Below are 59,490 nucleotides of genomic sequence, written 5' to 3'. Positions count from 1 at the left end.
AGCCACCAATCCTGACTTTTGGTGCAATTTCCATCTAGTTGTTTTGTTTTTAGTGGGAAAAAGAAAAATCCATCATAACCGACTGAATGAGAAGAGTAAGCCACCAATCCTGACTTTTTGGTGCAATTCCATCTCTTGTTTTTGTTTTAGTGGAAATATAGTTTTCTTTTTCTTGCATAAATTGTTAGTTTTGTACTACTACACTATACTACACTTGTTATTGTTGTTGTTATCTTACCTCTGTTAATTACTCCTGTTACTTATTTTATCTATAGATAGAATGATGCAGTGAGGAAAAAAATTTCACACACAGCGTAGAATTACAAACGAATATCTCCCATCAAAGAAAAGCACTTTGTCAATACAAGTGTCTCTCAATACCTAAATTTGACCTCAAGATGAATGAGAATTAAAGAGCTTAGGTTTTTTTTCTTCTTTTTTTTTTTTTTTTTTTTTTTGTGGAGGAAATGTTCTCCCTTTTAGAATTTTGTTAATTATTTGGTGTTAATTAAAATTTAAAAGCTACTTGTTTGAATCTAATCTAAAAATAACTACTAGCGTTGATTTGTTAATTAACATTTAAGAGTTAATAATCCTTGATGATATGCCTCAACGTCAACTAATTTCTCTTCATTATTTCATGGGTCATATTCACTTTAAAATTAATCTAACTAATCAGAAATCGCTGCAGTCTTACTAAGCAAGTGGTTGGAAAGCATCCAACAAGTACTTGGAAAGTGTCCATCAAGTAGTTGGAAACCGCGTCCAGAATGCATGGAGGCCCCAGAAGGATTTGGATTTCATCGGAATCCAATTGTGAGAATATTAAGAATTCTCACATTCTAACCGTCATTATATATCACTAATTATTTGACATTTTAATTTAAAATTAAACATAAATAGTACTTAATGAAAATTTGATCAACAAATCAATAAACGACTAGAATATGAGATCGCTAAAACTCCAAAAAAATCCAAAAAAGATCCTCATCCGCTCTAGAAAATGAAAAATTATTTTTTGGTCCAATTTAGGAGCAGGAGTAGTAGGTAACGCTGCCTGTTCACACTTACTTTTCTCAATCTATTTGTGCAATTTACCTGTCAATAATGGATTTGGTCCATTCGGATCCCGTTCAGATCCAAATGGTTGAGATTTAAGAATTCTCGCATCTTAATTGTTTATCATAAATCATACGGTCATAAATCATATAAATTTTATTATTTAAAATTATATACAAAGTATTGAAAAAAATTAATTATACAATATACGATGAATGGGTTAGAATATAAGGTTTCTAGAATCCCTACCATTTGGATCTGAATGGGATCCTCATTCAATAAAGTCCGCTTCTTGGTCTCTTGCTTTCTTGTTGGATTGATTCTTGTTGTAATCTCACTTGGCTTCCCCACGATTTTCACTCCTCTCTCTTCCATTATTTCCTTCCCCCAAAACCCTCTCTTTTGGTCTGCTCATACTTTTGTGTGAGTATTTGTGATCGTGGTTTTTCGTTCACTTTTCATTTTCTTTGCAATGGCGATAGCACCCAAAGAGCCTCTGCCCCACTTCTTTCTCTCGAATCAACTCCTCGATGGAAGTACGATGTGTTTTTGAGTTTTAGGGGTGTAGACACTCGCAAGGGTTTCGTATCCCATTTATACCGCGAATTGTGCAAGTTCCAAGGAATACGACTTTCCTTGACGATCGAGAGCTTGAAGAAGGAACAATATTCCACTTGAGCTCCCGAGTGCGATCAAAGAATCGCATGTTGCAATCGTTGTTCTTTCACCAAACTATGCTTCTTCCAATGGTGCTTGAATGAACTTACATCCATTCTTCAATGCATGGAAGCTAGGAACTCAGTTCTGCCGCGTCTTTTACGAGACAGATCCATCTGACGTTGGAAATCAAGGGGATCTTTTGCCAACGCCTTCGCAGCATGAAGAAAAGTTCATCACTACCGAAGATAAAAAGAAGGTTGTCCAATGGAAAGCTGATCTAAAAAGACTGTCCAAAATTTCTGGTTGGCATTCGAAGCAATATAAGTAAGCATGCATGAACAACTTTAATTTCCCATGTCTTAACAGAGTCAAACTTAAATGCTTCGCTTATGTTTTTTGATTGGTTATTTTATACCAGTAGGTGTGAAAGTGAGCTTATTGAAAAAATCGTCAATAGCGTGTGGAGGAAAGTGCAAGCTGCGTTCATCGTGTCAGATTCCTCACTGAAATTAGTCGGAATTAATTCTGGGCTTGAGCAACTAGGTTCGCTATTAGCTCATGATGCCAATGATGTTCGCTTTATAGGGATAACGGGGATGGGGGCATCGGTAAGACAACCCTTGCCAAGCTAGTTTATGATAGAATCTTCCATCATTTTGAAGTTTACTGCTTTCTCGCAAATATCAGAGATGTACTCCAGTTAGTCTTCAACAACAACTTCTTTTCCCAGTCTTGAAAGAAAAGATTGAGCAAATTCGGGATCAACAGTTGGGAATCATATACACTGAGAAGTGCTTACGCAACAAAAGGTTCTTCTTGTACTTGATGGTGGATCAAATAAACCAGCTACGAGTACTAGCTGGAAAAGAAGATTGGTTTGGTAGTGGGAGTAGAATTATCGTTACAACAAGAAATGAACGTTTGCTAGTCCAGCATGGCATAACTTTATGTCATAGTGTCAAGTTTTGTTAGATGATTTTGAAGCTCTTGCTCTGTTTAGTCAACATGCCTTTAAGAAAATCTGCCCGAAGATGGGTTTTTTGGAACTGTCTAAGTATTTCATAATCATGCTGGAGGCCTTCCATTAGCTCTTGAACATTTGGGGTCGGCTTTGTTTAAGAGAGATCTAGATGCATGGAATAGTGCACGGGATAATCTAAAGAAAATTCCTAATCCAACAATTTTTGAATAAACTCAAAATAAGTTATGATGGACTAGAAGAGATGGAGAAGAGAATTTTTCTCTCGATGTTGCATGTTTTCACAAAGGGAAGCACACGCAGCGAGTAATTGAAATGCTAGACAATTCCTTGATTTTCAAGCCGGATCTTGATAGATGCTCTAATTGAGAAATCTCTTCTGACCTTGAAAAATGCTTCCTGTATGATACTTCAGTCAAGTACAGCAGGAGAGGGCATGATTGATACAAGATATGGCATGGAGAATTGTTGGTAACGAGTCTAAAGAGCCTGGCCTGCGGAGTAGGTTGTGGCTTCCCAATGACATTTTTCATGTGTTCATGAACAATACGTAAGAAGTTATGTAAGATTACCAAGTTCGATAGAAGATATTATTTTTTGGCACGATACTAAATGTGAAATTGACATTTCCTACATTCTTGGTTATTAGGTGACAGGAGCTATGAAGGCATAGGCCTACGGTTACCCGAAAAAGAAGAGGTGCACTGGAATTGCGATGCCTTCTCTAACATGTCTGATTGAGGTTTTTTGGAATTTGACAATTTGATCTTTTCTTCAGTCCGAATTTCTTCCATGTTCCTTGAGAATTATGAACTGGAGTTTGTATCCTTCGAAGTCTCTTCGTCCACCAAGCTTTCACCCAGGTTTCCTTACTGAACTAAAAATGCGTGATAGCAAACTTGTTGGCGGCTTTGGGATGGAAAAGAGGTAAGAAATACCCAATGAATGCTATTTAAAATTTTATTTATGTCCAATAAAATTGGAAGATAATACATTATTTTTTTATCTGCAGAATTTCCCAACTTGAAATATATTGATCTTAGCAACTCACGTAAATTGATAAATACCCCAGATTTTACTGGTCTTCAAATCTGAGAAGTTGATTCTTGACGATTGTACTAATTTGGTTGAGGTACACCCGTCTTTTGCAGTTCTTAAAAGACTTAAAGTTTTGGGATTTATTGGCTGTAAAAGTATTAAGAGTTTCCCAAGTGAGCTAGAAATGAATTCCCTTAAATTTTTAGATCTTGGTGGCTGCTCCAAATTGAAAAAGATTCCAGAATTTTCAAAGCAGATGAAAAATTTGTCTGAAGTTTTCTTACGTGGGACTGCGATTGAGAAATTACCTTCAACAATTGGACATCTGGTTGGACTTACTGTACTGGATATGATGATTGCGTAAATCTGTTGGATATTCCTATTGAGATTGCAACTTGAAGTCTCTTGAAACGCTGTACGGTCAGAGGAAGTTCGAAAATCGAAAACTCCCAGGGAAAATGGAGTGTTTAAAGCAACTTCGAATGGGGGAAACGCAATAAGAGAGGCACTTGTTGATATGAAAAATCTCAAAACGCTGCGGGTTGAATCAGTTGGTAAGCCAAGGGACGAGTGGGGCCTTCTCCGCTTATTTGGAATTAGAAAGAGCGAAGAGCCTTGTTGGGGTTTGGTGTTGTCTTCTTAAATCATTTGCGTTGTTTGGAGGAAATACAACTATGCAATTGTGATCTAGGTGAAGGTGATATCCCCCATGATATTGGGGATAACTTGTCCTCTTTACGATTATAGATCTTCGTGGAAACAATTTTATTACCTTCCAGCAAGCATCAATGCCTTTCTCGACGTGTCTCTTTGGTTGAATGGGTGCCAAAGACTTGAGCAACTGCCAGATCTTCCGTCAAATAGCAAATTACACGTAAACGTAGATAATTGTACCTCCTTGAAAAGGTTGTCGGATCCCTCGAAGTTGAGCAGCAGATTTGCCAATATTTATGATTTTACTTTCAGTTCTCAGAATTGCATTACATTGGTTGAAGAGAAGACTGGATGAATACAATATATTCAAGGATCGTGAAATTCGCCAGTGAGGTACTCTTTTCTCTCTCTGTCCTTCTCTGTCTCTGTCTCTCTCTCTCTCTCTCTCCTCTCTCCCCTAATGGTTTTTTTGGTGCAGGGAATTTGTTTTCCTATGTTTGTCGGTGGTTCTTTGGATCCTTATCATATTGTATGCCCGGAAAGGGGATTCCCGAGTGGTTCAACAATCAAACTGTGGGACATTCGCTAAATGTGGAGCTACCTCCTCAATCATGTAGCAGCTGGATGGGAATTCTTTTTGCGTTGTTTTTGCTAAGAAAACTATCCTTATTATAGTTTCGAAATTAAGTGTTTGCCTGGGATTTCATGTTACATTTATGAAACAGAGCTTATGGTGTTCAAACACCTTTGGATATTTTATTTGTCTCGAGAAATGTCAGGAACAGTTTTCATTTGAAACACGTTATCTAGATGGAGGAAATGGACCAAATGTGGTGAAAATGTGTGGGGCTCGTTTGGTGTACAAGCAAGATTTGGAAGAGCTCAACCGAACATTGAAAATTTTGAAGCGAACGCATGGATATTGCGAAGAAGCAGCTTCAAGTGAAAGTGGTAGTTTTGATGACCAAGAACAAGCTCACAAAAGGCAGAAGGAAGAATAAAAATTGCTTTCTGCTTATTTAACCATTCAATGCTTCAGAGTCGTATCTTGGAAAGCTAAACATGGTGCTTTTTCTTAGAATCCATGTTAGTAAGTCACCATCTCAATCCCAGTATAACCTGCCTGATATTTGATTATTTATTTTTCCTTAAAAGCTAATTTATTTGATCCAGCAATGAAGCTTGGACAGTGCCGATCATGATATGTGAAAACGGACAAGGAAGCTGTCTGTACATCTTTCTTCAAATAAATGCAGGATATTCTATAACAATGTTGTGCATGTTGTGATTCTTTTCTTTTTGTGGGTACTGATAATTTAGAACTCAAACTGAAACTAGATTCTTAATGGCAAGACTAAGACGCAACCAAACAGTGAATATTTATTTATGTGCAGGATGAGAAGAAGTTTGTCGTACCGGGATAATTTCGGCTTGGTTATTTTCTGAATGCAACTTCAGCTGCAGATATTGCCTAACTGAACTATTTTAAACGTGGTTGGAACTTGGTAGAATATATCGAAAACTATATTTTAAACTTTCCAAAACACGTTTGTTCTCGGCCTCCAGGACCTCATGTTCTTTTTCAGTTGCCCTTTCTTTCCGTATAGTTTTTGAATTTTATGCATATGCCTTAATGCAACTTGCAAAGAGAGCTGAGGCTTTAGTTTTCCAACCTGTTACTACTTCAGAAAATAACCCAAAAAACCAGAGCTGACGTAGTATATTTTTGCCCGTTCTGGTATGAATTCAAACATGCGGTGCCAAAGTATAGAAACTTCTGCCCCATGCTAAAATCGACACCATCGACTCGACATCCACAATTTAGGTTTATTTTCGGTCATTCTCTCTCCTCACTCTCGCTTGTAGTTAGTCGAGGTGACGGGATGCAAATGTTCCTCCAAAAGCGTTTTTTGAGCAGTTTTGGAGACTTCAAAACTCCATACCATGCTCAACTAGAAGACGTTCATCTCTTATTGTAATGGTGATTCTATTTCTCATGCCAAACCAAATCTATATTTCCGGCTAGTAATTCTAGTTGGTGTATTCCATTTACTTTAAACTACATATTAATAGAACTCTCGTTGTTAATTAAAATTCCATAAAATTACAATTTTAATTCTTTAATTAAAACTGAATATAATTAAAAATGATGGGCAATTTAGTAATTACAAGAACACAAATTTTGTTGTTTTTTAAAAGCATCATCCACATATAGTTTTTAATGTCTTCAATTTAAAAATAAATAAATAAAGATAAAAGATAAAAATAATAATAATAAAAAAATCCTTGTCTACTCTCTCCCCGCTCTCACATTCTCTCACACTCTCTTACTCTCTCCAGCCATTTAAAAAAATAAAAAATAAAAAATGTTCACACACACTTCGTCTTGGGACATTACTATTTATCAAGATGAGAAGAAACTTTTTATCCTGTAAACAATTTTTTATCAAAGCAAATTAAAGTCAGAATTTAATGGTCCGAAGAGGGTGAAGAGGTTTTAAATATTCGGACTGGGCTGGAAGAAGGTAAGTGGAAGTCAAATTTAATAATCATACGGAAACTGCTAGTGGATTGTATTTTGGGCTTAAACCCAATTACCATATTTCATTCAGATTTTCTTGCTGGACCTATAACCGTTATGTATGGCCTTTTTTCAATTTGTTGGGCTAAATGCCATAATTATGTTGTTTTTTCTTTGTTGATTCATGCGTAGAATTCGATATTGAGATTTCTTTCAATACTAAGAAATAAACCAATAAATATTTTCATTCTACTCTCTTGTCGTAAACTTTACTAACTACGCTAGAAACCAAGAAGAATGTGGATATGAGTGGATATTATCTACCACCCAAGGGCCCAGATTTGGTGTTAGCAGTTAGTAGTACTTCACGGGTTCTTCCATGCTTATACTCTTTGATGTCATCAAGCTTCAGCAAGCAAAGTACATCCTTGTGTCAAAGGCTGCAACATCTGCCCAAACTAGTAACTGCTATGCTGCTTTGGGTGGTCCTTCGTTTAATCTGCAGTCGGCCTTTTCCTCAGATGCAATGCCAAAGAATTATCTTCATATCTTCATAGATGTTGGTGCAAGTGTGTTGGGGTTGTGTTACTTGCAGGTAACTTAAGTAAATTTGTAATATCAGATCATTTGACAAATTCAAACATATAATATACAAACAACTTTTTGTTTTTTATTTTTTTCTGCTAATATTATTGGCTACAATAATAACATGTATTTAATACAATCATTATCTGACGATCATATGTAATTCATATGAATATATATATATATATATATATATATATATATAATCAAGAGACCATATCAAAAGAACTTGATAAATAATTAGTTACACTTGCAGTTTGTTTGTACTCGTCACAACATGGTGGGGTACTACGAAGTGAAAAGAACTTGATGAGCAGAGGATCTCCTGAACCTCTATGGGTGTTTTGTTTGTTGTGTCTTCCTCCCACTACACATCTATATTTCCTTCGGGTTTTAAAAAGCTCACTAGCTACTACGGTAACGATAATGATAGACAACCAATTGGGTAAAATGTAGTTGGCCAATCGAAAAGAGAATTAGGACTTGTTTGACAAATACTTTTAAATGACTAAAAACTCTTTTAGAAAAAATATTTTTAGATTCCAAAAACACTTGAAAAGCTTCATGCTAAAAAGTACCAGTTATGTACATCTTGCTGGAAACACTTCAAGTGTTTTTCCAGAATTAATTTGCATTTTACTAAAGTTTGGTTCCAAAAATATTTTATCTAAAAATATTTTCAATCTTTTAAAAGCAAAAGTCCTCAAAAGAGTGAAAGTGATCCTTAATTTGTATGCAATGGTCCCATATGCATGGCAAGAAGGCGAGCATGCCAAGTAGGTAGGTTTTGTGGCTGTGTCAAATCAACTTTGCAATTTTGGCTTCTTGTCCGCAAAGCAAGCCTTTGGAAGCCTCGTTCCTACATTATATACACTTCTCGGTTCTCACATCATGAAGAATTCTTCTTTCGCTGTACTTACCACCCTACTTTAATCAGTAGCACAATTATAATTTGCATCACGAACCAAATACCAAACAGCAAATAGGCGGCTTTCAAGTGGTTATCTGTTATCATCATGCAATTATACTACTGCCATTATTAGTAGCATAAGTTACCCACTCTTCCAAATCCACTTCATCAATAAAATCATGTCCCACCTTGTTGCTTTCAGGATTATAAACTAAGTGAACAGGGAAATTACTTTTTGGTATCAGATTTTTTCTTCTTCTTTGGTTTCGAATCAGCAAATAGGCTAGCCCTAGCATGGGAAAATTTCGCAATCATGGCACTGCCACAACGGTTGAGCCAGAATTCTTTGTGAGAGAGGGCTTTTCATTATGTATTGAGAAAAAATTGCGAACTCGTAATATGAGCAATTGAAATAATCTTCACAAAATTAAAAGATCTGCTAAATTTAATAGAGAGAATCAAAGAAAATGTATAATACAACTAAGTAGGATGTAGAGACCAGGGTAACCAGTAAAAAATGTGAAACTATATGAACAAAAATACAAAGAAATCTGGTTTGAATCGTTTGACAAAAAAAAAAGAGGGCAACGAGGAGGGTTGCAAATAATAGTTGATTAGGTTGCTTTAGAAATAATATTAAAGTCGATTCTAAAACCTTATTCTTGAGTTTCAAGAAACCACAAAGCCAAAGTAAACAAAACTGTTAGAAAAATATAAGCTATGATGTCATTTGACTTAATTTCTTCACAAGGACAATTCATCTTCTTTTCATGTTGTTAGAAATTTTTTTACACAGTTGTTAGGATGGACCCGAAACTACTCTGGTCCCTTAGTGGACCGCCATGCACTGCCAGCTGCCACCATTCAGAGTTAACAAAAGAACAAAATTAGGGTTAGGGTTGTTGAATTAGGGTTAGGGTTTGCGAAAATGTGTAAACATAAGGTGCCATATACCTGTAGTGTGAGTTTTTCTCTTTTTAGTATTATTCATGGGTGAGTACGTAGATGAAAGCATCGATCATGTAAGAAAAGTTGAGAGAAAAATCAGAAAGCAAAACAACCACCTTGGTGGAACATGTGCTTCAAATAACTGCTTACCATATTCCCTCCTTATTTTTTTCTTGAAGAACAAAGTCCCACATGTTTTATGGGTTTTTGGCTATTTTGACGTGGCTTCTCAAACTAAAGAAAATTAAATCATACTCATTGCATGTAAGAATAAATCTGATCTTTAAAGAATTGAGGAAGATGAAGTTATTATCGACTTCAATAGTAAGTTTCTGCTCTCAATATACATAACGCATAATTGGCTTAAGATTATTGATGCCCAATATGTATGTATAACAGTGTGAACTTACTTATAGAGCAAACCGAAGTTATTCGCTCCCACTTATCTGGACAAACTTAACGATAATAATGTTAAGCTTCAATTAACAACAAATTTTCCTAACTTTCACTTACTCGAACACAATAAGTAATAAATTAATAATTCAACAAATTGCTTAGTCGAAGTACAATTTGATTTACAAGCATCAAAATGAATTACAATTTCACTAGAGACATGATCAATTGGGACAAAACAAAGCCAAAATTGTTTGATTCTACTTATCCACATAATGACTAACATGATCATCATTCAACCAATTGCTTAAACAAAAATCTTAAAAAGATCCATACACAACACCATGAATGATTATATAACAATTTCACAAATTCCCTTATCAAGTCAAAAGCGATTTAAAGCATCGAGAAGATATTATAATTCAAAACTACCTAGCCTAAATACCCTTAGACCTGTACTCACATTTGAACACTTGATTCTCCTGCTGACACATCCCGATTTGGATATCCACCGAAAGGGGTGTGTGATCCACACACCCCTAAATCAAAACCGAAACTTAAAACTATTGATGAAAGTGCTCAGTACGGAATGTAAATTGCAATTGTTATACTAATGGTGCAGTAAATATACGAAAAGTTCCCATCGTAAGTACGGAAGAATATTACACAAAACTACAAGAATTAAAAATTCTCAGATTAATTGGACTGTACGTCAGAACTCCCCAAAATTTTGCTTGCCAAAGAAGTTTAGACCTCGTTTGGATGTGTTTTTAAAATGATTGAAAGCGCTTTTGGTGAAAATGTTTTTATAACCAATCATTAGTAAAGATGCAAGTAAATTCTAGAAAAGCACTTAAAGTGCTTCCTAGAAGAATCACATAACTGATGCTTCTTGCAGAAAACACTTTTAGTGCTTTCGAAACCCAAAAATGTTTTCTCTAAAAGCGCATTCAATCATTTTAAAAGCACATCTAAACGAGCTCTTAGCTACTAAGTCTTGGAGGGACGCAATACAGAAAGTGTGAGCGAGAAAAAATAAGTGTAATAAAACTTTTGCTTTTATCAACATAATATAAAACCAAGTAAAAAAGATAAATAATTTTTTTTAATTAATAATGGTATTAAGGAATTGAAAATATATATTAAAGGTTCAACTCAACTTTTTATGAAAATAACTTTTAAAAGCAACATTCATGCTGCTTTCAAAGATAATGTCTGGAGGCTACTGCTTTTAAATAAGCAAGATATTTTGTTTTTACTAAACATTTTTTTAATGCTTAGCTTTAAAGTGAAATAACTTTTGATGAAAAAACAATATCAAACAAGACTTTAGTTATAAGTGTTTTTAGTTATTAGAAAACACTTCCTATTATTCAAACAAACCAAATACTCGTTTATGCATTCGAGTTCATGCATTCATTCTTTTATCTTTAGTAAGTAAAGAATGACTATATTTTAACACGCACTTTACTGGTTGATATTCATGTTTACAAAGGAGTCGAGTTTTTTTGTTGGATTTTCTCCACTTAAAAATGCATAGAATATTCGTCCATGTATTTCCTTAATACAAATCACTGACATTCGTGTGCACAAATTAATATGGATTTATGAAACATTGGTGCAATTGTAGGTATTCACAAACTCCTACATTCTCCTCGTTTGGGTTCAAAATCTGCTACCTTCAACGTTACAACCGCCACCAAATCCCTCTGAAGTTCTGAACCCACATTCACTTGTACAATACCTTCTCTACCCTTCTCCAGTCCTGCTTGTGTGTAGACCAACGTACAACTTGGTCGCTTCTCTTTTCGCCACATCACTCCTAATGAAGGCCATTATCGTCATCCTGCTATTCTCGCAACGCTCAAACCTAATACCACCCGTAAGAAAAGGATGCATCACTTGCACTCTTACAAGGACCCAAAATCATCACTAAAGTCTAACCACAATCTTATAGTGATAAAGTGTTTTTGAAATTGAATATATCATAACGTATATGAGTAGTTACGTAAACATTTATGTAGCACAAAACAAAAAACGGAACACAAAACCTAGACTACAATTACATTCAGTTCAAATTTGGCTGAAGACATTACACCTCGCCAATTTCCAGCAATGGAACTTTTGGAAAATAACAAATAAAACTCCTTCAAGAAAGAAAAGTTATACTTATATTGTCACGTCCCAATCCCGACATACGTCCAGAATTGACACGTGACGTCACCAAAAATCCGTATCTATTATATCTCACCTCCGGAATATGGGCTAGCACAACTCAATAATCGAATCACATAGTTATTTTTCGTATGCTTTATGGCTGCATCTAACCTCCCCGTTAGACTGCCTACGTACCCTAAACAGGGATCAAGCCATTCGTAGTTCGTCATGCACAATAATTGACATATAACACAGTCCAATTAAGTCGAAAGGTATAATGTTTTTCAATCAATCAATAGAACTCGACAAGCATGAAATTACTTGACTCAGGGTTACATAACAACCCATCTGAAAATCATGATTTCCCCCCATCAATATATAGGCAATTATGTCACAACATGATACCACAATTCACAACATATATCATTTCAAAGAACCAACGATGTACAATACCATTCTCGAGCCAAATTTATCAACAAGTCAAATCATAACAATAACAATGATATCCAACATAACAATCCCACATGACGATTAACATTTCCACTTCGTCCATCACACAAATCATCACGTTTCCCACATACATTCGCGTTTTATAGCATGTAACATATTTAAGAATTAACAAAGTACATATTATTCTTTAGAAATATTAATCAACTAAAATGCTCATGATAACTCCACTCATATCCAATGTCATTACATAATCACAACAATCAATAACACATACCACAAGTCGAAGCGCAAGGCTAGAGCAACACAATTCAGTTGAAGACTACATCTTTGGAAAAGGGGATTTTGGACCACCCAACGGATCAAGGCTCCAAAGGGGATTCCGGACCATCGCTCAACGGAATCCAAATAGAACTCAGTTCCAATCCACCCAACCGAATTTAAACGGAAGTCCAAGAAACATAACAACGGCTCGAAGGAACAAGACATGATTCAAGTTACCCAATTCACGAAACTCAACGAAACGAAGCAATATTGAGCAAAAACCACATCATAATGGGTCATCGGTCATTTACTAGACCTCACATCTCCCAAGCAAATCAATATGCGTTTCAATCACATGTCACAACCATTTTCAATACACAAGTCAAATCACATTTCACTTCATCATGCTAATCACTATATTTCCAACATTATATTTCAATATATAGTTTATAACATATCAAGGAATCACAAAGTACAATATTAACATTTAATTACATTAATCAATCAGTGAAATGACCTATCATTTCACGAATTTAATTAAAGAACTCTACATAATTCCCAATTTGGGTTAAGAATAATAACATTGTAATTCTAATTTATTTTCACAATATCTATTGTGGGTAATTCTCATCTACTTGAATTTAGGATTCTAAGATCACCTTACGGAATGAACAAGGGCAAGGATTCTGGACCACTCAACAGAATCCAACAACATTGAGTTCCGGACCACTCAACGGAACCAAAATATCAAGCGGTTTCTCATAATCTACCCAGACCTGTCATATGTAAAGTCAATGCCAATATTATGGAATTGGTGCACTAGCAATTCAGGCACTCAGATAAGCTGAGAGGCTCGGGTGAGGGACAATAAAATAAGCATGTGATACAATAATAAACCCAGCCATCAATCATAATTTATAAACCTTGAATATAAATCTTTCATAGGAAATCAATACCAAACTTTTGAAAACTCCGAGGGAGGCACCCAGACATCCAAAAGTTCATTTCAAACGACCATAACATCTCACACCCATATTCACATACACACAATGAAAGTAGAATTAGGCGACACTGTTCATCCAAAGCCTACACTTTGCAACCATCTCAAACTAAACTCCATGAACTAAGGTGAATACAATCCCGAACCATCACTCAACGGGATCGCGGAGTAAGAGGGATTCCGGACCATCACTCAACGGAACCCAAACCAAGATACGATTCTGAATCGTCACTCAACGGAATCGCGGAATGAAGTAGGAAGGATTCCGGACCATCACTCAACGGAATCCAAACCAGGATACGATTCCGGACCATCACTCAACGGAATCGCGGAGTAGAATGTGTAACACCACTCGATAAAACAAGACATGGATCAAGTTACTCAAGATACAAAGACTCAACGAAACGAGAATGAATAATGACACGAGGGTTGAAACATGTTTCGAAGCAACGAACCCCATAACAATGGATTAATGGTCCACTACTAGCTCTCGCATTTCATCACATCAATCCAATCATGCAATACAAACCATAATTCCAATCCACAAGTCAAATCATACTTACTGAAATTAGATCATTGGCCAGAAATAAAATAACACTTCAATAGAATTCACATTTAATTAACATGGGTCTATGGCGTATGTATACATAATTCACATTTCAATATGCAATTCGAATCACTTTCCCACAAATATTACCCATCCATAATCAAACCACATTTAATAAAAATAGATCGATGGCCAATTATAAAAGAATCACATTTTAATAGCTTAGTTTGGTTAGTTATGTGTGCTACTTGTATTTATACTCTTGATTGTACTTTTGTGTTCCGATTAGGCTCTTCAAAGGAACAAAATTAATATTATCTAAAGAAAGTACACTGATTATGGAATCTACCACTCAAATAATATCACTCAATTAGTAGTAAAGAAGATTAGAAAGGAATCTGGAAAAGAAAATAGGTGTGGCGAAAAAAGTACTCTACTTCTCCACAAAATCTGCAGAAAACAGCACTATTAGACCAAGTTTAGGCTCCCTTTGGAACATTCCAAACTAAACCAAATCATGTGATATTATATGGGTTTTGAAGCTTGTGTTCTGTACTTTAAAAACATACAAAGTTTGTAGAAAACGGAGCTCTAAATTGGAAGTTATGCCAAAAGGAAAAACGGAGTCTTGAAACTGGAAACTCAATTTTCTGCTGCTGTTTGGCAGCCCGTGACCCAAACTTAAAGAAGGTTTTGATCAACCAAAACTCAACGAAATTGAGTGAAAACAATTGGGTTACGATCATGAGCATATGTACTTTCAACACACTAAAAATTTTCTCCAAAGGAGCATATAAAGGCCTAGAAATTAAGAGCCAAAGAAGGCTACTCGAAACTTGAGTTTTCTTTGCAAAGAAGTCAATTTTCTGCAACTTACGTAACAACCCACTTCCAATTCATATAACAAATCCCAAAATAGTTCCAGGTAGTCCAGAAGTCATGTACACAACATCCAAAACTAACATGACTCAAAATTAACAAGAAATTGACCTTTTGAACCAAACCCTTGATCAAGAAATTTGATCTACACACCCAACAATTGAATCTTTGGAAACCAAGCTAGACATAGGTTCACATGGTCACTAAAAGGTATTTAAAACCTAGACAACACTCGTGAACGATCCCACGCACCGCCACACGCGGTGGAAGTCAAGATGGAGGGTTTACAAACCCCGAATTTCAACATTAACTAGAGGAGCTCAAATTTATGTGGTAGCTAGAGCTCAACAAGGGAAACACTTTTCACAACTAGGCCGACGATAAATTCTAACCGGAAACTGTCCAATTTCACCGGAGAAAATCGGATTTCTAGGTATTCTAAACATCCAACTCTAAAACGAATACGAAAGCACAAACTAAGCATACCCACTTGAAGATTACGAAGAGCAGATGAAGTTTCATACCTCACTCGAAGGAAATCGTTGCTGGAATCGCCGGAAAAATGATAAAACCGCCGAAAAAGTCGTGAACTTTGAGACCTCGAACTGCAAAGATGGAAAAGAAAATGGAAAATCTAACATCATAGAGATGTAGGGCTCGTCAAGATTTTTCCATGGACACCAAGATCATCCAAAACAGACCTCGGATGAAAAAGATACAAGCGGGTCAAGTTTTGTGGGTTTATGGGTCAATTTCCTCCTAAAAACGGGTTAGGCAGCTTTTCCCCCCCATTTTTCCGAAAAATTCTCCCCTTTTTCCTGGAGGTTTCCCTCCCATTTAAATTATAGCAATTTGGTAATATTGCCAAAATGCCACCAACTTTAAACGACTCTAACTTCTCCGTTCAGACTCGGAAATAAGATCTGTTTACACCTACGCGCTCATGAAATCAAACTCTACCTAACCAATTTAAGAGTTGACCGAACAGGTTGAGAAAATTGGAAATGACTAAAGTACCCCTCACATCGTTTTCTTAAATTTGGAGAAATAAAGAACTAATTCCAATCAAATCTTCGAAATACGTCAATAATAAAATAAAATAATAATTTTGGGGACGGGATATCACATATATGGCTGGTCGACACTACTTATATAAAAAATGAAAATCAAAACTAGTGCTGCAATCTTAGTCTTACAACAAAACGCTTTTAAAAACAACATACGAGGAGGACACATCTAATTAGTGGCTTGTTTAACCTTGTTTATAAAAAGAAAAACTTTGAGTAACTTTCCACCTTGGTCATGTGTTAGAGTAAATATAGAAATATAGAGAATAATCTGAATAATGATTTTGAGGTACAACTTGAATCGTTTCCTTAAAGTGTTATTTGCCCCTCCTCGAATGAGTTTGCTAAAGTGTTCTTGGCAAGTCACTTTCAGAATATAACAAAGTATGAAATATTCGATTAACAAAACCGAATTGCATTCGCTTATAAATAAGTAGAAAGAAATTGTATGAATGTGATGGAGAGAAGAGAGAGCAAGGAATGTAAAAATAAATTTCTGAAATTGTGTGTGAAACATTATGCCACAATAGGTATTTATAGGCATTAAAGCACCCGTTCATCGAGTCTTTTTATTTTAGTTAAAGATATACAACCCTTCTTAATAATGTTGACCCAAAAGACATATCTTCTATTTAAAATTTTCAGAAAATAAATTTTGATTATTTATATATTTTAATTCTACTCATACAATTTGAATAAGCATCATATTTTTTAACTAAAAATTGTAACCATTCAACTATTTACATTTGATGCGCACTGCAGCACCTTTTATCATCCGCACAGACGCTGCACAATGCAGCACCAAGTCAATATAATATATATATATATATATATATATATATATAAAATAATAAATATTTATTATTGAAATCTCTAGTAGTTTCAACAAGTTCGCACTCAGTTGCATCAAATTCTAAAATTCTAGAAGATACATATTTTATTTTATTTTATTTTGTGAGTTTGATTTATTTGATCGGTAGTACTCAATTTTTCACAGGTTTGACCAGTTGTGCTTTTTACAGACTCGGACAAACCCCACGCCCCCCTAAATTTTCTCGCTCCTTCGTCCGGTCCGCTTCCCCTCCCGTCCCATTCTCCGACGCCCTTTCGTCCCTTCTCTTTTCTCTTTCACTCCCTAAATTCCTCCCTGAGGCCCTCCTCGTTTTTCAACCCGCCGTCGGTCTCTCCGCAACCAGCCTCCCAACAGTCCATGGCTTGGAGCTCAGTTTCTTCTTTGCTCGGAGTCAAAGATCAGAACTGGAGGTCTTAGGGTTTCGGCAGATCTGCGCCGCGTAGTGTAGAGAAAGAGAGAGCTGAGCAGTGGTGGTTGTGGTGGTGGTGACGTGGCCGTTGATGGTATTGCACGGAGGCGCGAGAGACAGTTGGAAGGTAGATGATGAACGGAGCTCCGGCGGGGGATCGGAGAGGGTGGTGGCGTTACGGTAATTTCTGTCACATGGAATGGCAGATCTTGTTAGCTACGGGAATGCCAACCGTGACATCGACCAGGTCGGTCTCTTTCTCTCTAAATTCTCTTTGCCTCTTTTTTGTTTTTGCAAATGTATCAAAAAATACAAAGAAAATGAAATAAATTCCTAATTATTTGTCTGTTTAATTACTTAGAAAAGCAGAAGATTTGTTTTTTTCCTCCTCGAAAAAGTGGAAATTGGATGGAGAGCTCTTTATTTTTTGCTTGATACTTTTAAGTTTTGTAGGTATGTGAGGGAATTTGGATTTGGTAATTGAAAACAACTCTCTAGATATAATTACTGGGAACATAATCTTCAGGCATGTTAAAAATGTGAGGGAATTTTGATTTGGTAATTGACATACAACGTTTTAGATATAATTAGTGGGAACATATTCTTCTCAAGGTTTTGGTTTTGAGGATCACTTCTGGGTTCATCGTTTTTGGCTCAATGGATGCAGTATGGGTGCTTTTACAGAACCAAACAGGGCCAAAGTTTCGAACCTTTTTTAATTTTGTATTTTTCCCAAGTGCATTTTCCATTTCGGCAACTGGGTTTGCTCCGAGGCATATGTAAAGTACTGACATCTTTGAACGATAAATGTCCAGTGATTATTGCGACAGAGTGATCTAATGGAAATGGCATTGCATGGAAACCACATTTTACTTTCTTCGCAGGGTGTAAAACCTGCTGCTCTAGTTGGAACAGTTTTTATAGTAACTTTAGAAGACGCGTAGGGTTTCTTAATATCTTAAAAGTTTGGATTTAGCGATTTATTCTCTAAGTCGCAGGATAACAGTTATGAATTATGATATGTTTTGGAAGGTTGTAACTTGTAACTGAATGAGAACTAAGTTGGTGTGCTTCTTGAATTGGAAGTCAAAAAGTCATTACTATATGCGGTATGGAGTTCAGGGTAACGTTATAATTAGAATAGCATTTGATATGGTCCTATGTTTAGTTCATACAGCGTTTATCCGCCCTTCATATCTTTCTCATGGTTTTGAATGATTAAATGATTTTCAGGCAATAATTGCTTTGAAGGAGGGTGCTCAACTACTGAAATATGGTCGTAAGGGAAAGCCTAAGTTTTGTCCATTTAGACTTTCTACTGTAAGTTTGTATCTAAAGCTTCTCTATTAGGATTTATTTTTTATTTTTAAAATATTGGTGGTTTGTCCACTCCATGGAAGGGAAAGAACATGGTGTGCTCAATTATTAAGGTTGAAATAAAAAATTTATTCCACAATTCCTGCATGAACAGATAGTAAAATTTGTAAAAGGATGAAGTCAAGAATGCTACGAAACATGTTTAATTGAATTTCCTGCTTAGCAGTGGTAATGTAGTGCCAATTAGGTAATTTCAATCTTCTCCCACAAGCATACAATTTCCATTTGTGCTTATAACGGAAAAGATAAAATTTCTCAAGTTTCCCTTCTGCTAATTAAATTAATAACTGAAGGGGAAATCTGAGTTAATTTAGGTTCCGATCCATATGGCAGATTGGAACCAAAGGGTACAGTAGGCAGTTTGCCAGATTCTATGGCATATTTAATTTGGATGAGAGATTTGAGAACTTATTCGTAGTGTAGTTTGAGGTCAGTCAAGGCAAAATATGGTCTATAGTTATTGGAGAAACATATCATTAATAGCTACGAAGGTTTGATAGACTATACATTTCACCTTGTAAGGTATTGGAATATGTTAAATGTCAGTTGACATTAGTTGTGCTGCTACGTTGCTGCATAACCATGCTACTTTGTGTTTTGATGTATGCATTGTAAAATACTGCTAATGGGATAGCATTTCACTGGCCTTCTGTGGTAGATAGCATTTCAATGCCCTTCTATGGTTCTTGCTTGTGATTATATTTATTGTATTTTAATTCACAAATTTTGTCTGCTTAAATTCTTTCTATTTTCTACTTACTGCTGCATTTAATAATTTCAGGACGAATCAACTTTGATCTGGATTTCAAGTAGCGAAAGAAGTTTGAATGGCTTCTGTCACAAGAATTGTTCCTGGACAAAGAACTGTGAGCAATTTGATATAAATTTTAGTACATGATTGGCATAGATTTACTGCAGTTTAAATTTAAGTCTTCTAGCGATGCTTATTCTAATTTCATCTTGCTCCAAAATTTGTTACAGGCTGTCTTTCAACGATTTTTACGTCCTGAAAAGGACTATTTATCATTTTCTCTTCCATACAATAACGGAACGCGGTCTCTTGATCTGGTTAGTGGTGGAAGCTCAAAATTATTTGTCTTTACATTGTTTCCTATTTTTATTTATAATAACAATATTTATGATAGTCTGTCATTTGCGTCCAGATTTGCAAGGACAAAGTTGAGGCGCAAGTGTGGATTGCAGGCCTTAAATCACTAATTTCCTCTGGCAGAGGTGGGCGTTCGAAAATTGACGGATGGAGTGATGGAGGCCTCTACCTTGATGTAAATATGCCTACTTAGAAACCTCTTTTGTGGTTAAATTTTATGTTTTCTCTTGTCTTGCAGTGATCTGTGTTATATAGGCATCAACATGCTGTATTGGAGCTTTTGAGCTAAATTTGAAATGCTGAAATACTATGATAAGATTCTTTTATTATTTTTATTTAAATTTTAGTATTTGATTCTTAAAGAAATTAAACTTCTCCTTGCATAGACATAGTGTTTTTGCATATTTAATATATATTTTTCTTTCCCTTTGTAATTTTTGGATTGGCTTTTTTTTGTAGACATTTTTTTATCTTATTTTTTATTACTTTATATGTTTATTATATATATATATGTGTGTGTGTGTGTGTGTGTGTGTGTGTGTGTGTGTGTGTGTATGTATTCTAAATGAGTCATCCAACCTTATAGTTCAGTTCATATGATTTTATTGTAGTCATCCAACCTTTATATGGTGAAATCACACACGCACATAGACTTTGGATGTATGAAAGTTTCTCTTACATTTCGATATGTATAAGTACACCTGTTGAATGACTGCCTGCTTATCATGTTTTCGGGTACTTCAGGATGGCAAGCACTTGACATCAAATTGTCCTAGTGATAGTTCTGCTAGTGGTGCACGAGATAGTGGCTCTCCAGATTTGAATTCAAACTGAAAGTATTTTCATAATCTTTTCAATGACAAACACGAAAGGAGTACTTATTTGGGTAATTTGAGTAACTTGGAAGAGTGAAGAAATTACTCCTTCTACCGCCAAATCAATAAAGAAGAAGCTTGTAGCTTTGAAAAAAGATAAAGCATAGAAAAGTAGTGGGTCCCAACAGTGAACAGATTGAAGTGTGAAAATTCTTGAAAGAGACATGTATAACGTGATTGGAAGCCGTCCAGCAAGTAGTTGGAAACCGTCCAAAATAAATGGGGCCCCAAAAAAAGAATAATTATTTTTGCTCCTAAATATAACGCAGCCTGTTCACACTGACTTTTTTCAATCTGTTTCTGCAATTTCCTTGTCAATTAAGTATGTTGGTGTTCATTTTGTGGTTTTCTTGTTGGATTGATTCATATTGTCCCACTTGGCTTCCCTACAACTTTAGTTCTTTTTCTCTTCCAGTTCCATTATTCCCTTTCCCCAAAACCTCTCTTTTGGTCTGCACCTACTTTTGTGTGAGTATTTTCGTCGTGGTTTTTCGTTCACTTTTCATTTGCTTTGCAATGGCGATGAGCACCCAAAGAGCCTCTGCACCTCTTCTTTCTCTCAAATCAGCTCCTCGATGGAAGTACGATGTGTTTTTGAGTTTTAGGGGTGTAGACACCTGCAAGGGTTTTGTATCCCATTTATACCACGAATTGTGCAAGTTCCAAGGAATTAAAGTTAAAAAACCCTGAAATTTATTTTAAATTTCAATATTCTTAAAGGATTAAAGTTTAAAAACCCCGAAAAAAAATACCCATCTCTTCGTCGTCTATTCCTACTTTGGTGTGAGTGATTTTGGTGTGAAGTTATATTGGTTGAAATAAAATTTCTCATAAAATATTTTAGCATTGTGAATTTCCGATGATAATTTTTGGTTTACAAATGATGCTAGTAATTTTGCCTACTGTATTCAGTACTTTACAAGTAATCATCAACTCATATTCAAACTTTTCACTCACGAACATGTGCTCGTTACATGATTATTTATTTATTTTTGTTATATATAAGGGGATTGAAAGCTGTTCATTGATACTATTTAGTTTAAATTAATTCTCGCAAATACATCGAGAGTGAGCTTCCTTGAAATTTCGTAACTATTAAGTCAAGTCTTCTTTCACGTGTTTTTGGTTGTCAAGTTTTGTCCTTTCATTTTGGTGTTGGCCAAGTTCAGCTCTTTCTTGTGGATTACTCGTTTTTTTTAGTATTTGTTTTGGCTCTGTAAACAACTGTTTATTTATTTATAGAGATACTTTCGTTCTCGACTAATCAAATAATTTATCGTTTCTTTACTTTCTTGGTTTGATTATGCAATTTAAATATTATTTGATTGTCCAAATAATTAAAAGAGAGGATTGGCGAAAAGAGACATAATCTTATTTGGGAAAGCTAATAAAACCAGGCCGAGGGTTTTCTGTTCCAATTATGTGTCTCCTCTACGTCTTATTCTTAGTTTTTTGACACTATTCTTTCACATAATTTTGAATTTAACAATGATTTTTTTATGGATTGAAAAAAAAAAAAATTTACAAAGCTACGACATATATTTCATAAGGGTAATGCAATGGAGACTAAATTCGTATACTAAATTTACACACTAATTGATGTGTCACTAATATAAATAAGCATGTTTATCAACGTTAACTAATAAACCAATCATCAACTTCTATATTCTTTAGTTTCCAAAACTTTGTCTACAAATTTAGAGGTGTATATTTTAGAGATATTAATGGATTTATAAATCCATGAAGTTTACGGGAGTTTAATTTATTTGTATAGATTCCATGAAATTTTTTGATTCAACTATCTTAAAATCTCAAGGGAAGAGGTGAGATTTGTGATGCATAAATCGTAATATGAAAGCTCTCAAATTCCCTCAAATTCCTTAACGTTTTAAAATTCTTTAAAATAAATTCATAATCGAATACACCTAGAATGCTATAAACTTCTTTGAAATATTAATTGAATACAAATATTTTTAAGGATTTTAATATTATCTTAAAATTTTGATTGAATACACGTTGAATTTCAGAGAATCACTTAAAATCATGATTGAATACCCTTAGATTCATTAAAAACATTAAAACCCTCAAATTCTCAATTGACTACATGAGTGCGCTTAGCCTCACAATGGACTAATAATAATATGGATCAAATTCTTTTTTGGCCAGAATCAAACTTAAAACATTTTATTTAGATAGTATTAAATAATTAACATTTAAAAGTTAACCCTTGATAATACCTCAGCTTCAACCAATTTTTCTCAATTATTTCATTGGTCATTTTCACTTTAAATTAATTCCACAAGTAAAAAATCGCTGCAGTCTTACCAAGCAAGTGGTTAGAAACCGTCCAGGTAGTTGGAAAAATGGGGTAAGCCACCAATCCTGACTTTTTGGTACCGTCTCTTGTTTTGTTTTTAGTGGGAAAAAGAAAAATCCCATCAGAACCGACTGAATGAGAAGAGTAAGCCACCGATCCTGACTTTTTGGGGCAATTTCCATCTCTTGTTTTGTTTTTAGTGGAAATATAGTTTTCTTTTTCTTGCATAAATTGTTAGTTTTGGTACTACTACACTATACTACACTTGTTATTGTTGTTGTTATCTTACCTCTGTTAATTACTCCGTGTTACTTATTTTATCTATAGATAGAATGATGAGGTGAGGAAAAAAAATTTCACACAAGCGTAGAATTACAAACGAATATCTCCCATCAAAGAAAAGAATAAACAGGTTAGACTTTGTCAATACAAGTGTCTCTCGATACCTAAATTTGACCTAAAGGATGAATGAGAATTAAAGAGCTTAGGTTTTTTCTTTTTTCTTTTTCTTTTTTTTTTTTTTTTTTTTGTGGAGGAAATGTTCTTCCCTTTTTAGAATTTAGTTAATTATTTGGTGTTAATTAAAATTTAAAAGCTACTTGTTTTGAATCTAATCTAAAAATAACTACTAGCGTTGATTTGTTAATTAACATTTAAGAGTTAATAATCCTTGATGATATGCCTCAACCTCAACTAATTTCTCTTCATTATTTCATGGGTCATATTCACTTTAAATTAATCTAACTAATCAGAAATCGATGCAGTCTTACTAAGCAAGTGGTTGGAAAGCATCCAACAAGTACTTGGAAAATGTCCATCAAGTAGTTGGAAACCGCGTCCAGAATGCATGGAGGCCCCAGAAGGATTTGGATTTCATCGGAATCCAATTGTGAGAATACTAAGAATTCTCACATTCTAACCATTTATTATATATCACAAATTATTTTGACATTTTTATTTAAAATTAAACATAAATAGTACTTAATGAAAATTTGATCACACAATATCAATAAACAACTATAATATGAGAATCTCTAAAACTCCAAAAAAAATCCAAAAAAGATCCTCATCCTCTCTAGAAAATGAAAAATTATTTTTTGGTCCAATTTAGGAGCAGGAGTAGGAGTAGGTAGAGCGCTGCCTGTTCACACTTACTTTTCTCAATCTATTTGTGCAATTTACCTGTCAATAATGGATTTGGTCCTTCGGATCCCGTCCGGATCCAAATGGTTGAGATTTAAGGATTCTCATATCTTAACTGTTTATCATAAATCATACGGTCATAAATCATATAAATTTTATTATTTAAAATTATATACAAATAGTATTTGAAAAAAATTAATTGTACAATATACGATGAATGGTTAGAACATGAGGGTTTCTAGAATCCCTACCATTTGGATCTCAATGGGATCCTCATCCAATAAAGTCCGCTTCTTGGTCTCTTGCTTTCTTGTTGGATTGATTCGTAGTATCTCGCTTGGCTTCCCCACGACTTTCACTCTTTCTCTCTTCCGTTATTTCCTTCCCCCAAAACCTCTGTTTGTGTCTGCTCATACTTTTGTGTGAGTATTTTGATCGTGGTTTTTCGTTCACTTTTCATTTTCTTTGCAATGGCGATCAGCACCCAAAGAGCCTCTGCCCCACTTCTTTCTCTCGAATCAGCTCCTCGATGGAAGTACGATGTGTTTTTGAGTTTTAGGGGTGTAGACACCCGCAAGGGTTTCGTATCCCATTTATACCGCGAATTGTGCAAGTTCCAAGGAATTACGACTTTCCTTGACGATCGAGAGCTTGAAGAAGGAACAAGTATTCCACTTGAGCTCCCGAGTGCGATCAAAGAATCGCATGTTGCAATCGTTGTTCTTTCACCAAACTATGCTTCTTCCAAATGGTGCTTGAATGAACTTACAGCCATTCTTCAATGCATGGAAGCTAGGAACTCAGTTCTGCCGGTCTTTTACGAGACAGATCCATCTGACGTTGGAAATCAACGGGGATCTTTTGCCAAAGCCTTCGCAGAGCATGAAGAAAAGTTCATCACTACCGAAGATAAAAAGAAGGTTGTCCAATGGAAAGCTGATCTAAAAAGATTGTCCAAAATTTCTGGTTGGCATTCAAAGCAATCCAAGTAAGCATGCATGAACAACTTTAAATTCCCATGTCCTAACAGAGTCAAACTTGAATGCTTCGTTTATGTATTTTTTATTGGTTATTTTATACCTTGTAGGTGTGAAAGTGAGCTTATTGAAAAAATCGTCAACAGCGTGTGGAGGAAAGTGCAAGCTGCGTTCACCGTGTCAGATTCCTCACAGAAATTAGTCGGAATTAATTCTGGGCTTGAGCAACTAGGTTCGCTATTAGCTCATGATGCCAATGATGTTCGCTTTATAGGGATAACGGGGATGGGCGGCATCGGTAAGACAACCCTTGCCAAGCTAGTTTATGATAGAATCTTCCATCATTTTGAAGTTTACTGCTTTCTCGCAAATATCAGAGATCGTAGTCCAGTTAGTCTTCAACAACAACTTCTTTTCCCAGTCTTGAAAGAAAAGATTGAGCAAGTTCGGGATCAACAGTTGGGAATCATATACACAGAGAAGTGCTTAAGCAACAAAAAGGTTCTTCTTGTACTTGATGATGTGGATCAAATAAACCAGCTACAAGTACTAGCTGGAAAAGAAGCTTGGTTTGGTAGTGGGAGTAGAATTATCATTACAACTAGAAATGAACGTTTGCTAGTCCAGCATGGCATAACTTTATGTCATAGCGTCAAGTTGTTAAATGATTATGAAGCTCTTGCTCTGTTTAGTCAACATGCCTTTAAGAAAGATCTGCCCGAAGATGGGTTTTTGGAATTGTCTAAGTATTTCGTTAATCATGCAGGAGGCCTTCCACTAGCTCTTGAACATTTGGGGTCGGCTTTGTTTAAGAGAGGTCTAGATGCATGGAATAGTGCACGGGATAATCTAAAGAAAATTCCTAATCCAACAATTTTTGATAAACTCAAAATAAGTTATGATGGACTAGAAGAGATGGAGAAGAGAATTTTTCTCGATGTTGCATGTTTTCACAAAGGGAAGCACACGCATCGAGTAATTGAAATGCTAGACAATTCCTTTGATATTTCAAGCCGGATCTTGATAGATGCTCTAATTGAGAAATCTCTTATGACCTCTGAAAAATGCTTCCTGTATGATACTTCAGTCAAGTACAGCAGGATAGGGATGCATGATTTGATACAAGATATGGCATGGAGAATTGTTGGTAACGAGTCTAAAGAGCCTGGCCTGCGGAGTAGGTTGTGGCTTCCCAATGACATTTCTCATGTATTCATGACCAATACGGTAAGAAGTTATGTAAGATTACCAAGTTTGATAGAAGATATTATTTTTTTGGCACGATACTAAATGTGAAATTGACATTTCCTACATTCTTGGTTATTAGGGGACGAGCTATTGAAGCCATAAGCCTACGGTTACCCGAAATAGAGGAGGTGCACTGGAATTGCGAAGCCTTCTCTAACATGTCTGGACTGAGGTTTCTGGAATTTGACAATTTGATCGTTTCTTCAAGTCCCAAATTTCTTCCATGTTCTTTGAGAATTATGAATTGGAGTTTGTATCCTTCCAAGTCTCTTCCACCAAGCTTTCACCCGCGTTTCCTTACTGAACTAAAAATGCATGATAGCAAACTTGTTCGGCTTTGGGATGGAAAAGAGGTAAGAATATACCCAATGAATGCTATTTAACAATTTTTTTATGTCCAATAAAATTGTAAGGTTTTGGAATTGGAAGCTTATATACATTATTTGTTGTATTATGCAGAATTTCCCCAACTTGAAATATATTGATCTTAGCAACTCACGTAAATTGATAAGTACCCCAGATTTTACTGGTCTTCGAAATCTTGAGAAGTTGTTTCTTCAGTATTGTACGAATTTGGTTGAGGTACACTCGTCTTTTGCAGTTCTTAAAAGACTTAAAGTTTTGAGCCTTGGTTTCTGTGAAAGTATTAAGAATCTTCCAAGTGAGCTAGAAATGGATTCCCTTGAAAATTTAGATTTTACTAGATGCTCCAAAGTGAAAAAGATTCCAGAATTTTCAAAACAGATGAAAAATTTGTCCGTGGTTTCATTAGGTGGGACTGCGATTGAGAAATTACCTTCAACAATTGGACATCTGGTTGGACTTACTGGTTTGTTTATTAATGAATGCAGAAATCTGTTGGATATTCCTATTGAGATTTGTAACTTGAAGTCTCTTGAAACGCTGTATGTCTGCGGAAGTTCGAAAATAGAAAAACTCCCAGGGAAAGTGGAGTTTTTAAAGGTACTTGAAATGGGGGGAAACGCAATAAGAGAGCCACTTGTTGATATGAAAAATCTCAAAACGTTGCGTGTTTCTGGATCAATGGGTAAGCCAAGGGACGAGTGGGGCCTTCTCCGCTTATTTGGAATTAGAAAGAGCCATAAGCCTTGTTGGGGTTTGGTGTTGTCTTCTTTAAATCGTTTGCATTGTTTGGAGGAAATACACCTATGCAATTGTGATCTTGGTGAAGGTGATATCCCCCATGATATTGGGGATAACTTGTCCTCTTTACGAATGTTAGATCTTAGTGGAAACAATTTTATTACCCTTCCAGCAAGCATCAAATGCCTTTCTCGACTTGAGTCTCTTTGGTTGAATGGGTGCCAAAGACTTGAGCAACTGCCAGATCTTCCGTCAAATAGCAAATTACACGTAATTGTAGATAATTGTACCTCCTTGAAAAGGTTGTCGGATCCCTCGAAGTTGAGCAGCAGATTTGCCAATATTTATGATTTTACTTTCAGTTCTCTGAATTGCATTACATTGGTTGAAGATGAAGACTGGATGAATACAATATGTTCAAGGATCGTGAAATTCGCCAGTAAGGTACTCTTGTCTCTCTGTCTCTCTCTGTCCTTCTCTCTCTCTCTCTCTCTCTCTCTCTCTCTCTCTCTCTCTCTCTCTCTCTCTCTCTGTTCTCTGAATTGCATTACATTGGTTCTTTTGGTGCAGGGAATCTGTCGTTCTTTGGGTCATAATTACATTGTATGCCCCGGAAAGGGGATTCCGGAGTGGTTCAACAATCAAACTGTGGGACATTCGCTAAATGTGGAGCTACCTCCTCAATCATGTAGCAGCTGGATGGGAATTGCTTTTTGCGTTGTTTTTGCTAAGAAAAACTATCCTTATTATAGTTTCGAAATTAAGTGTTTGCCTGGGATTTCATGTTGCATTTCTGCAACAGAGCATATGGTGTCAGAACACCTTTGGATATTGTATTTGTCTCGAGAACAATGTCAGGAACAGTTTTCATTTGAAACATGTTATATAGTTGGAGGAAATGAACCAAATATGGTGAAAATGTGTGGGGCTCGTTTGGTGTACAAGCAAGATTTGGAAGAGCTTAACCAAACATTGAAAATCTTGAAACGAACGCATGGATATTGTGAAGAGGCAGCTCCAAGTGAAAGTGGTAGTTTTGATGACAAAGAACAAGCTCACAAAAGGCAGAAGGAAGAATAAAAATTGTTTGCTGCTTTATTTAACCATTCAATGCATCAGAGTCGTACTTGGAAAGCTAAACATGGTGCCTTTTCTCAGAATCCATGCTAGTAAGTCCCCATCTCAAGCCCTGTATAACCTACCTGATATTTGATTATTTTTTTCCTCAAGTTAATTTATTTGATCCAGCAATGAAGTCTCTGTATATACAGTTATTAATGTGTCTCCCATCTATGTCAAATTGAAATAAAAAAGATCCAAAGTCATAGTAGGTAAATAAGTTTTCAGCAAAAAAGTGCAGAGTATGAAGATATGGAAGAAAAATATGTTATGATATTTTCACATTAGGAATTGAAGCAAAATTTATTATGCTATGAACAGATAAGTAGCTATAGAGATAATGTAAAAATGCTTGGACAGTGCCGATCATGATATGTGAAAAACAAATAAGGAAGCTCTCTGTACATCGTTCTTCAAATAAATGCAGGATATTCAATAACAATATTGTGCTAGTTGTGAATCTTTTCTTTATTGTGGCTACTGATAATTCTGAACTCAAACTGAAAGCAGATTCTTAATGGTGAGACTAAGACGCAACTATTAAGTGAATATTTATTTATGTGCAGGATGAGAAGTTTATCGTACCGGGTTAATTTCAGCTTGATTATTTTCAGAATGAAACTTCAGCTGCAGATGTTGCCTAGCGGAACTATTTTAAACATGGTTGGAACTTGGTAGGTGATTTTTTTGTGCTTAAATAGGTCCTGATATAGCCACAATTAATTAAGTCCAGAAAGAAGTAGAATATATCGAAAACTATATTTTTTTAACTTTCCAAAACACGTTTGTTCTTTGCCTTCAGGACCTCATGTTCTTTTTCAGTTGCCCTATCTTTCCATATAGTTTCTGAATTTTCTGCACATGCCTTAATGAACTATTTTAGAGCAGTTCTGGAGAGTTGCCAGTCTGTATTTTCTGTTGGCAGCTGTTTTGTTCATCACTTCTTTGGTCTTCATAGTGGGGGCAAGCATGATTAAGGAGGCAGTGGAGGATAAGCATAGATTTTTCAGGTAAAACATGTAAATACCGTAGAAGTTTTCTGGTTAATTAATTTCAATTTGTTTGCTCTTCTTCCATATGTTATCTTCAATTTGTATACTCCCCAGTTTAGAATCTCTTCTCCCCTCTTTGAAATTTCGTATGATCATAAACCGTGTTGACTTTCCTGTTCTTTCTTTATATTCATTGCATGAAGTTCATAAATATGAAACCCGATAATTCCTTTTGCGTTAATCGATGATGCGTATCTGGTGGCGATTTTTGTCCGTCCTCCCTCATTACACATAATCAGTAGCTTAGAGGAGTCTGAAGAGCTTCTGTCAAGTAAACCTACAAGCTAACGTTGTGTCCTGCATTGATTGTTGGTGCATCTATGCCTTACGGTATTTCTTTACTCTTAATGTCTACTCCTCTGCAGTGCAGCTTGTTGCATTTCGGAATGAAGCTTATGTACTAGCTAGGTCAGTTTCACCGCCCATTGACCGGGTCTTGTGCTTTGCCGCAATTCAATGATCGTGTTTGGACGTGGAAGATTGGCCATGGAATGAAGAACGCGGTTGAGCTTGAGATGTATAGTCGGAGATGCAAGTGGGCTATAAACACCAGATTTAACACTTGGAACACTGGCTTTCTCCTCGTCACCATTCGGCTGCAAGTTTGAACATTTATGTTCCTATTAAAACGCATTGTATTTGTAGCATGTATTTAAGTGTACAAAGTAGGTATTGATTACCAACTCTGATTAATTACTGGTTTCCAATAGAATGATTAATAGAAACATAGAGAGATTATTTTTTTAGCATAGATTCGGAGATGGTTACTTCAATTCTGAGAAGCATCACCATCAGCTTTCGAAATTCAAAAAAAGGTCCCAAAATTTTAAGAGTAACGGAAGGCCTCTAGCATAATTTATGAAGCACTTCGACAGTTCTAAATAATCTTCCTCACAACGAACTTTCCTAAAGGCATTACAACCGAAGAGCTCCACAGCTTCATCATCATTTAAGTCCTCAACCTTATGGCCCTGTTTGGCAGCCGGATGGAATGAGTTATTTTCAATTAAATTGGACATGTAATCCACCCCGCGTTTGATGAGCAAAATTGTACACGGACTGAATTGGTAACAAATCCGAAATAAGAAAAATAGGATGGGTTATGCAATCCATCCTCACGCATGGATTACGAAGTCTCGTCTCCGTCATCTTCTTTTTTGTCTATACGATGCTCAACTAGAAGACGTTCGTATCTTGTTGTAACGATGATTCTACTTCTCACGCCAAACCAATCTCTATTTCCAGCCAATAAATCTAGTTGGTGTATTCCACCTACATTATCAAGAATGAGAGAAGTTTTTTGTTACAATTTTTTGTCAAAGCAAATTAATGTCAGAAGTCAAACGGCTAAGTCAAAGAAAGTGAAGAGGTTTTATATATTGACTGGGATGGGAAGAAGGTAGTGGGTTGTAATTTAGGCTTAAACCCAATTACCATATTTTTATTCAGATTTTCTTGCTGGACTTGTAATCATTATGCATGGGCCTTCTTGTGTTTGTTGGGCTAAATGCCATAATTATGTAGTAGTTTTTTTTCTTAGTTAATTCAATTCGAACATTTCTTTGATTCAAAAAAAAAAAAAAATTCAAACATTTCTTTCAATATTCAGAAATAAATTAGAATTATTTTTGTTCTATTCTAGTGTCGTAAGTTTTCCATACTATTAAGGACACCAAAATAAAAAATAAAAAAATTACACTTTTTTGTTTCCTGAGCTTCAATGTTTGGGTTGGGAATGGAATTGTATGTTGGATTTTTTTTTTTTTTTTTTTGTGTTCTTAATAATAAAGAATGTTCTTAATTTTTTTTTTTTTATCAAAGAATGTTATTAATTTTTTGGGAGTAAAACTCTTTCGTCCTTCTACATGACGACATATGATTATCACTTAATGGGCCATAATTCTTAAATTTTAATATTTATATTATATTTATTCATAATATGTTAAAATATAAATAGAATGCGTGAATTTTGTTTGTATTATTAAAAATACTTGAAAATGATATGTTTTAAACATAAAAAGTGCGTTTTTATGTGTATAATAGTGTATCATACATTAGAATTTTAAAAAATGTGCAATTTAATAGATTATTAATATGCGTACGAAAAACAAAAATTTTTATTGAAAAATACATGCATATGATACGAATATTATACGCAAGTTTACACACATGCTAGAAACCAACGAGAATAAGGATATGATTCGATATTATCTACTATCCAAGGACCCAAATTTGGTGTTGGCATTTGTTAGTACTTCACGGGTTCTTCCGTGATTATACTCTTTGATGTCATCAAGTTTCAGCAAGCAAAGTACATCCTTGTGTCAAAAGGCTGCAACTGCCCTAAGAGCAACTCCAGCGTTGGAGCCCTCCCCCCTGGCAATTCACTATTCAATCCACCTAATGAACAGTAATTGCCCTTAATGAACAGTAAGTAGCCCTGGCAATAGATTTTGCATCTCCACCGTTACACTTCTATAACCCTGGCAATAGGCAATAAAATATTAGTTTTTTTTTTATTTATAAAATTAATACAAAATAATTTTAAATGTAATATCGGATAAGATTTTTAATCGTTGTCGGTGCGCCACGTGTCATTATCCTAAGTATTATTAAATAATACAAAATAAATAATTATAATATGGATTTCTGATAAGATTATTAACCAATCACGTCGCGCCACGTGTCATAATCGGTTCACAATCTTTGAGGATAGATTTCCATCAGATTTTAAACGAATGACAGCATGCCACGTGTCATAATCTGTTAACAATCTTGGATGATAGATTTCCATCAGATTTTTAACGAATGACGGCATGCCACGTGGTATTATGCAGAACCTAATCCTTTCTGAATCCTCTATATAATCCACCTTCCATCTTCACAAATCTCACACCAAAATTCTCAAGATCTCTATCATTATTCATAATTTCTGCTTCCTTATTCACAAAAATCAGTTTCAATATTCATAGTTTCTGTTTCTTTCTTTCAATGTCTTCTTCTTCTTCGTCAAGGATGATGTGGGAATTGAATCAGGAAGAGGAAGACTTGTTTAACCAATCAGAATCAATGTTCAATCAGCAGCGGGTAAGAAATGAGAGGGAAGAAGATGAGGAGCGTCAAATGAGAGATGACGACGTAAGAAGGGGCAGAGCCTCACATTCCCGTCGAGTCATCCAAGCTGCGGCTCAGATCTGCAGGCCCAGGCGTTCCGGAAACATTGATAGAAGCAGGCAACGACGAGGTATGGAACTCTTGGATGATTATTTTGTTCCTAATAGTGCATTCCCTGATACGTACTTTAGACGTCGTTTTAGAATGGAACGACATTTGTTCAACAAAATCATGATTGCTGTTTGCAACCATGATTCTTATTTTGTGCAAAAAAAAGATGCTTTTGGTGCTATGGGTCTACTGCCGGAGCAAAAAATTACTGCTGCCTTGCGGATGCTTGCATATGGAGCATCTGCAGACCAAGTGGATGAGATAACGAGGATGGGGCAATCAACCATTCTTGAGTCCCTGATGAGGTTTTGCGGAGCAATCGAATCTATCTATACCGCTGAGTACCTCCGCAAACCCACACACATGGACTTGGAGCGGCTGTTGAAGAAGGCGGAGATGCGTGGCTTTCCTGGGATGATTGGAAGCATTGATTGTATGCACTGGACGTGGAAAAACTGTCCAAGTGCATGGCAAGGTGCTTACGGGGACAGAAAAGGGGAAAAAAGTATCATTCTGGAGGCGGTGGCATCTTTTGATACATGGATTTGGCACGCCTTTTTCGGGGTCCCGGGAGCTCAAAATGACATCAACGTCCTTGCCCAATCCCCAGTGTTCAACGATGTCCTGCAAGGAAAGGCACCAAAAGTTACATATGAGGTCAACGGACGTATGTACGACGGGCCATACTACCTAGCTGACGGCATCTACCCGCGCTGGTCAACATTTGTCAAAACAGTGCCACGTCCGCGGAGTGCGAAGGAAAAACACTTTGCAAGCTGTCAAGAGGGGTGCAGGAAGGATGTGGAGCGTTGTTTTGGTATCCTCCAAGCTCGCTGGGCGATCGTCAGGGGTGCGGCCAGATTGTTTGATGTAGAGTCGCTTCGATCCATCATGATGACGTGCATCATTCTTCACAACATGATTGTGGAAGATGAGTACGATTATGAAGCTGTTGATGAATATGAGCCAGACCCGATGAACAATTCAAGAACACGTATATATTGTGCTCATGACGCCACCGATGACCCCGTGCAACATGAGCCATTACAAAGGGATGGACGTTACAATGAAAGGCTCATTCAACGATATACTGCATTTCAAATGCCAGACATGCACAATGCCCGACAAATTGACTTGATAGAGCACCAGTGGGCATTGAAACAAGCTGAGGATAATTAAGTTCATTTTAGTGTGTTTATGTTTATGTTATTTTATTTGGTATGTTTATGTTATTTTATTTGGTGTGTTTTATTATTTGGTATGTTTATGTAATTCTTAGTATATGTAATTCTTAGTATGTTTATGTAATTTTTTTATGTTTATGTTTATGTAATTCTTAGTATAAATAACTTACCAAATTAAATAACTTACCAAATTAATTCTTAATATAAATAACTTACCAAATTAAATACTTACCAATAATTCTTAATATAAATAACTTACCAAATTAATTCTTAATATAAATAACTTACCAAATTAATTTGAATAAATATTCATGAACATGGAAACAACATAAATAATAAATTACAACCCAAAGTGATTGGAAAATTATGGGCTCCGATTACAAAAAGTACTCTATTCATCATCACTTAACCAATTTGTGCTGCTAGGATGATCTTCTCTTGCGGTGCTAGAACCACCTTGGCTTGCTATTGTTTCTCTTGCACGCCTCCTTCGCACCACGTCCGCTTTCTCTGACTTCCAAAAAAATTTAGAATTTGGAGACTTCCCTTCTAAAGACATGTTCATAATCTCACGATCTTGTTGAGCTCGTCTTTCTTCTCTAACATGTTCCCTTTCTTGCCTAAGTAGCTCTCTTTCTCTCTCATTAGCATAAAATTCTCTCTCAACAGCTGCTGCTTTTGATGCCTTATCAGCCTTATCAGCCTCATCTTTCGCCAGTTCCCTCGCCAAAGTCAATTCACCTTGGCGAGTAAGTTCTTCCATGAACTTTGCATAATCGTTCTTGGAAGCACTCCCTTTTCTCTTTGTAGCCTTCTTACCTTGAGGCCTAATTGGAAAACGGGTCGAACCCGACGCTTGTTCAGGGAGGGGCGTTTCGGGCACTTCTTCTGCATCATCTTCATGAACATGATCGGGTGTAGAGTGTAGAGGGGTGCTGTTCATGTGCACTTCTGGACCAACTGGCACAACTCTAAATTTAGGACAATCTTTGACAATATTCCAACATTCCCACCGGTTGAATGATTTATTTTTGCCTTTGGTTTTGGCAGCATACCAAGCTTGTGCTTGAAGTTCCTACACAATAAAAATAAGTAACAAATAAATAATTATAATGAAAATAAGTAACTAGCAAATATATACATATATATATATATATATATATATATAAGTAACAAAGATAATGAAAATAAGTAACAAAGCAAATAAGAAGGCTTCAAGTTTAGTAAATAATGAAAATAATTAACAAATATATATATATATATACATTAATTTTAATGAAAATAAGTAACAAATAAATAATACAAACAACATAATTATAATGTAACAAATAAATGTAACAAATAAGTAACAATAACATAATTATAATGTAACAAACAACATAATTATAATGTAACAAATAAGTAACAATAAATAATAAATTTTGTACGTAACAAATAAAGAATACAAACAATAAATAATAATATCTTGTTACCATATCCGAGTAATTTTCCCCACTTCGAATATTATTACTAGCTTGTGCCAAAGCGTCTCTCCACGTACTAAACGATTGGCTAAGTAATTTCCAACGACTGGACATCGATTCTTTGGTTCTTTTCCCACCAATTTTCTCAAGATAATTGGTATGAATAAGACTCCACATTTCTCTTAACTGCATCTCATTACCCGTAAGCGAACTATGAGTAACTTCAACCCAGCTAGTACACAACGCAACATCTTCAATAAGCGACCAATTCGTACCTGCACCAGTGGTCATTTTGTTGAAAAAAAATTGATTCAAACTTTGAGACAAAGAAAGGAATGTGATTGAAAGTGGTTGAGAAAATATGAAATTGTTGTGAAGGTAGATGATAATGAGAAGGTATTTATAGAAAAGTAAAAACAATTTTTTTTACAATTTTTTTCAGATTTTTTTTTTGAATTTTTTTGAATTTTTTACATTTTTTTTGAATTTTTATTCAATTAATTAATCTCTGCCGTTGGATATAAAAAAATTTGAATTCCAACGCTCCAGATTGTGCCACGTGTCACAACGGTAACTTTTCAGATTTTTAAAACTATTTTTTCATTTATTTTTTAATTTTTAAAGCATTTTAATATCCACCGTTGATCTCAGATCGAACGGTGGATATTAAATCTGACAGTTTGAAAATTTTTTACCGTTGAGATCTAACGGTCCACATTAAGTGACCGTTACGATCTAACGTACCGTGGGAAGCCACGTGGCTTCCCAACGGTAACAGACAAACATTTTTTTTTTCTGATTAATGTGTCAGGACGCGCCCCCACGCGCGGGTGGGGTGCACGCGCCTGACACAAAAAAAATAAAATAATAGGCTGACGCCACGCTGGCGTCAGCATGGCGTCACTCCCACCCCGGGCTCAAGGCCTGTCGATTCCTCACGGGCCTTCCCCTTCCCCCCGGCTTCCCAACGCTGGAGCTGGTCCACCTTCACTCGGGCCTCCGTTTTGGAGCCCGTCCCCCGAGCTAAACCCCACGGTGGGGATGCTCTAATAGGCTAAGAGCATCCCTAAGGAGGGGCTTTACATAGGGCTAGAAAAATTGTGGATATATATCAATTTAAAGCTTCGAATGATCTTTGAAGCTTTATAAAAGAATCTCTCACAATGAAAGACTATTTCTTTCAGGCTTTATATGGGGCTGTATATATTTATTTATGCAATGATTTTTTTTTGTGTTAGCTTTGTTAAGTTGAATTTTGGACGTGTAAACGTAAAAAAAAATAAAAAATTGTGAACCTTTCAACCTAAAAAGTTCAACTTATGATAAAGTTAGATTTTCATTACTTAGGAACCGTTCATTGGATTAGATTCTTATCTCAATCTCTATTCGTTGAAAGATACAAATCTCCAATACACTCTCTGAAATAATTTGATTTTCAGGTACAACACAATTTACCTAGCACCAATTGGTAAATTAGTGTGACATCCCACATCGCCAAGGGGAGTAATCCTTAAATGTATATTCTCATCCTTACCTAGCACGAGGCCTTTTGAGAACTCACTGGCTTCAGGTTCCGTATGAACTCTAAAGTTAAGCAAGAAGGGGGCTAGAGCAATCCCATGATAGGTGACCCACTGGGAAGTTGCTCGTGAGTTCCCAAAAACAAAACCGTGAGGGAATGGTAAGCCCAAAGCGGACAATATCGTGCTACGGTGGTGGAACGGGCCCGGGAAGTGATCCGTCCCGGGCCGGGATGTGACAATTTGGTATCAGAGCCTAACCCTGGTCGCGTGTGTGCCGACGAGGACGTCGGGCCCCTAAGGGGGTTGGATTGTGACATCCCACATCGCCAAGGGGAGTGATCCTTAAATGTATATTCCCATCCTTACCTAGCACAAGGCCTTTTGGGAGCTCATTGGCTTCGGGTTCTGTAGGAACTCCGAAGTTAAGCGAGAAGGGGGCTAGAGCAATCCCATGATGGGTGACTCATTGGGAAGTTGCTCGTGAGTTCCCAAAAACAAAACCGTGAGGGAATGGTAAGCCCAAAGCGGACAATATCGTGCTACGGTGGTGGAGCAGGCCCAAAAAGTGATCCGTCCCGGTGCGGGATGTGATATTAGTATCATACAATTATGAAAAATTTTATTTGAAAATTTCACCTACTAATTCCAATGAACTTTAAATCCATTTGAAAGTTTGATTCTTATGGAATTTAAAACAATCATAATTAGCCAAATTGCAAGAAAAATATATAAGAAAAAAGAATTTAAAAAAATAATACAAGAGAGTATAAGTGTAATCATAAGTGGAGGGAGAGTGACAGAATGTGGCTCATATGGGCTGCTACTTTTCTCGTGGGACCCACTGTTTTTTAGGGCTAGATGTAACCCAAGTTTATGCTACACAGGAAAAGAAGTTGATAGTCCAAATGGTGGATCTAGCCCCATTTTCCTCTCATTGGAGATGAAATTTCTCACTAAGACTTGAAATATAGTAGCCTCTTGGAGGATAAAGCTCCATTTGGGAATGCTCTAACTAGCAACTGCTAGGCTGCTTTGGGTGGTTCAGGTTCTTCCTATAATCTGCACTCGGCTTTGGGTGGTCCTTCCTTTATACTTGGAAGAGTGTATGTACTGCATGGTGTTGATTTGCTTAGAAAAAGTATGCTATGGAGGATAGGCAATGGACTGAACGCACAGTTTTGGATGGACCCTTGGATTTTAGAGAGCCGCTAATCAATAAACTTGATAGCGTTAGTGATATGTCTGCGAACTTTGTGTTGCTGCTTACAATAAAGATGGTTGGCGGGATCTAAACAAATTAAGGAATGATCTTCCAGAAGAGCTGGTCCAAATTATAGCTAGTCACCCTCTTGGTGCTTTGTGTGCTGGCATGTATAAGATAATATGGGGACAAACTTCAAATGGTCAATTCAGTGTCAAAACAGCTTATGATCTCCTTTTTTAGGGAGTTGAATGGTCTCATTCTCCATCGTATTATATATGGAAATTGAAGTGCCATCCAAAATGTAAGATCTTTCTTGGTCAATTACCAAAGATAGGCTTTTAACAAATGAGCAAAAGGCCAAGAGAAACTCGACTCTTGAGTCTTCTTGTACTTTGTGCTCTTGGCCTTAAGAAGAGCAAGGTTGTCCTTTAACCTTGATGTTGAAGCTTGGTTACTGGCTAATTTGAAATACAAGGCAATATGGTGTAAACAAACTGGGTGGGGTAGTAAGCCCAAAAGGTGGTAAAGGGCTAAAAGTACAAAATACACAAGTCGAGACCGTAGTAGTACGAAATACAATACCAAACTGAACAAAGCTAGAGTTGAGAATTGAGTATTGACACAGAACACAAGTACTGATCCTATGAGGAGCTACAATCAACTATGATCCAGGTGATGAAGAACATGGAGAAAGCTATCATGGATACCAGGGGAGAGATCATCAAGTTGTGCTCATCCGCTTGCGAGTTACAGACAAGGTTGGAGACAAAATTCCCTAATTTGTAATGAGTTTAAGAATTCTTTTTTTGGTTAAAATAATGCACAAAGTTAATTATGGAGAGTAAATTAATAATTAAGCTCGCAATCTATACGAAATATTACGAGTATATGGGCAAGAAAATGACAATATTATCTCCTATAGTGTGTTATGTGCAACTTACGTGATTTAAATTGATAAATTACCATCAAATCTTTTATCAAGATGAAATTGGCAAATAATAATCAGTTTAAGGGCATATTTTAGCGAAAAAAAGTCAGTTTAGATACTTGGTTATTCACTCGCATTATAGTCGATAGACTGGAAGATTTTTTTATTATTCAAGGATGAAATTGGCTTGAATTTCCCCAATGTTTTTTATTTTATTCAAGCTAAATTGTACACTAACTACACTTAGAAGAAAAAGAAAGTTTGAACGTGAGACATACAGATTTGAAAAGAAAAATTCAAACCATCAGTTGAATCCACCATTAACTTCCCAGAAAGATTTAAAGTCAAGGCTAAAGCCTAAAAGTACAAACTACACAAGTCCAGCCCATAGTCGTCCAAAACCAAACTAAACAAATCAAGGTTATTTTTTGAATAAGTGATATTATTTATATTAAAAAAGAGTGGCCTAAGTTTCACAACAGATGAGTTCTAATAATGTGGTTAAAATTCGCTTTTAACAAGAATCAAACATAAAACCTCTCATTTCAAGTAAAGAGTAATATCACTAGACCGTAGTACTAAATAATACCGAAAAAACCAAAGTTAAGAGTTGAGTATTGACGCAGAACACTAGTACTTAATTCGCTCTCCTTCATCCCTCGGATGAAATGGGTTGCCAGGGGATGGGACTAGACTAGCAGCAGCACAACAATTCCTGTATTTTTTCCACCACAACTATGGCTGACTTAATACAAGAAGGGGTAAGGTAAGCCACCGATCCTGACTTTTTGGTACATTTCCATCTCTTGTTTTGTTTTTAGTGGAAAAATAGTTTTCGTTTTCAGGCATAAATTGTTAATTTTGCCCCTACTACGCTACCCTGCACATCACATTTTATTGTTGTTTTTATCTTTACCCTTGTTAATTATTCGGTGTTACTTGGTTTATCTACAAATAGAATGATTTTGTTTCTGGACAAAATCTATAGTTAGAATGATGAAGTGAGGAATAGAATTAGAAACGAATATCTGCCACCAAATAAAAGAATAAACATGTTAGACTTTGTTAATGATGAATCAGGTGTCTGCTGATGCCTAAATCAGACTTAAATGATGAATGAGAATTAAAGAGCTTAGGGTTTCTTTGTTAAGAAAATATTCTTCCTTCTTCATAATTTGGTTAATTTATTCGATGTTAATTAAGCTAATTGTTTTGAATCTAATCTATAAAAAGAACTTAGTAGCTATTGTCGATTTTTTAATTAACATTTAAAAGTTAATCCTTGATGATGCCTAGCCTCAACCAATTTCTCTCAATTATTTCATCGGTTTTTCGCTTTAAATTAATCCCACTAATCAGAAAACTCTGCAATCTTACCAAGCAAGTGGTTGGAACCCGTCTAGCAAGCAGTTTGAAATCGTTCAGCAAGTAGTTGGAAACCGCGCTCATAATGCATAGAGGCCCCTAGAAAATGAATAATTATTTTTGGTCCAATTAAGGAGCAGGAGTAGGAGTAGGTAGTCACACTGACTTTTCTCAATCTTTTCTTGCCAATTAAGTCTGCTTCTTAGTCTTTATTTTGTTGTTTTCTTGTTGGATTGATTCGTATCGTCCCACTTGGCTTCCCTACCACCTTCACTCTTTCTCTCTTCCATTATTTCCTTTCCCCAAACCCTCTCTTTTGGTCTGCTCCTATTTTTGTGTAAGATTCTAAACAATGTTAGATGCTAGTCAGATGATAGGTTAGGGCCTAGCACCTAGACAGTTAGATGGAGCCTAGATGGAAGCCTAGGCGGATTTAGTTAAATTTATTACATATCATATAAAATTAATTAAATTTACTCTATAATATATAAATAAACTTTAAATAAAATGTTATTTAAATATATATATATATATAAGTAAGTATATATGTAAAATTTTAAGCCCACAAGTTTTGTTGGGCCTTTTATTCTAATTAACAAAACGAAAGGTTGGGCTTTAATCCTTGTTTTTATCGGTATGCACATGCTTAATAAAAAACCCTAACTAAATCATATAAAGCGTGCTAAAGGTGCTAAAAGTCTAAACCACTGCCGCCTTCAGCCATTCCGTTTCTGCAATTGTAGATCCAGTTCCGTCCCTCTTCTTCCTCTGCAGATTTCTCCAACCAATCCCACAGCGCCTCCCTCGCTTCTTCATCCTCTTCAGATTTCTCCAACCATTGTCGACATATTCGTTCACAATTGCAGATCGATTTTGTTTGCACATTGAGAGGGAGATGGCGAGACTCGGGGAGACAAATCGGGTCTCGCTACAGATGTTCTTTCTCAGGCCGTCAAACCACCCAGCGTCCCACCAGACCGCCTAGCGTCTGCCCAGACAGCACGCCGCCTAATAACCTTGCCGATTTTAGAAACAATTTCGGGTTAATCGTGGCCGAGCACCGCCGCCCAGCGCCTAGGTGGCCGCACCGTTTTTTTAGACCACTGCTTTTGTGTGAGTATTTTCATCGTGGTTTTTGGTTCACTTTTTATTTGCTTTGCAATGGCGATGAGCACCCAAAGAGCCTCTGCACCACTTCTTTCTCTCGAATCAGCTCCTCGATGGAAGTACGATGTGTTTTTGAGTTTTAGGGGTGTAGACACCCGCAGGGGTTTCGTATCCCATTTATACCGCGAATTGTGCAAGTTCCAAGGAATTACGACTTTCCTTGACGATCGAGAGCTTGAAGAAGGAAAAAGTATTCCACTTGAGCTCCCGAGTGCGATCAAAGAATCGCATGTTGCAATCGTTGTTCTTTCACCAAACTATGCTTCTTCCAAATGGTGCTTGAATGAACTTACGGCCATTCTTCAATGCATGGAAGCTAGGAACTCAGTTCTGCCGGTCTTTTACGAGATAGATCCATCTGACGTTGGAAATCAACGGGAATCTTTTGCCAAAGCCTTCGCGGAGCATGAAGAAAAGTTCATCACTACCGAAGATAAAAAGAAGGTTGTCCAATGGAAAGCTGATCTAAAAAGACTGTCCAAAATTTCTGGTTGGGATTCGAAGAAATATAAGTAAGCATGCATGACAACTTTAATTTCCCATGTCTTAACAGAGTCAAACTTGAATGCTTCGTTTATGTATTTTTTATTGGTTATTTTATACCTTGTAGGTGTGAAAGTGAGCTTATTGAAAATATCGTCAACAGCGTGTGGAGGAAAGTGCAAGCTACGTTCACCGTGTCAGATTCCTCACAGAAATTAGTCGGAATTAATTCTGGGCTTGAGCAACTAGGTTCGCTATTAGCTCATGATGCCAATGATGTTCGCTTTATAGGGATAACGGGGATGGGCGGCATCGGTAAGACAACCCTTGCCAAGCTAGTTTATGATAGAATCTTCCATCATTTTGAAGTTTACTGCTTTCTCGCAAATATCAGAGATCGTACTCCAGTTAGTCTTCAACAACAACTTCTTTTCCCAGTCTTGAAAGAAAAGATTGAGCAAGTTCGGGATCAACAGTTGGGAATCATATACACAGAGAAGTGCTTAAGCAACAAAAAGGTTCTTCTTGTACTTGATGATGTGGATCAAATAAACCAGCTACAAGTACTAGCTGGAAAAGAAGCTTGGTTTGGTAGTGGGAGTAGAATTATCGTTACAACTAGAAATGAACGTTTGCTAGTCCAGCATGGCATAACTTTATGTTATAGCGTCAAGTTGTTAAATGATTATGAAGCTCTTGCTCTGTTTAGTCAACATGCCTTTAAGAAAGATCTGCCCGAAGATGGGTTTTTGGAACTGTCTAAGTATTTCATTAATCATGCTGGAGGCCTTCCATTAGCTCTTGAACATTTGGGGTCGGCTTTGTTTAAGAGAGGTCTAGATGCATGGAATAGTGCATGGGATAATCTAAAGAAAATTCCTAATCCAACAATTTTTGATAAACTCAAAATAAGTTATGATGGACTAGAAGAGATGGAGAGGAGAATTTTTCTCGATGTTGCGTGTTTTCACAAAGGGAAGCACACGCAGCGAGTAATTGAAATGCTAGACAATTCCTTTGATATTTCAAGCCGGATCTTGATAGATGCTCTAATTGAGAAATCTCTTCTGACCTCTGAAAAATGCTTCCTGTATGATACTTCAGTAAAGTACAGCAGGATAGGGATGCATGATTTGATACAAGAAATGGCATGGAGAATTGTTGGTAACGAGTCTAAAGAGCCTGGCCAGCGGAGTAGGTTGTGGCTTCCCAATGACATTTTTCATGTATTCATGAACAATACGGTAAGAAGTTATGTAAGATTACCAAGTTTGATAGAAGATATTATTTTTTTGGCACGATACTAAATGTGAAATTGACATTTCCTACATTCTTGGTTATTAGGGGACAAGAGCTATTGAAGCCATAAGCCTACAGTTACCCGAAAAAGAAGAGGTGCACTGGAATTGCGAAGCCTTCTCTAACATGTCTGGACTGAGGTTTCTGGAATTTGACAATTTGATCAATTCTTCAAGTCCCAAATTTCTTCCATGTTCCTTGAGAATTATGAATTGGAGTTTGTATCCTTCCAAGTCTCTTCCACCAAGCTTTCACCCGCGTTTCCTTACTGAACTACAAATGCGTGATAGCAAACTTGTTCGGCTTTGGGATGGAAAAGAGGTAAGAATATACCCAATGAATGCTATTTAACAATTTTTTTATGTCCAATAAAATTGTAAGGTTTTTGGAATTGGAAGCTTATATACATTATTTCTTGTATTCTGCAGAATTTCCCCAACTTGAAATATATTGATCTTAGCAACTCACGTAAATTGATAAGTACCCCAGATTTTACTGGTCTTCGAAATCTTGAGAAGTTGTTTCTTCAGTATTGTACGAATTTGGTTGAGGTACACTTCTCTTTTGCAGTTCTTAAAAGACTTAAAGTTTTGAGCCTTGGTTTCTGTGAAAGTATTAAGAGTCTCCCAAGTGAGCTAGAAATGGATTCCCTTGAAGTTTTAGATCTTATTGGATGCTCCAAAGTGAAAAAGATTCCAGAATTTTCAAAGCAGATGAAAAATTTGTCCACGGTTGGTTTAGCTTGGACTGCGATTGAGAAATTACCTTCAACAATTGGACATCTGGTTGGACTTACTGTACTGGATATTGATTATTGCGTAAATCTGTTGGATATTCCTATTGAGATTTGTAATTTGAAGTCTCTTAAACGGCTGTGCGTCACCGGAAGTTCAAAAATCGAAAAACTCCCAGGAAAGATGGAGTTTTTAGAGGAACTTAAAATGGGGGAAAACGCAATAAGAGAGCCACTTGTTGATATGAAAAATCTTAAACAGCTGCATGCTTGTGGATCAATGGTTAAGCCAAGGGAAGAGTGGGGCCTTCTCCGCTTATTTGGAATTAGAAAGAGCGAAGAGCCTTGTTCGGGTTTGGTGTTGTCTTCTTTAAATCATTTGCGTTGTTTGGAGCGCTTAGTACTATTCTATTGTGATCTTGGTGAAGGTGATATCCCCCATGATATTGGGGATAACTTGTCCTCTTTACGAATGTTAGATCTTAGTGGAAACAATTTTATTACCCTTCCAGCAAGCATCAAATGCCTTTCTCGACTTGAGTCTCTTTTATTGAATGGGTGCCAAAGACTTGAGCAACTGCCAGATCTTCCGTCAAATAGCCAATTACACGTAGAAGTAGATGATTGTACCTCCTTGAAAAGGTTGTCGGATCCCTCGAAGTTGAGCAGCAGATTTGCCAATATTTATGATTTTACTTTCAGTTCTCTGAATTGCATTACATTGGTTGAAGATGAAGACTGGATGAATACAATATGTTCAAGGATCGTGAAATTAGCCAGTGAGGTACTCTTGTCTCTCTGTCTCTCTCTGTCCTTCTCTCTCTCTCTCCCTCCCTCTCTCTCTCTCTCTCTCTCTGTTCTCTGAATTGCATTACATTGGTGCAGGGAAACTGTCGTTCTTTGGGTCGTAATTACATTGTATGCCCCGGAAAGGGGATTCCCGAGTGGTTCAACAAACACACTGTGGGACATTCGCTAAACGTGGAGCTACCTCCTCAATCATGTAGCAGCTGGATGGGAATTGCTTTTTGCGTTGCTTTTGCACTACCTAAGGGAAACTTCGGACCTTACCGTTTAAATTATGTCGATCTTAAGTGTTTGCCTGGGATTTCATGTTGCATTTTTGCAACAGAGCATATGGTGCCAGAACACCTTTGGATATTTTATTTGTCTCGAGAACAATGTCAGGAACAGTTTTCATTTGAAACATATCATCAATATAGAGGAAATGAACCAAATCTGGTGAAAATGTGTGGGGCTCGTTTGGTGTACAAGCAAGATTTGGAAGAGCTCAACCGAACATTGAAAATCTTGAAGCGATCGCATGGATTTGGGAAGAAGCAGCTTCAAGTGAAAGTGGTAGTTTTGATGACCAAGAACAAGCTCACAAAAGGCAGAAGGAAGAATAAAAATTGCTCTCTGCTTTATTTAACCATTCAATGCTTCAGAGTCGTACTTGGAAAGCTAAACATGGTGCTTTTTCTTAAAATCCATGTTAGTAAGTCACCATCTCAATCCCAGTATAACCTGCCTGATATTTGATAATTTATTTTTCCCTCAAAGCTAATTTATTTGATCCAGCAATGAAGTATGTGTACATACAGTTAATAATGTGCGTCTCTCATCTATGTCAAATTGAACCAAAAAAGATGCAAAGTCGTATTATGTAAATAAGTTTTCAACAAAAAGTGCAAGGTATGGAAGATATGTAAGCAATATATGTTATGACATTTTCACATCAGCAAGCAAAATTTACTATGCTATGAACAGATAAGTAGCTGTAGGGATAATAATGTAACAATGCTTGGGCAGTGCCGATCATGAAAACGGACAAGGAAGCTGTCTGTACATCTTTCTTCAAATAAATGCAGGATATTCTATGACAATGTTGTGCATGTTGTGATTCTTTTCTTTTTTGTGGGTACTGATAATTTTGAACTCAAACTGAAACTAGATTCTTAATGGCAAGACTAAGACGCAACCAAACAGTGAATATTTATTTATGTGCAGGATGAGAAGAAGTTTGTCGTACCGGGTTAATTTCGGCTTGGTTTTTTAAACGTGGTTGGAACTTGGTAGAATATATCGAAAACTATATTTTTAAACTTTCCAAAACACGTTTGTTCTCGGCCTCCAGGACCTCATGTTCTCTTTCAGTTGCCCTTTCTTTCCGTATAGTTTTTGAATTTTATGCATATGCCTTAATGCAACTTGCAAAGAGAGCTGAGGCTTTAGTTTTCCAACCTGTTACTACTTCAGAAAATAACCCAAAAACCCAGAGCTGACGTAGTATATTTTTGCCCGTTTTGGTATGAATTCAAACATGCGGTGCCAAAGTAGAGAAACTTCTGCCCCATGCTAAAATCGACACCATCGACTCGACATCCACAATTTAGGTTTATTTTTGGTCATTCTGCCTCCTCACTCTCGCTCGTAGTTAGTCGAGGTGACGGAATGCGAATGTTCTTCCAAAAGCGTTTTTTGAGCAGCTTTGGAGAGATCAGAACTCCATACCATGCTCAACTAGAAGACGTTCATCTCTTATTCTAATGGTGATTCTACTTCTCATGCCAAACCAAATCTATATTTCCGGCTAGTAATTCTAGTTGGTGTATTCCATTTGCTTTAAACTACGTATTAATAGAACTCTCGTTGTTAATTAAAATTCCATAAAACTACAATTTTAATTCTCTAATTAAAACTGAATACAATTAAAAATGATGGGCAATTTAGTAATTACAAGAACACAAATTTTATTGTTTTTTAAAAGCATCATCCACATATAGTTTTTAATGTCTTCAATTTAAAAATAAATAAATAAAAGATAAAAGATAAAATTAATAATAAAAAAAAAAAATCTTTGTCTACTCTCTCCCGCTCTCACATTCTCTCACATTCTCTCACACTCTCTTACTCTCTCCATCCATTTAAAAAAATAAAAAATAAAAAATGTTCACACACACTTCGTCTTTGGACATTACCATTTATCAAGATGAGAAGAAATTTTTTATCCTGTAAACAATTTTTTATCAAAGCAAATTAAAATCAGAATTTAATGGCCCGAAGACGGTGAAGAGGTTTTAAATATTCAGACTGGGCTGGGAAGAAGGTAGGTGGAAGTCAAATTTAATAATTATATGGAAACTGTTAGTGGATTGTATTTTGGGCTTAAACCCAATTACCATATTTCATTCAGATTTTCTTGCTGGACCTATAACCGTTAGGTATGGGCTTTTTTGAATTTGTTGGGCTAAATGCCATAATTATGTAGTTTTTTCTTATTTGATTCATGCGTAGAATTCGATCTTGAGATTTCTTTCAATACTATGAAATAAACCAATAAATATTTTCAATCTATTCTCGCGTCGTAAACGTTACTAACTACGCTAGAAACCAAGAAGAATGTGGATATGAGTGGATATTATCTACTATCCAAGGGCCCAGATTTGGTGTTAGCAGTTATTAGTACTTCACGGGTTCTTCCATGCTTATACTCTTTGATGTCATCAAGTTTCAGCAAGCAAAGTACATCCTTGTGTCAAAGGCTGCAACATCTGCCCTAACTAGCAACTGCTAGGCTGCTTTGGGTGGTCCTTCGTTTAATCTGCAGTCGGCCTTTTCCTCAGATGCAATGCCAAAGAATTATCTTCATATCTTCATAGATGTTGGTGCAAGTGTGTTGGGGTTGTGTTATTTGCAGGTAACTTAGGTAAATTTGTAAATATCAGATCATTTGACACAATCAAACATATAATATACAAACAACTTTTTGTTTATTATTTTTTTCTGCTAATATTATTGGCTACAATAGTAACATGTATTTAATACAATCATCATCTGACGGTCATATGTAATTCATATGAATATATATATATATATATATATATATATATAATCAAGAGACCATATCAAAAGAACTTGATAAATAATTAGTGACACTTGCAGTTTGTTTGTACTCATCACAACATGGTGGGGTACTACGAAGTGAAAAGAACTTGATGAGTAGAGGATCTCCTGAACCTCTATGGGTGTTTTGTTTGTTGTGTCTTCCTCCCACTACACATCTATATTTCCTTCGGGTTTTAAAAAGCTCACTAGCTACTATGGTAACGATAATGATAGACAACCAATTGGGTAAAATGTAGTTGGCCAATCGAAAAGAGAATTAGGACTTGTTCGACAAATACTTTTAAACGACTAAAAACTCTTTTAGAAAAAATATTTTTACATTCCAAAAGCACTTGAAGTGCTTCATGCTAAAAAGTACAAGTTATGTACATCTTGCTGGAAGCACTTCAAGTGTTTTTCCCGAATTAATTTGCATTTTACTAAAGTTTAGTTCCAAAAACATTTTATCTAAAAATATTTTCAATCTTTTAAAAGCACTTATGAAAAGTCCTCAAAAGAGTGAAAGTGATCCTTAATTTGTATGCAATGGTCCCATATGCATGGCAAGAAGGCGACCATGTCAAGTAGGTAGGTTTTGTGGCTGTGTCAAATCAACTTTGCAATTTTGGCTTCTTGTCCGCAAAGCAAGCCTTTGGAAGCCTCGTTCCTACATTATATATACTTCTCGGTTCTCACATCATGAAGAATTCTTCTTTCGCTGTACTTACCACCCTACTTTAATCAGTAGCACAATTATAATTTGCATCACGAACCAAATACCAAACAGCAAATAGGCGGCTTTCAAGTGGTTATCTGTTATCATCATGCAATTATACTACTGCCATTATTAGTAGCATAAGTTACCCACTCTTCCAAATCCACTTCATCAATAAAATCATGTCCCACCTTGTTGCTTTCAGGATTATAAACTAAGTGAACAGGGAAATTACTTTTTGGTATCAGATTTTTTCTTCTTCTTTGGTTTCGAATCAGCAAATAGGCTAGCCCTAGCATGGGAAAATTTCGCAATCATGGCACTGCCACAACGGTTGAGCCAGAATTCTTTGTGAGAGAGGGCTTTTCAGTATGTATTGAGAAAAAATTGCGAACTCGTAATATGAGCAATTGAAATAATCTTCACAAAATTAAAAGATCTGCTAAATTTAATAGAGAGAATCAAAGAAAATGTATAATACAACTAAGTAGGATGTAGAGACCAGGGTAACCAGTAAAAAATGTGAAACTATATGAACAAAAATACAAAGAAATCTGGTTTGAATCGTTTGACAAAAAAAAAAAAGAGGGCAAAGAGGAGGGTTGCAAATAATAGTTGATTAGGTTGCTTTAGAAATAACATTAAAGTCGATTTTAAAACCTTATTCTTGAGTTTCAAGAAACCACAAAGCCAAAGTAAACAAAACTGTTAGAAAAATATAAGCTATCATGTCGTTTGACTTAATTTCTTCACAAGAACAATTCATCTTCTTTTCATGTTGTTAGAAATTTTTTTACACAGTTGTTAGGATGGACCCGAAACTACTCTGGTCCCTTAGTGGACCGCCATGCACTGCCAGCTGCCACCATTCAGAGTTAACAAAAGAACAAAATTAGGGTTAGGGTTGTCGAATTAGGGTTAGGGTTTGCGAAAATGTGTAAACATAAGGTGCTATATACCTATAGTGTGAGTTTTTCTCTTTTTAGTATTATTCATGGGCGAGTACGTAGATAAAAGCATCGATCATGTAAGAAAAGCTGAGAGAGAAATCAGAAAGCAAAACAGCCACCTTGGTGGAACATGCGCTTCAAATAACTGCTTACCATATTCCCTCCTTATTTTTTTCTTGAAGAACAAAGTCCCACAGGTTTTAGGGGTTTTTGGCTATTTTGACGTGGCTTCTCAAACTAAAGAAAAGTAAATCATATTCATTGCATGTAAGAATAAATCTGATCTTTAAAGAATCGAGGAAGATGAAGTTATTGTCAACTTCTATAGTAAGTTTCTGCTCTCAATATACATAACACATAATTGGCTTAAGATTATTGATGCCCAATATGTATGTATAACAGTGTGAACTTACTTATAGAGCAAACCGAAGTTATTCACTCCCACTTATCTGGACAAACTTAACGATAATAATGTTAAGCTTCAATTAACAACAAATTTTCCTAACTTTCACTTACTCGAACACAATAAGTCATAAATTAATAATTCAACAAATTGCTTAGTCGAAGTACAATTTGATTTACAAGCATCAAAATGAATTACAATTTCGCTAGAGACATGATCAATTGGGACAAAACAAAGCCAAAATTGTTTGATTCTACTTATCCACATAATGACTAACATGATCATCATTCAACCAATTGCTTAAACAAAAATCTTAAAAAGATCCATACACAACACCATGAATGATTATATAACAATTTCACAAATTCCCTTATCAAGTCAAAAGCGATTTAAAGCATCGATAAGATATTATAATTCAAAACTACCTAGCCTATATACCCTTAGACTTGTACTCACATTTGAACACTTGATTCTCCTGCTGACACATCCCGATTTGGATATCCACCAAAAGGGGTGTGTGATCCACACACCCCTAAATCAAAACCGAAACTTAAAACTATTGATGAAAGTGCTCAGTACGGATTGCAAATTGCAATTGTTATACTAATGGTGCAGTAAATATACGAAAAGTTTCCATCGCAAGTACGGAAAAATATTACACAAAACTACAAGAATTAAAAATTCTCACATTAATTGGACTGTACGTCAGAACTCCCCAAAATTTTGCTTGCCAAAGAAGTTTAGACCTCGTTTGGATGTGTTTTTGAAATGATTGAAAGCGCTTTTGGTGAAAATGTTTTTAGAACCAATCATTAGTAAAGATGCAAGTAAATTCTAGAAAAAGCACTTAAAGTGCTTCCTAGAAGAATCACATAACTGATGCTTATTGCAAAAAGCACTTTTAGTGCTTCCTAGAAGAATCACATAACTGATGCTTCTTGCAAAAAGCACTTTTAGTGCTTTCTAGAAGAATCACATAACTGATGCTTCTTGCAGAAAGCACTTTTAGTGCTTTCGAAACCCAAAAATGTTTTCTCTAAAAGCGCATTCAATCATTTTAAAAGCACATCTAAACAAGCTCTTAGCTACTAAGTCTTGAAGGAACGCAATACAGAAAGTGTAAGCGAGAAAAAATAAGTGTAATAAAACTTTTGTTTTTATCAACATAATATAAAACCAAGTAAAAAAGATAAATAATTTTTTTTAATTAATAAGGGTATTAAGGAATTGAAAATATATATTAAAGGTTCAACTCAACTTTTTATGAAAATAACTTTTAAAAGCAACATTCATGCTACTTTCAAAGATAATGTATGGAGGCTACTGCTTTTAAAATAAGCAAGATATTTTGTTTTTACTAGACATTTTTTTAATGCTTAGCTTTAAAGTGAAATAGCTTTTGATGAAAAAACAATATCAAACAAGACTTTAGTTATAAGTGTTTTTAGTTATTAGAAAACACTTCCTAATATTCAAACAAACCAAATACTCGTTTATGCATTCGAGTTCATGCATTCATTCTTTTATCTTTAGTAAGTAAAGAATGACTATACTTTAACACGCACATTACTGGTTGATATTCATGTTTACAAAGGAGTCGAGTTTTTTTGTTGGATTTTCTCCACTTAAAAATGCATAGAATATTTGTCCATGTATTTCCTTAATACAAATCAATGACATTCGTGTGCACAAATTAATATGGATTTATGAAACATTGGTGCAATTGTAGGTATTCACAAACTCCTACATTCTCCTCGTTTGGGTTCAAAATCTGCTACCTTCGGCATTACAACTGCCACCAAATCTCTCTGAAGTTCTGAACCCACATTCACTTGTACAATACCTTCTCTACCCTTCTCCAGTCCTGCTTGTGTGTAGACCAACGTACAACTTGGTCGCTTCTCTTTTCGCCACATCACTCCTAATGAAGGCCATTATCGTCATCCTGCTATTCTCGCAACGCTCAAACCTAATACCACCCGTAAGAAAAGGATGCATCACTTGCACTCTTACAAGGACCCAAAATCATCACTAAAATCTAACCACAATCTTATAATGATAAAGTGTTTTTGAAATTGAATATATCATAACGTATATGAGTAGTTACGTAAACATTTATGTAGCACAAAAGAAAAAACGGAACACAAAACCTAGACTACAATTACATTCAGTTCAAATTTGGCTGAAGACATTACACCTCGCCAATTTCCAGCAATGGAACTTTTGGAAAATAACAAATAAAACTCATTCAAGAAAGAAAAGTTATACTTATATGGCTGGTCTACACTACTTATATAAAAAATGAAAATCAAAACTAGTGCTGCAATCTTAGTCTTACAACAAAACGCTTTTAAAAACAACATACGAGGAGGACACATCTAATTAGTGGCTTGTTTAACCTTGTTTATAAAAAGAAAAACGTTGAGTAACTTTCCACATTGGTCATGTGTTAGAGTAAATATAGAAATATAGAGAATAATCTGAATAATGATTTTGAGGTACAACTTGAATCGTTTCCTTAAAGTGTTATTTGCCCCCACTCGAATGAGTTTGCTAAAGTGTTCTTGGCAAGTCACTTCCAGAATATAACAAAGTATGAAATATTCGATTAGCAAAACCGAATTGCATTCCCTTATAAATAAGTAGAAAGAAATTGTATGAATGTGATGGAGAGAAGAGAGAGCAAGGAATGTAAAAATAAATTTATGAAATTGTGTGTGAAACATTAAGCTACAATATAGGCATTAAAGTACTCGTTCATCGAGTCTTTTTATTTTAGTTGAAGATATACAACCTTCTTCATAGTGTTGACCCAAAAGACATATCTTCTATTTAAAATTTTCAGAAAATAAATTTTGATTATTTATATCTTTTAATTCTACTCATACAATTTGAGTAAGTATCATATTTTTTTAGCTAAAAATTGTAACAATTCAACTAATTACATTTGATGCGCACTGCAGCACCCTTTATCACGTAGTTTCAACATGTTCGCACTCAGTTGCATCAAATTCTAAAATTCTAGAAGATACATATTTTATTTTATTTTATTTTGCGAGTTTGATTTATTTGAGGGGTTTTTTGAAATGAGTCCAAAGTAACTAAAAATTGGACCTTTTTCAAAAGTCAAAAGTCACTAAAAATTGGACCTATTTCAAAAGATAGTCTATAAAATTGGACCTATTTCAAAATTTTCCATTATTTGATCGGTAGTACTCAATTTTTCACAGGTTTGACCAGTTGTGCTTTTTACAGACTCGGACACGCCCCACGGCCCCCACTCCACCCCCCTAAATTTTCTCTTTCCAGTGAATTTTCTCTCTCTTCTGTTCCCTCCCTCGCTCCTTCGTCCGGTCCGCTTCCCCTCCCGTCCCATTCTCCGACGCCCTTTCGTCCCTTCTCTTTTCTCTTTCACTCCCTAAATTCCTCTCTGAGGCCCTCCTCGTTTTTCAACCCGCCGTCGGTCTCTCCGCAACCAGCTTCCCAACAGTCCACGGCTTCGAGCTCAGTTTCTTCTTTGCTCGGAGTCAAAGATCAGAACTGGAGATCTTAGGGTTTCGGCAGATCTACGCCGTGTAGTGTAGAGAAAGAGAGAGCTGAGCAGTGGTGGTTGTGGTGGTGGTGACGTGGCCGTTGATGGTATTGCACGGAGGCGCGAGAGACAGTTGGAAGGTAGATGATGAACGGAGCTCCGGCGGGGGATCGGAGAGGGTGGTGGCGTTACGGTAATTTCTGTCACATGGAATGGCAGAGCTTGTTAGCTACGGGAATGCCAACCGTGACATCGACCAGGTCGGTCTCTTTCTCTCTAAATTCTCTTTGCCTCTTTTTTGTTTTTGCAAATGTATCAAAAAATACAAAGAAAATGAAATAAATTCCTAATTATTTGTCTGTTTAATTACTTAGAAAAGCAGAAGATTTGTTTTTTTTTCCTCCTCGAAAAAGTGGAAATTGGATGGAGAGCTCTTTATTTTTAGCTTGATACTTTTAAGTTTTGTAGGTATGTGAGGGAATTTTGATTTGGTAATTGAAAACAACTCTCTAGATATAATTACTGGGAACATAATCTTCAGGTATGTTAAAAATGTGAGGGAATTTTGATTTGGTAATTGACATACAACTTTTTAGATATAATTAGTGGGAACATATTCTTCTCAAGGTTTTGGTTTTGAGGATCACTTCTGGGTTCATCGTTTTTGGCTCAATGGATGCAGTATGGGTGCTTTTACAGAACCAAACAGGGCCAAAGTTTCGAACCTTTTTTAATTTTGTATTTTTCCCAAGTGCATTTTCCATTTCGGCAACTGGGTTTGCTCCGAGGCATATGTAAAGTATTGACATCTTCGAACGATAAATGTCTAGTCATTACTATATGCGGTATGGAGTTCAGGGTAACGTTATAATTAGAATAGCATTTGATATGGTCCTATGTTTAGTTCATACAGCGTTTATCCGCCCTTCATATCTTTCTCATGGTTTTGAATGATTAAATGATTTTCAGGCAATAATTGCTTTGAAGGAGGGTGCTCAACTACTGAAATATGGTCGTAAGGGAAAGCCTAAGTTTTGTCCATTTAGACTTTCTACTGTAAGTTTGTATCTAAAGCTTCTCTATCAGGATTTATTTTTTATTTTTAAAATATTGGTGGTTTGTCCACTCCATGGAAGGAAAAGAACATGGTGTGCTCCATTATTAAGGTTGAAATAAAAAATTTATTCCACAATTCCTGCATGAACAGATAGTAAAATTTGTAAAAGGATGAAGTCAAGAATGCTACGAAACATATTTAATTGAATTTCCTGCTTAGCAGTGGTAATGTAGTGCCAATTAGGTAATTTCTATCTTCTCCCACAAGCATACAATTTCCATTTGTGCTTATAACGGAAAAGATAAAATTTCTCAAGTTTCCCTTCTGCTAATTAAATTAATAACTGAAGGGGAAATCTGAGTTAATTTAGGTTCCGATCCATATGGCAGATTGGAACCAAAGGGTACAGTAGGCAGTTTGCCAGATTCTATGGCATATTTAATTTGGATGAGAGATTTGAGAACTTATTCGTAGTGTAGTTTGAGGTCAGTCAAGGCAAAATATGGTCTATAGTTCTTGGAGAAACATATCATTAATAGCTACGAAGGTTGATAGACTATACATTTCACCTTGTAAGGTATTGGAATATGTTAAATGTCAGTTGACATTAGTTGTGCTGCTACGTTGCTGCATAACCATGCTACTTTGTGTTTTGATGTATGCATTGTAAAATACTGCTAATGGGATAGCATTTCACTGGCCTTCTGTGGTAGATAGCATTTCAATGGCCTTCTATGGTTCTTGCTTGTGATTATATTTATTGTATTTTAATTCACAAATTTTGTCTGCTTAAATTCTTTCTATTTTCTACTTACTGCTGCATTTAATAATTTCAGGACGAATCAACTTTGATCTGGATTTCAAGTATCGAAAGAAGTTTGAAGTTGGCGTCTGTCACAAGAACTGTTCCTGGACAAAGAACTGTGAGCAATTTGATATAATTTTTTAGTACATGATTAGCATAGATTTACTGCAGTTTAAATTTAAGTCTTCTAGCGATGCTTATTCTAATTTCATCTTGCTCCAAAATTTGTTACAGGCTGTCTTTCAACGATATTTACGTCCTGAAAAGGAATATTTATCATTTTCTCTTCCATACAATAACGGAACGCGGTCTCTTGATCTGGTTAGTGGTGGAAGCTCAAAATTATTTGTCTTTACATTGTTTCCTATTTTTATTTATAATAACAATATTTATGATAGTCTGTCATTTGCGTCCAGATTTGCAAGGACAAAGTTGAGGCGCAAGTGTGGATTGCAGGCCTTAAATCACTAATTTCCTCTGGCAGAGGTGGGCGTTCGAAAATTGACGGATGGAGTGATGGAGGCCTCTACCTTGATGTAAATATGCCTACTTAGAACCTCTTTTGTGGTTAAATTTTATGTTTTCTCTTGTCTTGCAGTGATCTGTGTTATATAGGCATCAACATGCTGTATTGGAGCTTTTGCGCTAAATTTGAAATGCTAAATACTATGATAAGATTCTTTTATTATTTTATTTAAATTTTAGTATTTGATTCTTAAAGAAATTAAACTTCTCCTTGCATAGACATAGTGTTTTTGCATATTTAATATATATTTTTCTTTCCCTTTGTAATTTTTGGATTGGCTTTTTTTTGTAGACATTTTTTTATCTTATTTGTTATTACTTTATATGTTTAATATATATATATATATATATATATATATATATATTCTAAATGAGTTATCCAACCTTATAGTTCAGTTCATATGATTTTATCGTAGTCATCCAACCTCTTTATGGTGAAATCACATAGACTTTGGATGTATGAAAGTTTCTCTTACATTTCGATATGTATAAGTACACCTGTTGAATGACTGCCTGCTTATCATGTTTTCGGGTACTTCAGGATGGCAAGCACTTGACATCAAATTGTCCTAGTGATAGTTCTGCTAGTGGTGCACGAGATAGTGGCTCTCCAGATTTGAATTCAAACTGAAAGTATGTTCATAATCTTTTCAATGACAGGCACGAAAGGAGTACTTATTTGGGTAATTTGAGTAACTCGGAAAAGTGAAGAAATTACTTCTTCTACCGCCAAATCAATAAAAAAAGAAGCTTTTAGCTTGTGAAAAAAGATGAAGCATAGAAAAGTAGTGGGTCCCAACAGTATACAGACCGAAGTGTGGAAAATCTTGGGAGAGACATGTAAAACGTGGTTGGAAGCCTTCCAGCAAGTAGTTGGAAACCGTCCAGAAGAAATGAGGCCCCAAAAAACGAATAATTATTTTTGGTCCTAAATATAATGCAGCATGTTCACACTGACTTTTTTCAATCTGTTTCTGCAATTTCCTTGTCAATTAAGTCTGTTCGTGTTCATTTTGTGGATTTCTTGTTGGATTGATTCGTATTGTCCCACTTGGCTTCCCTACAACTTTAATTCTTTCTCTCTTCCAGTTCCATTATTTCCTTTCCCCAAAACCTCTCTTTTGGTCTGCACCTACTTTTGTGTGAGTATTTTCGTCGTGGTTTTTCGTTCACTTTTCATTTGCTTTGCAATGGCGATGAGCACCCAAAGAGCCTCTGCACCTCTTCTTTCTCTCGAATTAGCTCCTCGATGGAAGTACGATGTGTTTTTGAGTTTTAGGGGTGTAGACACCTGCAAGGGTTTTGTATCCCATTTATACCACGAATTGTGCAAGTTCCAAGGAATTAAAGTTAAAAAACCTCGAAATTTATTTTAAATTTCAATATTCTTAAAGGAATATGTAATCTAACACCAAATTTATTTTAAATTTCAATATTCTTAAAGGATTAAAGTTTAAAAACCCTGAAAAAAAATACCCATCTCTTCGTAGTCTATTCCTACTTTGGTGTGAGTGATTTTGGTGTGAAGTTATATTGGTTGAAATAAAATTTCTCATAAAATATTTTAGCATTGTGAGTTTCCAATGATAATTTTTGGTATACGGATGATCCTAGTAATTTTGCCTACTGTATTCAGTAATTTACAAGTAATCATCAACTCATATTCAAACTTTTCACTCACAAACGTGTGTTTGTTACATGATTATTTATTTATTTTTGTTATATATAAGGGGATTGAAAACTGTTCATTGATACTATTTAGTTTAAATTAATTCTCACAAACACATCGAGAGTGAGCTTCCTTGAAATTTCGTAACTATTAAGTCCAGTCTTCTTTCACGTGTTTTTGGTTGTCAAGTTTTGTCCTTTCATTTTGGTGTTGGCCAAGTTCAGCTCTTTATTGTGAATTACATGTTTTTTTTTAGTCTTTGTTTTGGCTCTGTAAACAATTGTTTATTTATTTATAGAGATACTTTCGTTCTCGACTGATCAAATAATTTATCGTTTCTTTACTTTCTTGGTTTGATTATGCAATTTAAATATTATTTGATTGTCCAAATAATTAAAAGAGAGGATTGGCGAAAAGAGACATAATCTTCTTTGGGAAAGCTGGTAAAACCAGGCCGAGGGTTTTCTGTTCCAATTATGTGTCTCCTCTACGTCTTATTCTTAGTTTTTTGACACTATTCTTTCACATAATTTTGAATTTAACAATGCTTTTTTTATGGATTGAAAAAAAAAAAAAAATTTCCAAAGCTGCGACATATATTTCATAAGGGTAATGCAATGGAGACTAAATTCGTATACTAAATTTACACACTAATTGATGTGTCACTAATATAAATAAGTATGTTTATCAACGTTAACTAATAAACCAATTATCAACTTCCATGTTCTTTAGTTTCCAAAACTTTGTCTACAAATTTAGGGGTGTATATTTTAGAGATATTAATGGATTTATAAATCCATGAAGTTTAAGGGAGTTTAATTTATTTGTAGAGATTCCATGAAATTTTTTGATTCAACTATCTCAAAATCTCAAGGGAAGAGGTGAGATTTGTGATGCATAAATTGTAATACGAAAGCTCTCAAATTCCCTCAAATTCCTTAACGTTTTAAAATTCTTTAAAATAAATTCATAATCGAATACACCTAGAATGCTATAAACTTCTTTGAAATCTTAATTGAATACAAATATTTTTAAGGATTTTAATATTATCTTAAAAATTTGATTGAATACACGTTAAATTTCAAAAAATCACTTAAAATCATGATTGAATACCCTTAGATTCATTAAAAACATTAAAACCTCAAATTCTCAATTGACTACATGAGTGCGCTTAGCCTCACAATGAACTAATAATAATATGGATCAAATTCTTTTTCGGCCAGAATCAAACTTAAAACATTTTATTTAGATAGTATTAAATAATTAACATTTAAAAGTTAACCCTTGATAATACCTCAGCCTCAACCAATTTTTCTCAATTATTTCATTGGTCATTTTCACTTTAAATTAATTCCACAAGTAAAAAACCGCTGCAGTCTTACCAAGCAAGTGGTTAGAAACCATCGAGGTAGTTGGAAAAATGGGGTAAGCCACCAATCCTGACTCTTTGGTACCATCTCTTGTTTTGTTTTTAGTGGGAAAAAGAAAAATCCCATCATAACCGACTGAATGAGAAGAGTAAGCCACCAATCCTGACTTTTTGGTGCAATTTCCATCTATTGTTTTGTTTTTAGTGGGAAAAAGAAAAATCCCATCATAACCGACTGAATGAGAAGAGTAAGCCACCAATCCTGACTTTTTGGTGCAATTTCCCCATCATAACCGACTGAATGAGAAGAGTA

At 35.7% G+C, this 59,490-nt stretch overlaps 3 protein-coding genes and 1 long non-coding RNA gene across 9 annotated transcripts; all 4 read left to right on the top strand.

Moving 5' to 3' along the window:
* The first annotated feature begins 17,315 nt into the window (after positions 1–17,315).
* On the top strand, positions 17,316–20,825 carry LOC125475893 (PH, RCC1 and FYVE domains-containing protein 1-like). Of its 3 annotated transcripts, none has more exons than XM_048581257.1 (5): positions 17,316–17,617; positions 18,604–18,690; positions 19,729–19,815; positions 19,911–20,030; positions 20,600–20,825. In XM_048581257.1, exons 1-5 carry the CDS (start codon positions 17,570–17,572, stop codon positions 20,687–20,689), a joined length of 432 nt encoding a protein of 143 aa, XP_048437214.1. In that variant the 5' UTR covers positions 17,316–17,569; the 3' UTR covers positions 20,690–20,825. The 3 variants fall into 3 exon arrangements, 2 of the variants coding, with proteins under 2 accessions (XP_048437214.1, XP_048437215.1); XM_048581258.1 differs by lacking the exon at positions 20,600–20,825 and adding an exon at positions 20,094–20,244; XR_007257255.1 differs by lacking the exons at positions 19,729–19,815; positions 19,911–20,030; positions 20,600–20,825 and adding an exon at positions 19,529–19,614.
* A 3,647-nt stretch (positions 20,826–24,472) lies between these two features.
* LOC125475895 (TMV resistance protein N-like) lies at positions 24,473–46,022 on the top strand. The gene is made up of 5 exons (XM_048581260.1): positions 24,473–25,178; positions 25,278–26,394; positions 43,577–43,852; positions 43,960–45,066; positions 45,150–46,022. The coding sequence occupies exons 1-5, from the start codon at positions 24,661–24,663 to the stop codon at positions 45,804–45,806; spliced, it is 3,675 nt and encodes a 1,224-aa protein (XP_048437217.1). The 5' UTR covers positions 24,473–24,660; the 3' UTR covers positions 45,807–46,022.
* LOC125475894 lies at positions 29,655–30,441 on the top strand. The gene is made up of 2 exons (XR_007257256.1): positions 29,655–29,961; positions 30,056–30,441. It is a non-coding gene; the product is annotated as an uncharacterized LOC125475894 (long non-coding RNA).
* A 7,412-nt stretch (positions 46,023–53,434) lies between the features above and the next one.
* Positions 53,435–58,041, top strand: LOC125475892 (PH, RCC1 and FYVE domains-containing protein 1-like). Of its 4 annotated transcripts, none has more exons than XM_048581253.1 (6): positions 53,439–54,012; positions 54,722–54,808; positions 55,646–55,732; positions 55,849–55,935; positions 56,031–56,150; positions 56,672–58,033. In XM_048581253.1, exons 1-6 carry the CDS (start codon positions 53,965–53,967, stop codon positions 56,768–56,770), a joined length of 528 nt encoding a protein of 175 aa, XP_048437210.1. In that variant the 5' UTR covers positions 53,439–53,964; the 3' UTR covers positions 56,771–58,033. The 4 variants fall into 4 exon arrangements, with proteins under 4 accessions (XP_048437213.1, XP_048437210.1, XP_048437211.1 ...); XM_048581254.1 differs by having other exon boundaries at positions 53,440–54,012; positions 56,681–58,032; XM_048581255.1 differs by having other exon boundaries at positions 53,441–54,012; positions 56,800–58,033.
* The last annotated feature ends 1,449 nt before the right edge of the window (positions 58,042–59,490 follow it).

This window comes from the organism of the source record quoted next, unplaced genomic scaffold (genome assembly GCF_019419815.1).
Source record: "Pyrus x bretschneideri cultivar Hongxiangsu unplaced genomic scaffold, Pyrus_bretschneideri_v1 Contig169, whole genome shotgun sequence".
Classification (NCBI taxonomy): domain Eukaryota; kingdom Viridiplantae; phylum Streptophyta; class Magnoliopsida; order Rosales; family Rosaceae; genus Pyrus; species Pyrus x bretschneideri.
This window is presented reverse-complemented; position numbering and strand designations above follow the sequence as displayed.

Bases quoted from the DNA above. Each gene is read 5' to 3' on its own strand.
- LOC125475892 (XM_048581253.1), top strand. From the start codon at position 53,965: ATGGCAGAGCTTGTTAGCTACGGGAATGCCAACCGTGACATCGACCAG. The intron at 55,733-55,848 runs GTGAGCAATTTG...AATTTGTTACAG, and splicing joins CTGTTCCTGGACAAAGAACT to GCTGTCTTTCAACGATATTT. The intron at 55,936-56,030 runs GTTAGTGGTGGA...ATTTGCGTCCAG, and splicing joins GAACGCGGTCTCTTGATCTG to ATTTGCAAGGACAAAGTTGA.
- LOC125475895 (XM_048581260.1), top strand. From the start codon at position 24,661: ATGGCGATCAGCACCCAAAGAGCCTCTGCCCCACTTCTTTCTCTCGAA. The intron at 25,179-25,277 runs GTAAGCATGCAT...TATACCTTGTAG, and splicing joins TGGCATTCAAAGCAATCCAA to GTGTGAAAGTGAGCTTATTG. The intron at 26,395-43,576 runs GTAAGAAGTTAT...CTTGGTTATTAG, and splicing joins ATGTATTCATGACCAATACG to GGGACAAGAGCTATTGAAGC.
- LOC125475893 (XM_048581257.1), top strand. From the start codon at position 17,570: ATGGCAGATCTTGTTAGCTACGGGAATGCCAACCGTGACATCGACCAG. The intron at 17,618-18,603 runs GTCGGTCTCTTT...AATGATTTTCAG, and splicing joins CCAACCGTGACATCGACCAG to GCAATAATTGCTTTGAAGGA. The intron at 18,691-19,728 runs GTAAGTTTGTAT...AATTTGTTACAG, and splicing joins GTCCATTTAGACTTTCTACT to GCTGTCTTTCAACGATTTTT.